The 72,089-nt window shown below is 35.8% G+C and overlaps 1 protein-coding gene and 3 long non-coding RNA genes across 6 annotated transcripts; all 4 read left to right on the top strand.

Annotated features, from left to right (window-relative positions):
- Nucleotides 1-31,912: 31,912 nt before the first annotated feature.
- Nucleotides 31,913-41,294, top strand: LOC107801349 (ethylene-insensitive protein 2.2). 3 transcript variants are annotated; one of them, XM_075222604.1, is made up of 10 exons: nucleotides 32,102-32,286; nucleotides 32,804-32,870; nucleotides 33,010-33,105; nucleotides 33,247-33,959; nucleotides 35,255-35,341; nucleotides 35,430-35,540; nucleotides 35,666-35,878; nucleotides 36,735-36,920; nucleotides 37,019-39,748; nucleotides 40,619-41,294. In XM_075222604.1, the coding sequence occupies exons 4-10, from the start codon at nucleotides 33,708-33,710 to the stop codon at nucleotides 41,009-41,011; spliced, it is 3,972 nt and encodes a 1,323-aa protein (XP_075078705.1). In that variant the 5' UTR covers nucleotides 32,102-32,286; nucleotides 32,804-32,870; nucleotides 33,010-33,105; nucleotides 33,247-33,707; the 3' UTR covers nucleotides 41,012-41,294. The 3 variants fall into 3 exon arrangements, with proteins under 3 accessions (XP_075078704.1, XP_075078706.1, XP_075078705.1); XM_075222603.1 differs by lacking the exon at nucleotides 32,804-32,870 and having other exon boundaries at nucleotides 31,913-32,286; XM_075222605.1 differs by lacking the exons at nucleotides 32,804-32,870; nucleotides 33,010-33,105 and having other exon boundaries at nucleotides 32,062-32,286.
- Nucleotides 41,295-43,032: 1,738 nt separating this feature from the next.
- On the top strand, nucleotides 43,033-44,323 carry LOC107801348 (uncharacterized). Its single transcript, XR_001651621.2, has 2 exons — nucleotides 43,033-43,171; nucleotides 43,972-44,323. It is a non-coding gene; the product is annotated as an uncharacterized LOC107801348 (long non-coding RNA).
- A 10,490-nt stretch (nucleotides 44,324-54,813) lies between these two features.
- Nucleotides 54,814-56,265, top strand: LOC107769294 (uncharacterized). The gene is made up of 2 exons (XR_001644359.2): nucleotides 54,814-55,001; nucleotides 55,818-56,265. It is a non-coding gene; the product is annotated as an uncharacterized LOC107769294 (long non-coding RNA).
- Nucleotides 56,266-60,424: 4,159 nt separating this feature from the next.
- On the top strand, nucleotides 60,425-63,728 carry LOC107769295 (uncharacterized). Its single transcript, XR_001644360.2, has 2 exons — nucleotides 60,425-60,562; nucleotides 63,368-63,728. It is a non-coding gene; the product is annotated as an uncharacterized LOC107769295 (long non-coding RNA).
- The last annotated feature ends 8,361 nt before the right edge of the window (nucleotides 63,729-72,089 follow it).

Genomic DNA, 72,089 nt, shown 5'->3' with positions numbered 1-72,089 from the left:
CTTATCATCCGGTGGGTAATGGGCAAGCTGAGTCAACAAACAAAATCATTATCAATAATTTAAAGAAACGTTTGGAGGAGTCCAAAGGTAATTGGTCAGAAGTGTTACCTGGTGTTTTATGGGCATACCACACAACAACAAAAACAAGTACATGAGAAACACCATTTTCATTGGTTTACGGAGCTGAAGTTTTAATTCCAGTTGAGATAGGAGAGCCAAGTACAAGATTTACACAAACATCAGAAGAGTCTAATAACGAAGAAATGCGCATAAATATTGATCTACTTAAAGGAAAAAGGGAAGCTGCACTGATAAGAATGGCAGCACAAAAGCAGGTCATAGAACGATACTACAACCGAAATACACGCCTAAGATTCTTCAAAATTGGGGACTTCGTGCTCAAAAAGGTTTTTCAATCTATGAAGGCAGCTAATGCAGGGAAATTAAGTCCAACATAGGAAGGACCCTATATGATTCATGATATTGCAGGCAAAGGAGCATACGAGCTGGAAACAATGGATGGCAAGATACTACTTTCACATTGGAATGTTGTTCACCTGAAGAGATACTATTTCTAAGGAATACCCACGGTTAGGTATCTGTATTTTAAAATTTAATTTTTGAATTGTTAAATTTTACTAACGATTTTAGATGATAGGCAAAAAGCTAGCTCGTACTAAATGATGAGTCACGACCTGCAAGGCACGTGGAATAAATTAAACTTCTCGGTCTAGGGTTACTATTATTCTGATAGAAATTCAAACGGGCTAAGCAGTCTTCATCTATAATCGCACCACTGAGTCCCGTATGTTTTTCCTTTTCAGGGAAAAGACCAAATGAGAGGAACAATCAAGTGCTCGAGGCTTCATACTTCAATGCTCAAACACTTGGGGACTATATAATATACACAGGAATATGTATAAAGAAGGCAAAAAGATTGGGAAACAATCAAAGATCAAGCCTGAAAAGTTCACTCAGTGAATGAGTCAAGTACAGAGCAAAGTCATGATCTAAGCCTAAAGAAAGACCTTACAATATCTAGGGTAAAGGCAATGTACTAAAATGGGTTATAAATAAAAACATCGTATTTATTTTTCTTTTTTAAATCTGTTATAAGAAAAATAGTTACGAGAAAGTTATAGATGTAATTCAAATACATGTAAAGTGTTATTCAAAACTAGACAAAGTTCAAATAAAAACTTATCAAAGTTATTTCAAGAAATATGTGTATTCTTATTTCTTTTATCGTATATTAACACCATTATGAAGTTGAGACGTATTCTTCATTAAGTGTCGTATATAAAAGGGCCATCTTTTATAAAATTCATGATTAATTTAAGTATTCATGAAGTTAACAGAAGCATTTTTTGAAGATTAAAAATGCAAGTTATTCAGTAAGTCCTTAGAAATAAAGGTAAGAATAAACAAAACAGAAGTTCAAATAGTAACGAAAAACTTCTTAACATTAAAAAGCTTAGACTAAGTATGAACTTAGTCATAAACTGAATTTTTTTTATACATATTGCCCCATAAAAGGTCTGGGGACTTAAGTTTCCAAAACAAACCCTCAAATGAGACCAAGGGTTTTAACCACAATTTTTCAAAAAAAAAAAGACACAAAGGAATTCAAACAACTTAAACTTGTCACTGAGAAGATGAAGGAACTGAAGCAGGTACATCAACAGCAGCGGGTTCAACTTGGCTTGAAGGGGTGGGGATACCCGTATCATCTTCAATATTTGCGGAAGCTTCGACCAGGGGAGAGGGAAAATCTTGGTCCTGCTGAGTCTTCTCAATAGTTTCATTGATCTTAGCTAACTCAGATTCCAAGTTAAAATTCTCTTGGCGAGCTTCAACAAGGGTATCACGGCGAAAATTCAAAAATGCCCAACTCACTTCAATGGCATACTTATCTTCAAGGATCTCATAATCTCTTTCCCAGTTAGTGATTTCGTTCTTTAGCTTTTCATTTTCAGCCAAGGCAAATTCATAAGAAGCTTGAAGAGAGGCATGGGAATTTTCTAAGAAACAAACCCTATCAGAAGAAACCCGGAGGTCTTCTTGAGCTTGAGTCAAATTCTGCACGAGTTCACCAGCATAGGCTTCTTTTGCATCCAAGAGAGCCTTCAACTCTCTAATATCTTCACTCGCCTTGGAAAGCTGCTTGGAAAAAGAAGTTTCAAGACGAGCCTTTTCCTTGTCTGCTTGATTGGAGGAAACCTTTTCAACTGCCAATACTGAAGTCAAAGCCCACACCTGCTGCTCCAAGGTACTTTTACTTTGCTCTAAGTACTCCACGTCGATTTGAAGACTTTCATACTGTTCCTTTCAATTATATGCCTCTAATTGGTAATCACGCACTAACTGCTCTGAGAGGGTAACCCTTTTCATCATCTCCATGCCGATGAGATTAGCCTAAAAAGGGGGAAAGAAAAGGAAAGGAAATGAGAATCCTAAAGATAGAAAAATGACAAAATAAAAGTTAGGAAAAAGGAATACCTTTAAAGAAGCATGCACAATGTCATTCATCAAAGTCAAAGAACTATGGCTCTCTAGCTTGGCTCTCTTAACAGGACCAATTAAAGGCTTTAGCCACACATCTGCTTGACCCGATTTCCTTAAAAGGTTGCCCTCAGCGAGGACTTCAATAATCACTTGCCTCATAGCACCACTCCTACTTGAGGAGCCAACCTCAGCACAGTGAGCAGGTGGAGGAGGAATAGTAGAAGTAGTAAAAACAGCCCGCGGAGGAACGAAAGCAGCCATAATCGGCAAAGTAGGAGTCACAAGCACGGGAGGAGAAAAAGAAGCCAAGGGAGCTTCATCAGAAACGGGACCTAAACTTTCACTACCAAACCCGCGGTCAAAAAGCTGCTCAACAGAATTATGAGCAGCAGCGGGAGCATCATCAACATCATCAGGGATCACTACCAGGGCTTCAACAGATTCGGTAAAAGGAATAGAACGGCGGGGGGATGCTTCTTCTTCATCATCCGAAATAATGCGTCTACGAGCCTGTGATCTTGTTACCAAGGAACCCCCGTCTTCCTCTTCTTCGGAATCTTGGTCATCAACGGCTTTTCTTTTCGATGAAGAGCCCAGAATTATTTCTTGAGCCCTTTCCAAAGAGATATGAGAAGTCGCAACCGCCTCAGCAGTAACTCCTCGAATAGCAAATCCTGATAGAAAGAAGGATTGAAATAAGTTCAGGAAAAAACAATATGTAAAATAAAATAAAAGCTCTTACCATGAGTTTTTACTTTCCAATCAAAACGTTGGGAAAGGGTCTTCCAAGATCTACCATCGATTGGTGCAATACTCAACAGCTTTCCTACCCAATCACGAAAATTGAGAACATCTTCCACAACTCCCATGGTTGCTAGAAAAGAAAAGTAAAATTAGAAAAATCAACAAAATTGAAGAAAAAGGTACGAGAAAGTTAGAAGACTCACGTGCAAAATTCCACTTCTCAGGGAAGGGAACGTTCTCATCACCCACTAAACCAACAGTGGGGGCAGTGACAAACCTGGCATACCAGTCACGGTCTTTATCATCTTCAAGGGTAACTAGAACTCTTTTGCTCCTGGCTACTAGTGTAAAAACACCATTGCGAAAAAGTCTAAGGGAGTAAAGATGAATTAGATGTGGGAAAGTAAAAGGCACACTAGCTATGTTGGTCGAATGCCTCAAACAGGCAACAACCCTCCATATTATTGGGCCAATTTGACCTAAGAAAACATCAAAGAAATGACAGAACTCGAGAATAACAGGATCAATAGCAGGTTTGAATCTTAAAGGGTACATATAGACAAAGGAAAAACCGGTTAAGTAAGAGGTAATTCTTTGATTCGGATTGAGAATAATGATAGGAAAGTCATGACTCCAATGGCAGTCTCTACGAACTAAAGAAATCAAACCTTCAGTGATTTGAGTGGGATAGATATCAGCACGATCCAAAGAAGCTACTTAATTTCTAAGAGATTCTCTATCATTATAGAAAGATAGTTCCGCAGGAACTATCTCCTCTATTAGAGGTTCACGAAGAGGTTCAGAAGATTCCTTACCTCTAGAAGAAGATCTATGTGAAAGAGAACCTTTAGTTCTAGAAGAAGGGCCAGAACTAGGCGAAAGAAGAGAAAAACCACGCAAGGATGAAGATCCTAAATTATGAAGTCTACCTCCTCTTCTGCTCCTACTAGGGGCATTATGGAAGTTATCAACTATGGGGACCCTTCTAGGGTTAGGGTTTGATGAAGACATGATAGTACGAGGAAGAAACAAACAAAGATTCAAGAACTAAATATTTTGAGAACTTTATGTGATAAAGACAAAGAAGAAAACTATATTTATACTGCGAAGCAACCGTCAAAGGAAAAGATGCAATGATGGAAAAGTCATAATGAGAACTGACGCTTCGTGATTAGTGAAGCCGTGAAAAAACCCTAAAAAGCGCTGCAAAGTTGCAAAACCAGTAAAAGGGTGCCACGCATGTAGAGCATTGAATGGAAGTGACAAATGAAGCGTTGATTCTGCTATAGCATTAATGGTGACAAAAATTCCCGTTTTAATGAATTCCACTTCCCAAATATTCAATTGATGAATAAATGGTAAGTGGGGGGACTATCTGTATTGGGAAATTGAGTTTACATATTAAAGTGATTGGAAGATGACGTGTCATGACACGTAGACTGGTCAAAGAGTTATGATTGGCAAAGAGACACGAGTTGCAACAGATACAAGCAGAGGCATAAGAGGAGGCACGAGCGGATACTCAAAAGATTCAACGCCCGTACCTATTTAAGTCCAAGAATCAAGGAGAATGAATCTGACAGCAAAAGAGAGTACATATACAGTATTTAATGAGCATTAAATACTAAAAACGTTATAGAATTTGTATTAAAATACAAAGATTATGTAACATAGCATTTAATGTCTTTAATTGTCTATAATGACCTTATTATGACAAAGGCAAAATACATATTTCCAAGATAGCTATAAAAGAGAAAGAACAGGTCAATTGTAAAGACACGGAAGACTATCTGAATACATTGGTTTACTTTATCTTCTTCTAATTATCTTATTGCTAGCCAAATTACTTTCTCTTATACATTTTTTGATTATCAGTAACCCGAGTTCTTCTAAATTAAAGCTTTGACCGAAATTCCACTTTTTGATTAAACAGGGGATGAGTTTTTCGGTTATAACTTGTTGAATCCTTTGATACAAGAAAAAGATTCTAATATAGTGGCGGAGGGATTTCAAAAATTGATTTTGGTGTCGTACCTTCGAATTCTAGTTGGTGACATTGTAATGACTAGCAACTTGAATCCTCTATAAATTTATGGCTTCGCCACGATTAAATCTATATATCACTTATAATTACAATATCTTAATTATGTAACCTTACATTTAACTTGTGTATCATCGTTATATATACCGTTAAATGATCAACGTGACAAGAGTTTCATGCAAACCATATTGATTATTCTTGTTCTAGCACTGTGGATGTACATATGTCTGAGGACTTTCGTAGGCCAAAGAATTTTCCTTCTTTTTTCTCTATTTGTCGTTTCATTCCATTTTTTTTAAAAAATTCTATCTTCCTTTTTAATGCCCGGGAAGGGATCGTTTCATTTTTAAACAATAGAATTTGTGCTAAACACCATAATGATCTACCAACCCTAACACAGCAAACCCTAATTAGTTAGAGAATTCCTAATTTTTTTTTGAATCTTTACACAAATAGGCGGCCGGATTCACCGTTTGCTTTTCCTCGTTGATATACATAAATTATGCATTGATTGTATACGATTATTATATACATGAACTATACATATGTTATTTTTAATTTAAGCGATTAAGTGGGCGATTATTTAGGTTAAAATTTTTTTTTTAAATTAAATTTTTGGTCGAACTGGAAGGAAGGTGTGGGCGATGGTTGTTGGGAGTTAAAATCTCTCTTTGGTCTCTCACATTGTACTTGTATTATTGTAATACTTGTTGAATCGAATCCTCTAAACACCTGTCAGTACAAAATAATAATAATTGTGGTATGAAATTTGAAAATAAAAAAATGATCAAATTCGACTTGACCAAACAAAATATTCAACAAGATTGTAGTTTAATTATGAAGCCTCGTCGACTGTTCTAACCACCGTCTAATATTTTAGGTTTTGACTCATTGCAAGCTTTGTTTTTGTTTTCTTTCTTTTTTGTATATATAAATTGTAGACTTTTAGTAGCTAAAGATTCTAACACAGCAAACTCTATATAAGTTTGATTATTTCTTCTTTTCTGTTTTTTGTCCTTTTATTTTTAACTTGAACATAGAAAGAAATAGAAAGATATCATATGTAATAATCAAACGTTGAAAGTCTTCTCATAGAGATGAAAATAACCCTTGCATTGTAATGTTAGCTAAGTACCTGATAATGAATCAATAAAATTTACCTAGTTACATAGTGTAATTTTCCGAACGAACCCTTGGGATATGGTGGTTTCGTCACTGCTCATGCATGTTTGCAGAGCTCCACCTGGCTAGCACCCTCGTGATCGTTAGACAGGCTCGGCGATTGTCAGGGGCATATGCACCTTATACCATGCGGTGTCATGGGACACAGCTTGATTGAAAATTTTCACTAAATATTTATAAGGAAAATAAAAATATTAGGAATACGTATAGAAAATGAGACCATTTGTTAGTATAATGATTTATTCATTTACTTATTTTTTCAAATTATAACATAAAATACATAAAATCCTGTGTACACTACTGTTATTGCGGTGCACCAATTAATACAACAAAACAACTGCAGTTGTCAAATGATAATATCAGTACAGATGCTCAAAATTCAATTACTACAACGCAAGTATTAAAAAAAAGTTGGATTGTTACATTTTGTGGCGGATGTACCTCAATTAACGCTGAACTTTCTTATTTTTTTCAAAAGCTTTTCTATTTTCTCTCTCAAAATTCCCGATTTCTCTCTCAGATGTCACGACCCTAAACCCGGACCCGATTGTAATGGCGCCTTTCGTGAAGACAAGGCCAACCGATATATTCCCAATTCCCTTTTAAGTAGTTAAGATAATACAATTAAGTCTTAAACATGATAAAATCCCAAAATAAGCAGTGACAGTACAATTTGCGGAATTAAAACCAACATAGCCCGACATCGGGTGTCACTAGTCATGAGCATCTATAATAATACTACAAGTATGAAAGAGTCTACTCAATTTATTACAGAATACTAATAAGAGACAAGAAATGAGATAGGGGGAGAAGCACGGGGCTGCGAACGCCGAACAGCTACCTCGTGAACTCCGGAATCTGCTAGAAGCTCTCAACCCTTGCCAACAGGACCTGAAGTGCCTGAATCTGCACACGGGGTACAGGAAGTAAAGTGAGTACTCCAACTCAGTGAGTAATAATCATAAATAAAGACTGAGAAATATGAAATCACGTAAGTTACATCACAGGCTATAAGGAAGCAGTAAAAGCCAGTAAAATCAATGAAGTAGTGAAAATATATAAAGTCATTTTAGTTCAGTTTAAACTTCATGGAATGCCTTTTTAACAATTAAGCAAGTAAATGACAAGCAACTAGGAAGGACAAACACATAGAGGATCGCCTCTCGGGCACAATGTCAACAAAATCCACCTCTCGGGCAATATCATAGAACAACACCAGCCTCTCGGGCTATATCTCACATCACAATGGGTACTCGCGCTCACTGGGGGTGTGCAGACTCCTGGAGGGGCCCCTTACGGCCCAAGCGCAATATCAAGTCATCTCGTGGCATCATTACTAGGCTCTCGGCCTCATATCAATAAGCCACCTCGTGGCGTACAAATCTCAGGCCCTCGGCCTCATAATCATAATCAGTGTTTTCTCACAACATAGGCCATCGGCCTTACTCAGTCAGAACCTCACAAGCCACTCGGGCAATAGTAAAACATGGTGCTCAACCCAAAATATCATTTAAAATATTATTTAAGTGTTAAAGCAGAGTAAACATGGCTGAGTTATGAAAGCAGTAGACCATAGCATGATTGAGTTCAAGTATAAAGTCAAAACAGTGAGGAAATATTAGTAAAAATCCCCTAAGGATTCAAATAGTTGGTACGAGGCCCAAATATGGCATTTAACCTAAAACATGATGATAACAAATAATTTTCAATCAAATACGCGGTAAAACAATCATTCGGGATGGACTAAGTCATAATCCCTGACAGTGCACGACCCCACGCTCGTCATCTAACGTGTGCGTCACCTCAATATAGCACAACAATGTGCAACCCGGAGTTTCATACCCTCAGGACAATATTTACAATCATTACTCACCTCAATCCGGTCCAAACTCTAGCCCGCGACGCCTTTGCCCCTTGAAAAGGCCTCAACTCGCGTCGAATCTATCCAAAATCAGAATCACGACGTCAAAATATGCTAAGGGAATGAAGCCCAAGCGAAAATAATTAATTTACAACATAAATCATGAAATTACCAAAACCCGACTCCCGGGTCCACATCTCGGAATTCGATAAAATTTACATCAATAGATTCTTTATCTCCCCACGAGTTCGCACATATCAACAATACCAAAATCCGACCACAAATGGCCCCTCAAATTCTCAAGTCTAGGTCTCCAATACCAAACCCTAGTTTCCCCAATTTTAACCCTTAAATTCCCTTAACTACAGCTCTAATCCTTGATACAATACCATAGGAACGAGTTTTAGGTCCAGAATCCTACCTCAATGAAATCCCCTTAAAATCCTTCTTCAAATCGCCTAAAAGGGTCCAAAAGCCAACTTAGAAATGGTGGAATAGGTCAAAAATCGCGAAGGAAATAATTTATACCTTTTGGCCCAGGGATTTCACATCTGCGGCCATTTTACCGCTTCTGCGGTACCGCTTCTGCGGCCCAAGACGCCGCTTCTACGGCTTTTCACTTAAACGGTCAAAATCGCATCTGCGATGCATTGCCCGCACCTGCGCCATCGCAGGTGCGACTCCTCAACCGCTTCTGCAGTACTTGCCTTCCTAGGCTCTTCCGCTTCTGCGACTGGTTTCCCGCATCTGCGTCGTCGCATCTGTGGCCCCCAATTCGTAGGTGCGAAAACAACAGAACAGACAAATATGCAGCTTCACCAAATTCCCAAACTCTCCGTCAACCATCTGAAATCACTCCGAGGCCCCCGGGACCTCAACCAAAAGCACCAACAAGTTCTATACCACTATCCAAACTTGTACCAATCTTCAAAATACCTCTAACAACATCAAATCAACCAAAACATATCGTATTCAAGCCTAAGTTTCTAAAATCTTCCGAATTACGCTTTTGATCAAAAATCCAACCAAACCACGTCGGAACGACCTAAAATTTTGCACACACATCCCACATGACATGACATAACTAATGCAACTCCTGGAATTCCATTCCGACTCCTATATCAAAATCTCACCTAACAATCGGAAAACGCCAAAAATTCAATTTCGCCAATTCAAGCCTAAATCTACTCTGGACCTCCAAAACATATTCCGTTCATGCTCCTAAGTCCCAAATCACCTTCCGAAGCTATCCAAACCATCATAACTCACATCTGATCCCTCTAACATATAAGTCAACATCCGGTTGACTTTTCCAACTTAAGCTTCCTCGAAAGAGACTAAGTATCTCAAACCTTACCAAATCTTTTTCGAACCCGAAGCCAACCAACCTGATCATATATAGAACCGATAGACAAAGCAATAAGAAGCAGAAATGCGAAAAACGTAGCGGTAACTCATGAGACGACTGGTCGGGTCGTCACATCAGAATTCAAGGGTTGAGAGACATTATTCGAAACCCTTAGTTCATCAGCAATTCATTTCCCTTCGATAAAGAAGAAGAGAACTGCGACTAAAAGCCCTAAAACCTACTGATTCGGGAGATAACGAAATTCTTACTTTTGATTTGGATGTTTTCTCGCAGAATTCACCCAAAAAAGGGTGAAATCCCGATATGCAACACCAGAGAAAAAGTCTCCGCTTACCCCTCGTGAAGCTAGGGTAGAGGCGCGAAAAAAAAAATCATGACAGGGATGCTACTAAAGGATCGTTATTTGCTAAACCAATAAAGCGGAAGGACAAAGAAATCGTTGGTGATGACGATTTCGTGGATGAAGAAGTTATTTTCAAATGTGTAAAAATAATTAAGGTGTCTCTTGCTGACAAACCTTCAAAAATGAAGAAAGTTCATAAATCTCCTATAGACATACCTCAACAGCCTTTAGACAAGGTAAAATTGCAGTCATTACAATGTTTGTTTTTTAGTTTTAGTAATAAAATCCGTTTTCATGCTCATTCTGCTACCTATTTTTTATTGTCTCTTTATTGTAGAAATTTTATCTACATTGTGTATAGATGTTGTTGTATACAAATATTTTAAATATATTTGCAATTGCAGATTTTTTATATAATATTTGATTAATTTTTGTTTATGGTACATATTTCTTGAGTTAGTTTGTTTTATTGGATAATTTTTGTTCTCTTGTCAGTATAAATGTTGAATATGTCGTGTGTTGTATGTTAATTTTATTATTTTGTTTCAAATCCATTTTAATTGTGTTTCTTTGTACAAAATATAAATATTATGTATTGGAGTTATTTTTTACCCACTGTTCTAAATGTAGGTTACATTATAATTTTTTTATTCAATATATATGTGAACTTGTCAATACATTATCTAAATTTTGTGTAAACAGAGGAGTGCCAATTTTATGTAGATGCATTGTAGTTTAATGATTTTATTTGTATTTAATTGTCTGCAATGTATTACTATCATTTGTCTGTAGATAAATTGTAACAGTATTGTTCTTATGTATGTTTTTATGCCTTTAAACATCTTTTTTTTTTTTTTTTTGCATGTAGAATCAGAAATTTTTACACCACGTAATGTTCATTTTATCGCATCACTAGATTTCAGGTACTATCTGACCTACTGTTCCTGCCCAAATTAAAAGTATTGTCGATATACAAAAAAATTAATTTAGTAATAAACTTGAAAACATCAAAAATACAGTTTCAGAAACTAACTTGAATTCAATAAAATTATAATTAATCCAGACATTTTAAATAGAATAATAACTGTAAGTAAGATGTACTTGTTGCATCCACTATGCTAGTTGTTAGCATGGTTCTCATATATGCCGATTTTAAGAAGGTCCATCAATAACTATAATTGGCCTATAATACTCCCAATCCTTGATGGTTGTATTAAGAGCAACAAATGCATATACGAAATATTTTGTTACACCCCATGTTTTCGTACGTAAGAGTACGTCGTAAGTCAATTGATGTAAGCTCGGAAATGAAATCATCTTTGAAAAGTTTATAAAATAAGTTAATCATGTTACCGTGGAGGTTACAAATATTTAAGATCATGAATACCAAGTACCATGAGGGTTGGAATGCTTAGAAGTTAAACGAATTGAAGAAAATAAGTTTCGTCGAAAGTCGACAAGTTGGAATGTTATAACATTTATTTTTTTGGTAAGACTAGGGTGATTAATATTATAAGGCGGTTATGTTATGATTTATTTTAGTAATAATATAGTCGTGTATTATGTTTTAAAGTCAAGCGAGTTATGGAACAAAAGTTGGCAAAGGTCATCACAAGTTGCATTCATAAATATGCTGAAAATTAGATCAAATGTAGCTGATCTTTTCTCTCAATATACGCAGAATTACGGGATGATCCACCTACCAAATTGAATATCTATGAGTCTAATTTCTAAAGAATTAAACTTTTCATCAATACGACGTTCGAGTAGAGAGATATTCACGTTTTTGTGGAACCGCGCACGCAGCTCCCAATGGGATCCACTTAGGCGGTGGACGACCCTTAAACATTTTAAAGGGGTTGGACGGCTCATTTTTGGTCATCTTCGATCAAGGACAATTTCCAAACTCTCTCAACACCTCTCTAACAGTTCTCACAGGTTCCAAGTAGAATCCAAGGGGTTTTTACCTAAACCTAACCCCAAAAGCTAGCCTAAGAGGAATAAGAGAGTCTCTATGGTGTTATGATGGATTTAAGGGTACTTGTAAGCTAAAGAAAGCTTTGGTTTGAATTTTTTCTAATTATTTAAGGTATATATAACACCCTATTTTTTGGTCTCAAGCTTATCTATGTGTTGGTTAAGTTATTTGGATGAAGAATTACAAGATAGAACTTGAAGTTGTATAAGAAGTTGTTGGCTCTTATTGCACTATTTTGGAATTGTGTATATGACTTCATGTGGCTGGAAATCATGGGGAATAACTTGGTTATAGTGTTCTTATTGTTGTTATGCTTGTAAATATGTTGAGTATGTTGTAAATAGGAGAAGAAGTAACCAAACAATACCTAGAAGTTGTCCATGTTGTTGTTATATCTTGTTGAGTTGTTTGATGTTACATTTATAATGGATATAAGGTTGGAATGTCATGTCGATATATATGTGTATATGCTGGACATCTTAATGGTGTTGTAAGTACATGGGAGACTGAAAAAGAGTTGGGATTTGATTCCAATCCACACTTGCCGCTCGTCGTATTAAATAGTAGTTTCGTTGGTGACATTACTTATTGTTGTGTAGATTGATAGGTGTTGTTGGGATGTTCAGTGTGTTATGGTGCTGAAGGTATATAATTGAAGGTTGTATGTGTTCTTGTTGTTTTGATGGACTTAGGGAAAGCAAGAAAAATAGGGGAGATGCTTCCTTTTTTAATATAAAATAAGCTTGTCATTCATTGTACGATAGTTGTATCATTCGTAGCTTAATGATAGTATTATTATCATCGTTGTAGATTAAAGTGCGACAAGACGAGTTCAGTGTAGTCATTGGACAGACTGCACTGTGATAATGTCACGACCCAAAATTAACCCGTCGTGATGGAGCCTATCGTGGAACTAGGCAAGCCAACTACTCAACCATTTAATAAATCAAAGGTTTTGAAAATACAGAAGCAGTTAAATTTAAGGAATACTCTTTTAAAAACAAATAACAAAAACGTAATCTCAATACAAAATCTCTCCCAAAATTGGGGCGTCACCGAGTACATGACCATCTACATAGGGATATAGTCCAATACAACGTCTAGAGAATAAAACTGAAACATAAAATGAAGATAAGGGAGGAGAGTCAAAGTCTGTGAATGGCAAGCAGCTACCTCAATAGTCTCCGAAGATCCGAACTCTACAACTCAGCAACAATCGTGACCATAAGTACCTGGATCTGCACAGGAGGTGCATGGTGTAGTGTGAGTACAACTAACTCAATAAGTAATAAATCTAACCTTTGGACTGAGAGTAGTGGCGAACTCAAGTGGTACGGTTCAATATAGTAATAACAGTACAGAAACGTAGACATGCTTTCAAATTCAACAGTTAAACTCAATACCAGTAAGATAGATCAGTTCTGCATGATATGAGGAATATAGCTTCTCTACATCTATATGCCAATGCACATGTTGTATGTGATACACCATGCTGAAAGCCTCGTATACTCACGCTCTCGGAATACTCAACCACTAAGTACTGTTTATGGCCAATACAGCCTAGGAAAGATTCATCCCAGAAATATATACATCAACTGACAGTCAATCACTCAGTATTGGGTAGGGCCAATCCAGCTAATTAGGAAGCTCTATCCCAGGTATAAATGATTCGGACAAGATCCATGTCCAGGGAAGATCCATCCCTCAATATAAATCAACTGTGCTCACTAGGGGTGTGTACAGACTCCGGAGGGTCTCCTTCAGCCCAAGTGCTATCATAAGCCATATCCAGGCATAAATCACTAAAACCTGTTGCGGTGTGCAGCCCGATCCCATAAATACCACTCATAATTACGCCCTCGGCCTCATTCAGTCATCAATCTCTCTAGTCTCTTTCTTACAGGCTCACAATGTCATGAAATTAGCCCGAAAAAGATGATATTATGTATCAATAAATAGCAACAGAGACTGAGATATGATATGTAATGAATGAATATGATCGAGTACAAAATTTCAATGAAATCAACAAGTCAACTACAAGAAATGATCACTATGGGTCCCAACAGTACCAGTATATAGCCTAAACAAGATCTCTAGTATGATTGACAGCTCAATTACTTTATCACATAATAAAACACGTATATCAACAAGATAAATTCACTATACAGTTTCATGGAATCGACCAGGTCACAATTCTCACGATACACGCCTGCACGCCCGTCGCTTGGCATGTGCATCACCTCAACACAAATCATATATCATATAATTCAGGGTATCGAACCCTCAGGGCCAAGTTTAGAAGTGTTACTTACCTCAGACCGTGCAAATCTCTACTCCAACACACCCTTGCCTCGCGAAATGGCCTCTGAATGCCTCAAATCTAGCCACAAACAATTCGATACAATCAACACGAGCTAAAGGAATCAATTTCATAAGAAAATACTAAGCTATAAATCAAAAGTCAAAAAGTCAACTCAAAAGTCGGCCCCCGGGCTCACGTCTCGGAATCAAGTAAAAGTCACAAAATTCGAATACTCATTCGACCACGAATCCACCCATACTAAATTACTCAAATTCGAAACCAAAATCTCAATCAAAACCTCAAAATTTAGCCTAAGAACTTTCCTCCATTTCCCCAAATTTTTCACCCCAAATCACAAATTTAATGATGAAATCAAAGGCATAATCATAGAAATTAACCAAAATTAGGTAAGAATCACTTACCCCAACAGACCCCCGCGAAAATATCTCAAAAAATTGCCAACCGAGCTCCCAAATTAAATTTTATGTTATGACCTCAAACCCTTATTTTTGAACATTTAAATTTGCCCAGTGACCTTCTTCATCACGAACACGGCCTTTTCCACGCGTTCGCATAGCACAAAACAACCTGCCCCTAACTTGCCTTTCGCGAACGCAGAGTCCTTCATGCAAACGCATACCTCAGCCTCATCCAACCTATGTGATCACGTCTCACATCACGTGATCGCAAAGCACAAACGCGTGACACCCAGTTGCCTCCTCATCTCTTTGCGAACGCGGGATTGCCCACGCATTCGCGATTCATAGCCTAGCCAAACCCACGTAATCGCGGACCATCGCTCGCAAATGCATAGGGCAAAAATCACCACTGCCCTAACCAAGCCTACGCAATCGCGGACCTTCTCATGCGATCGCGTACAAGGAAACCAATAACAGAAAACCAGCAATCTTCAGCTATAATGCCAAGTCCAAAATTGATCTGTTAACCATCTGAAACTCACCCGAGGCCAACAGGACCTGAACCAAACATACCATCAAGTCTCAAAACATCATACAAACTTAGTCGAGCCCTCAAATCACCTTAAACAACATCAAAAACACGAATCGCACATAGATTCAAGCCTAATGAACTTTAAACTTCCAATTTCTACAAATGATGTCAAAACCTATCAAATCACGTTCGATTGATCCCAAATTTTGCATACAAGTCACAAGTGACACCATATACATACTCTAACTCCTGAAATCCCAATTTGACCCGGTATAAAAAATTCCACTCCTGGTCAAACTTTCTAAATTTTCAACTTTCGTCATTTCAAGCCTAATTCAACTATAGACATGCGAATCACAATCCGGACAAGCTCCTAAGTCCAAAATCACCCAACGGAGCTAAAAGAACCATCAAAACTCTATTCCGGAGTCGTTTACACATAAGTCAATATTCGATCAACCTTTTCAACCTAAACTTCCAATCTTGAGACTAAGTATCTCAATTTATTCTGAAATCTTCCGGACCCAAACTGACTAACCCGACAAGTCACTTAACATCCATAAGCATAAAATGAGAAGTAAAAAGGGGAACGAGGCTACAACTCTCAAAATGACCGTTCGGGTCATTATAGGCTATCCCTTCTTTCCTTTTTGGCATGATCCATATGATACAAACGAAACAAGTAAACACACAAGTTTCATAAATGACTCTATTCATAGAAGTACTAGGGGTGCCTATGTTCTTGATTTTTCATATGTCCTATTATTATATCGTCTGTTCATGGGTCTTAGAAAATACGTGAGTTGATAAAGTTTAGCCGAAGGCATAATGATCTTATGACATCCTAATAGATCTTATTGACTTACTTCTTATGCATTGCATTCATTTATATATGTACATTGACCCATGAATAGATGGTGTTATATACACATATATATATATATATATATATATATATATATATATATATATATATGGGGTATGAGGAAAGGTTATGACGTTATATACGCACCACCACCTTATCAACTGGTAAACGTTAATGATTTCACCCATAGAGGCTGAGATGATATGATGGGATGCCCTCATAGGCTTAATAATGTTATGTACGCATATACCTATGCATGATATGATATTTATACGCATATGCATGACATTATAGATGTTTTATGATTCACAGAGCTATTCAGACTTATAGGTTGAGATCTTCACTCCATGTTTCTTTTATGTCTTTTATATATTTTTTTCATGCCTTCATACTCACTGACGTCCCTTTTGCCTAGGGACGCTGCATTTCATGCCCACAGGCCCCGATAGATAGGTTGACAGTCCTCCTAGTAGGCTATCAGCTCAGCGAAAGGTGTTGGTGCACTCCACTTGCTCTGGAGTTACCTATTTAGTTAGTATGATTTGGACATATATTGATAATGTTATATACGCATATACCTGTATATCACATGTATAAGTTTCTATATCATGCTGGGTCGTCCTATATCTAGTATTCCCTTATGTTTATTCTGGTTATCTCATGACGGGCCTTATGGCCTACTTACCCATAATGGTATGATAAAAAAGATACGTTATGTTGGTACTCGGTTGAGTAAGGCACCGGGTGCCCGTCGTGGCCCTGCGGTTTGGGTCGTGACACATTCATCTTTAGTATTTTGTAAATTTACTACCGACCCCGGATAAGTCTTCTACAAAATATACAAGTAACTCGACATGCGACTACATGATTCATCATGATGACCTCTCAAAAATTGCAGAGCCTTTTCCTTTACTCTCCAAGCTTGCATGTAAGTTAAGTTTACACCATGTTCTGATAACATGTATATTTTTTGGTATGTATATTGTCTTAAGATCTGTATATTTTTGCATGACAATACTGCCAACTACCATGGCAGTAACTCTACGTTGTATAAATGTATTGTCCATCAATGAGCATATGTGCATGTTGTTGAATTTTCTAACCTTAAACGTTGTTGATTCATTTATGCTTGTGGATTTAAAGTGGCATGTACAATTATCACCAACACATATGAGACAGTAGTTGCAGAATTAAAACAATGATAATATTATGTAATATTTACCATGAAGACAACATGATGTTGATGTACAATAAAAAGTTCTAAACAAGTTATATACTTTAATACATAGAAATTACAATTTATAAACAATATGCAAATTTCAATTTATAAACAATATGCTTGTGACAGATAAAATACTCTTACCTTCTTCAACTGGACCTTTTAATCCTAAGATGGAACTTATTTGTGACAGCATAGTGCTTTATTGCACTAATAATTATTTGCATGTCTTGGTAAACTTGTCCTATTTTAATTTTTTGGCGTATGATATGTTATAATTATACTTTCATATTCCACAATTGCCGGGATATTGGCATATCAATCAACTTGTTTGTTTCTAATACTTCTCCAAATGTATTATAATTGCTTGACAATTGTACCAGATTACTATTGACATAATCAGAAGCACTTGCATTCATTTAAAAGTATAGTACTTCAAACTTTTATATATTAAGATATTTAATACTTGAATGAAAATTGTGATAGATATGAAATTTTAGTCATGTTATAGATAAGTTATTTTATCCGTAATTTTTATCATAAATTACCGAGTAACAGTAGTACAACAATTATTTTTAGACACACAAATTTGAATTTTGAGAGTTCATAACACCTTTCATGTAGTAAAATTGTATAACAATTAAATTTACAAAAAATCAGGAATAAAAAATTGTTCAAATCTGCAATTGTGCTAATATTCGAGGAACTCTATTTTAAATCGAACTCTTTTATTGTTACACACAGTAGATATATTTCTAGATCTTTGTCATCCTTATTTCGTATTAATATACACTCGCACACCCATATGTTGCAAATTTTCATTGGAGAACACCGTTCGTTCACTCTGTATTTGATCTCGATGATTTTTACAAAAGTATTTATTATTAGATGTTCTGCAATTGCAGCATTCAATGCATTATAACTTTTATTGATTACAATGTTGTCAACATCAAAATCTATATATCTCCCGAAGTTATCCCACCAACTATTGCGCTGAAGCATTATCACCAGTTTTGACATTGTAACTCAGTTGTATCCCCAAATTCAAGCTAGAAAAAAATAATTTCGCAATGATATAAAAAGTTTAGAAATCTACTATATGTTCAGAGCTGATTGATCATGCTTCACATTAATCTACAATCGATGATTGATAGAAAGAAATTTATTTTGATTTGATTGCATTTTTTATGGAAAACTTGAGGAAATCATCGTTAGAGAATGATTCTGCAGAAAATTAGCGTGAATTACGTATTATTTTGGTTGTAGATTGTTGCGTATAAATTTGTAACTGAAAATATTCTCTCCCTTTAATCGCGCGTGTAATTATAGAAGCCCACGTAAAGGATACTATATAATTTTTGTAGGAAAAATATGTTTATGGCGAGTAATTTACAAAACTTGAAGATTTTAGGTAATTAGGTTTCTTATAGTTCATAGGAAGGAAAAAAATTCATAAATCTACGAGGTCTGTTGGGCCAAAACAGATAATATATACTGTGGACTTGGGTTGTGATAATATGGTATCAGAGCCTGATGCTGAAGAAGGAATTAATGAATGATTGATTTTGCTTTATAGGTATAGCTATAAATTGAAAAAAATGACGAAGAATATATTGATCAAGTTTTATATTTATTATAGTCACGTATAAAATACGTCTATTTATACGAGTTAGAAAGCATTTGTTTATAAAGATGCATGAAATAAAGAATATGATGTTTAAAACATTAGTCTAATAGGAATATTTCAAGTGAAATAATAATGAATTTTACTTAGACACTTCAACTTTATTTTCAAATGATATTCATGTCCAAACAAACTTTCAACTTTCAAATGTTCTTTTCTTTAATTTTAAGTTCAAATACTCAATTTATTCCACTTTACCCAAATATAATCTAAACGGGAACTTAAATAACTGTTGATTTAAAATAAAGATACGAGATGTAATTTTTTAGGCGGAGAAAAGAACCTTTCTAGCATTTACTTTATTAGAGTCTCTGCAAATTCATGACATAAAATCTTTGTCAAGAATGTCACTCACAATGATCCAATTAGATTTTTCAGTACTATCAACTACCAACAAGGGTTGTAGTGGAATGGTAAATACTCTTTCATTCTTAATTAGTTGGGGTTTGAGCCACGAGTATGGAGTTGCATTTGCTAGGAAATATTTTAACCTCCAACATGAAACTTTTCAGTGTGTATCCCTATTTAACCAGGCCTACGAATAACGGTAATAGGTGGAAAAAAATTACATAGTATAGCCACTCCCAAAAATAATAATCAAGAATATATATATTGGCTGATCAGCTAAATATATAACTTGTCCGAACAAAAACACAAGATATTTTAGTGCTAACATTTAAAATTGAAGCTTTAGGAGATTGAGCACTTTTGTGCAAATGAAGAAGGAAAATTAATAGATGGGCAAAAAGAGATGGCAAAGGCACTTCATTTTTTCGTATTTATTTTGAATTTGATCTCTCTTTTTTGTTGTTTTTGGGAACAAGTGGATCAATTTTTACAAATATAGAAGATACATACCTAAGGTGCCAAAATTAAACCGCTTTTGTCAAGATATAATGATATTTTTGTAATTCTTACTTTTATCAATTTACTAAATAAGCATATTATTTATTATGTTAAACATTGATAAGCTGAGAAGAGAAACAAAAAAAAATCCCTATTCGGTAGAAAGGAATAAAACTATTAAAGTAAATAACTTTTGTCAACATATATTGATACACTTTTAATTTACACTAAAAACCGACAAAAGGAAAAAAAAAATAATCCAATCATGTAATGACCCGACCGGTGGTTTTGAACTTTTGCACTTTGATCGCCAGTTCCCGGGCATGACTTGCCCCGTGTAACGTATTATGACTGATGTAGATCGTTGGTTTTAGTTTTCAGGAAAAATCAGAATGAATTTGAAGGAACAGTCTCAGTTGAAAGCTTTGAATTTGAAAGGTTTGACTAAGAGTTGACTCATTTGTATATGAGCTCGGATAGAAAATTTTATGATTTGGATAGCTTCGTTGGGTGATTTACGACTTAGTAGCGCGATCGGAATGCATTTTAGAAGTCCGTGGAAGGATTTGGCTTGAATTGACAAAGTTAATATTTTGGCGAATTCCGGTTGATAGGTGAAATTTTGATCCGAGGGTAGGAATGGAATTCCGAGAGTTGTTGTAGCTTTTTTATGTCATTTTTGATGTGTGTGAAAAATTTCAGGTCATTTGGACGTCGTTTGGTCGACTTTTTGATCGAATTCGGATTTCGGAAGTTTTGGAATTCTTAGGCTTGAATCCGAGGGTGATTTGATGTTTTGATGTTGTTTTGAGCGTTCAAAAGGTTGGAACAAGTTTGAATTATGTTATGGGGTGTGTTGGCATGCTTGGTCGGGGTCCCATGAGGCTCGGCTATGTTTTGAAAGAGTTTTTGGAAGATTTTGCCGTTTTGAGCAAAAGCATGTAATGATCCAAAGGTTCATTTTTAGTTCTAAAGATCAAAATTTGATTTCGAGACTTCCGAAATTTTGATAATAAATTATAGTACTGATCTGGAAAGTTTGGTCTAATTTCATCAAGTCGCGATTGGGTTTTTGACACGAAACATGAGTTAATTGTTTAACGAGCGAAATGGGTATTGAACTGAGCAAATGATCTCCGAATTCAGTTTCGACTGAAGGGCTATATTCATATTATTATTTGCGACTCATTGGAAAAAGAATCATCGAATTCCGAGTTCGTATGATGGAATTAGAGCCTTTTTAGTGAAAAGAAAAGCTGCTGCAATTTTCTAGGCAGTTTCTGCATTTTTTGCATGTGTGAACAGTAACCGCACCTGCGTGAATAGTATCCGTGTACAGTATCATGTACAGTAAACATGAACATTATCCGTGTACAGTGCATATGAACAGTACCCCGTATACAGTACCCATGAACAGTGCCGTGAACAGTAAAATGCGTGAACAGTAACCACGGAAATTCTGGACAGAATGTTGAGTTCCATTTTCCATTTTTACCAAATTGGAGCTCGGGGAGAGGCGATTTTCCGGAGATTTTCAGAGAAAACAATAGGGTAAGTGTTCTTAACTTAATTTTGGTTAGATTACCCGAATCTGTTACTAGTTTTGGCATTTAATTGGTGATTTTAGTTGGAAAAATCTTGAAAACCCTCTTGGGTTAATTTGAAGATTTGAGGGTCAAGTTGATGTCGGATTTTAGTAAATTTGGTATGGTTGGACTCGTGGTTAGATGAAGTTTCATATTCCATAATTTTTGTCGGGTTTCGGGATGTGGGCCCCGCGGGCAAATTTTGAGTGCAATTTCGGATTTTTAATGGAAAATGTAGAATTTCATATGGAATTAATTCCTATAATTTTTATTAACTGAATCGAATTATTGTGGCTAGATTCGAGGCATTCGGAGGTCGATTTGAGAGACAAAGGCATCGCGAGCTAGAGGATTAGCCGGTTCGAGGTGAGTAATGATTGTAAATGATGTCCTGAGGGTTTGAAACCCCGGATTTGCACATCGTAGTGCTATATTAAGATGAGACACGCGCTGGATGATGAACGCGAGGTCTTTTACTACCGGGGATTGTGACTTGGTCCATCCCGATTGATGATTTTACGCATATTTGATTGAAAATTTTTTGTTATCATCATGATTTGGGCTGATTGCCATACTTGGGCTTCGTGCCAATTATTTGGATCCTTCGGGAATTTTTATCACTATTTCCTCACTGTTTTGACTTATATTTAAACTCAGTACTGTTTATAATTATTGTTTTACAAACTCAGCCGCTTTTATGCAGATTTGAAAACTCAAATGATATTTCTAAATGGTATTTTGGGCTGAGAACTACTGTTTACAAATGCCCGAGGGGCTTATGATGATTTCCGGACTGAGTGAGGCCGAGGGCCATGTGTGAGGATATGCCGAGTGATATGAGGCTGAGGGCCTGAGATACTTTATATGTCACGCGGTGGCTTGAGTGATGTGAGGCCGAGTGATATGAGGTCGAGGGCCTGAGATACTTTATATGCTACGCGGTGGCTTGAGTGATGTGAGGATATGCTGAGTGATGATACCACGAGGTGGCTTGATATAGCGCTTGGGCCGTAAGGGGCACCTCCGGAGTCTGCACACCTATAGTGAGCGCGGGTACCTATTGTTCTGAGTGATTGATACTATGCCCGAGGGGCTGATATGTGTGATTGTGAGGTAGCCCGAGGGGCTGATACTATTCCGAGAGTGAGCCCGAGGGGCTGTTACTGATCTAATATTAAGCCCGAGGGGTTGTTACTGTTCTGATATTAAGCCCGAAGGGCTGTTACTGTTCTGATATTGAGCCCGAGGGGCTGGCACTGTTCTAATTTTGAGCCCGATGGGCTGGTTCTGTTGATATTATGCCCGAGGGGCGGTTTGTTGTACATGTTTTGCCCGAGGGGTTGTTTACATTTCTATCATTTTTGTTACTCACTTGTAAACTACTTGCTTTACTTGTCGGGAAAAAAGGGATTTTCACTTAATTTCTCACTGCTTTACTGTTTAAAGTGATTTTACTGCTTCAGTATGGAATACCTTATGTTTTTGTGTGATTTCTTGCCTTCAGTCTTTATTTATTATTATTACTCACTGAGTCGGAGTACTCACATTACTCCTTACACCTTGTGTGCAGATTCAGGTATGTTTTGGCTGATCGGAGGCAGAGTCATCAGGGTTTAGCAAGGTAGCTGCCGGCGTTCGCAGCACTGCTTTTCTCTCTCCTCATTTCATTAGTCTGTATTTGTACACTCCAGGCTTTCAATTGTATTTATACCCTAGTAGATGCTCGTGACTTGTGACACCCTGGTTAGGGCTGTGTCGGGTTGTGCTTCCATTAATTATATCATTAAATCATATTTAAACTGTTTATTAATGTTTAACTATTTTTGAAAAGGCGATATGGGTTTATTGGTTGGCCTTGTCTTCACGAGAGGCGCCATCACGACCGGAGCGGGGTTTGGGTCGTGACAAGTTGGTATTAGAGCCTAGGCTATATAGGTCTCACAAGTCATGAGCAGGTTTAGTAGAGTCTCGCAGATCGGTACGGAGACGTTTGTATTTATCCTCGAGAGGCTGCAGAACCTTTAGGAAAACTTCACATTCTTGAATTCTTATCGTGCGTCCTTTGATTCAGCTTGAAATGTAACTCTTTGAATTCCTTCCACGCATTCGTATGCGCGCATGAGCACTCAATATCAGATGTGCCTTGATGGCTTGTGATTCCCCAATCGAGGGGCGAGATGTGATCTCTGTGAGTTTGATGTTGGGCCAGTCTAGATGACTTGGGGCCGAATATTTGCCTATGGCTTGAGCATCGAGGTGCTAATTGTGTGAGCAAGTATTTTTGAACTTATATGTTCGGTAATGTCCCTATTAGTGGGAGTGATGGCTGGATAACTATGTGATGAGTATGCTAGTACTGCGAGATGTATCCATCTTGATTTGAGGTATAACCCCGAGTTATGGGTGTGCAAAGAGTCTTTTCATGTGTCCTAGTTGGGAGTGAAGTAAATTTCATGTTACGATATGAGTTCAGACTCAGGAAGACTAAGTGACTGCGTAATGGTTATGACGGTGTAAGGTATACATAAATGTTAGTTTAAGGCGAAGAAGGTAGGTTATCTCATGCGAAGTGTTTTGAGGTTGTACGATCCTTATGTGTCTGTTAGATTTGCGAATGAAGGATATGTGTTGCAACTTAAATTGGGTCGCTTAGTGAGTGGGTGTAACTGTTGCGAGAGTGGAATGCAAGATTTACAGAAGAGTTAAAATTCTAGATGATCTGTGTTTTCACAAGCTTATAAAAGATTTGAGTTTAATCTAATTATGGTATCATGGAATCAATAGAGTATAATCGTTATGAGTTATTGAGTATGTGTTGATCTATGGCTTCGAGCCAAGTGGGGGAGTCCGCTATTGAATAGTTGATTGCACGGTTATGTGCTCTAATGGTTCCAGTTCGAGGCGTATTTGTAAATCAGTTGTGTCTCGAGTAAAGGAAATTTCAATAAAGGCTATGTTATGCTTTATGGGTGTACGAGAATCGGGGAATGACTTGAGTTGTGGTTAGTAACGAATGCTCGGTGCATAGAGCAGAAAGTTGCTTGGTTATATTGGAATGAGGTCACATTCTGCAGTGTCGGAGTGCTAATGAAGCACAGGTTGTTCGGTTCGTTTAATCAATCTAACTACGGTTTGAGTAGTGTGGATGACTCTAGAGAATGGTCCTATTGTGTTCAAAACTCTACATGCAATAATTGGCGGCTTTTAAGTTGTACTTATGGATAGAAATTGAGTTTTCAGTGGAAGATGGCAAGACTTATGGTATTTTCTATATTAATTATGGGATTCTATATATCAGTATCGGGAAGGTGAAGGTAATGGCTTTGGGGAACACTTAAAGAGTATTCAGCGGCTTAGGAGCCTTAGACGGTGTAGCTTTATGCTTGGGTTTCGTGTGATAAGCCTAGGTTGAGGAAATTGTGGTGCTACAACAAGAAGGAATATCAAGTTGAAGATGAATCAGAAGGAATTTAGATAGATGTGGTATCTTGATAGTAGACCGAATCGGTATGGTAAGGATATGATTAATTCCTTGTGTGTGTTCGAGGCAATGAGTTCCTATAGATATTTTGCAACAATGCTCTTGGGTTTTGATGGCTTGCTTAGCTTGGTCTAGTTAGAAGGATTCAGTCTTGGCAATTAAATTTGTGCAAATGAAATTGGGAGAGTTCTTATTGATTTCTACCGTGGTTGGAGAGGTGCAATTTCTCCGAGTGTGAGAAGCATAAGATATGTAATGATTTTTTTCTAGATGGGATCAATAGAAGTTCTTGGCTAGATGAGTTACAATTCAGTTCTGAAAGGAAGTTCATTAAACTCTTAGGTAGCGGGTAGCCTCAGATGATTAAAAAAATGGTACTGCTAATTGGAAATGATTTGACGAGAGTCTATGTTTTAGTAAAAGGGCAATGTTATTAAGTTGATAGCACTTCGGTAGTATTGCGGCACCTTCTTTTTAGATCGACTCGTGATATTCGGGATTGCTTGGTGGCACAGGGAAATTTTAGAGTATCTATAGTGGAATGATTGGGTATTAGAGGTGTGGCATATATTCGGACGGAGAAATTGGGATATGATATAGTGATTCATGTGCCGTATGGACTTGGAGACGGAAGTTCTCATATTCAGGCTATGTTGTGATTGTAGATCGTGTGTATCAGCACTGTTTAGTGACTACCGAGATTTAGAGGCCCGAGTGGATCTTTCTTTGCTTGGTATATTAGATTTTGGATGAGATGTTGGGGATTTAGACTGATCGTCTCAGTGTTGGGTTATTCTGGACTATTGCATTATGGGCTAGGCTAGAAATGCCAAAGGTTGAGTGGCGATGTGCGTCGGGTTATGTTCTAGTGGAGTGGTTTATATTTCATAGACCCAGCGGACGGCTGAGAAGGATTGCTTTTCTTAATTGGGCCTTCGTGATGGATGTCAGTGCAGAGGTTTCTACCAGTGATTCAGTTCCGGTGTTGAGGGACTTTCCGGAAGCATTTCTTGTGGCCGGGCATGTCGTCGGGCGAGGTTGTGGATTTCGGTATTTATGTGATGCTGGGCACCATATCGTATGGCTCCGGCAGGAGTTATGGTAGTTAAAGGAGCAACTTTAGGCTTCTTTGGTAAGGAGTTCGTTGGCAGGCCAATGTGGATGCGTGTTCTAGCTCGAGTCGGCTTGGTTGGCCCCGAATTGTATTGTTGAGTGATAGGTTGATTCGACCGTTATTGAGCTTATTAGTGATTTGGGGAGATCTATGAGTTGCCTTTATGTGTTGCGAGACATTATGATTTATTGGCTATGGGCATATATGGTGCGGTTTTAATGGGGTTCATAGTGAAAGTCGAGCGGGAAGAGTAATCGGGTGTTGCTCGGTGAATGGTGTATCGGTTACGCCCTATAGGGTTTGCGTGGTATATGTTACTTGTTTCACCGTTGGTGTAATGATTTGTTTTGGTTCCAGACGTCAAATTGTGCGTGGTTGTCAATTTCGAGCATAGCGACTTGAGGTGTCCCATGTGGAGCAGTGTTTGGATAGGATCGCGCATTGTAGTGAAGCTATGTGGAGATATGACCTTGCGGGTTAGATTCATGTGTCCTATTCTATGATGTGAGACGGGTTCTCAGCCCTGCGTTGTGGTGGTACTGGTGAGCTTGAGGTACAACTCTTTTATTTGAGTCATTTTCATGATTTGAGTATGTTCGGATCGTTGCTTATTGGTGCGCGTATTATGCTAGATGTGGCTTAGGCCTCTATTGGTGTGACATGTCACCAGGGTAGTGTGTTGGGTCAGAGGAGATCGTTGGGATCATTAATGAAAATAAACGGATTCGATTTCAGCATGTTTGATGGGTAAACACCGAGGTTCGGTTCAAAAAAAAAATTGCTATGGTAATTGCCAGAGGAGAAATGGCTTCATGAATGGTTGATCTGAGAAATAGTTATGGTTTATTGCGTGTTTCATTTATCGTTGGCAGTATATGAAAGTATTTGAATGAGACTTTAGCTGATAAGAGGTTTTCTATCGGTATTTGGTTGTTATGGGCAGCTGCTAGGAATAGAAATTATTGCTGCGAGCGTTAGAGTTATATGGTATATCATGGGATTGCTCCCGAGGTTGTAGGCATGGGTTACTACAACTAGTTCGGGTCTATTCAAAGTATAGGTGTGAGGTTTTGATCGTATTGATGGTTTCAGAAGTGAAAATGTGGTTCTATGGTTTATGGGCTAGATTGGATTGTGTAATTTTAGTTAAACGGTCAGACCTATATGAGATAGGGTGACGTGGGATCACCCCCGGCAATATGCATGGTAAGGTTATTCAGCGATTGGTGGGCTTTTAGAACATCTCTGGGTACGTTCGAGGACGAACGTGTGTTTAAGTGGGAGAGGATGTAACGACCCGACCGGTCGTTTTGAACTTTTGCACTTTGATCGCCAGTTTTCGAGCATGACTTGCCCCGTGTAACGTATTTTGACTGATGTAAATCGTTGGTTTTAGTTTTCAGGAAAAATCAGAATGAATTTGAAGGAACAGTCTCAGTTGAAAGCTTTGAATTTGAAAGGTTTGACTAAGAGTTGACTTATTTGTATATGAGCTCGGATCGGAAATCTTATGATTTGGATAGCTTCTTGGGTGATTTATGACTTAGGAGCGCGATCGGAATGCATTTTGGAAGTCCGTGGAAAGATTTGGCTTGAATTGACAAAGTTAATATTTTGGCGAATTCCGGTTGATAGGTGAGATTTTGATCCGAGGGTCGAAATGGAATTTCGAGAGTTGTTGTAGCTTCGTTATGTCATTTTTGATGTGAGTGCAAAATTTCAGGTCATTTGGACGTCTTTTGGTCGACTTTTTGATCAAATTCGAATTTCGGAAGTTTTGGAATTCTTAGGCTTGAATCCGAGGGCAATTTGATGTTTTGATGTTGTTTTGAGCATTCCGAAGGTTGGAACAAGTTTGAATTATGTTATGAGGTGTGTTGGCATGTTTGGTCGGGGTCCCATGAGGCTTGACTATATTTTGGAAGAGTTTTTGGAAGATTTTGTCGTTTTGAGCATAAGCATGTAATGATCCAAATGTCCATTTTTAGTTCTAGAGATCGAAATTTGATTTCGAGACTTTCGAAATTTTGATAATGAATTATAGGACTGATCTGGAAAGTTTGGTCTAATTTCATCAAGTCGCGATTGAGTTTTTGACACGAAACATGAGTTAATTGTTTAACGAGCGAAATGGGTATTGAACTGAGCAAATAAGCTTCAAATTTAGTTTCGACTGAAGGACTATGTTCGTATTATTATTTGTGACTCATAGGAACAAGAATCATCGAATTCCGAGTTCGTATGATGGAGTTAGAGCCTTTTTAGTGAAAAAAAAATTGTTGCAATTTTCTGGGCAGTTTCTGCATTTTTCGCACGTGTGAACAGTAACCGCACTTGCGTGAACAGTATCCATGTACAGTACCATGTACAGTAAACATGAACAATATCCGTGTACAGTACCATAAACAATACCCGTATACATTACCCATGAACATTACCGTGAACAGTAAAATGTGTGAACAGTAACCACGAAAAATCTGGACATAATGTTGAGTTCTGATTTTTACCAAATTGGAGCTCGGTGAGAGGCGATTTTCGGGAGATTTTCAGAGAAAACAACGGGGTAAGTGTTCTTAACTTAATTTTTGTTAGATTACCCGAATCTATTACTAGTTTTGGCATTTAATTGGTGATTTTAGTTGGGAAAATCTTGAAAACCCTCTTGGTTTAATTTGAAGATTCGAGGGTCGAGTTGATGTCGGATTTTAGTAAAATTGGTATGGTTGGACTCGTGGTTGGATGAGGTTTCATATTCCGTAATTTTTGTCGGGTTTCGGGACGTGGGCCCCACGGGCGAATTTTAAGTGCAATTTTGGATTTTTAATGGAAAATGTAGAATTTCATATGGAATTAATTTCTATAATTTTTATTAACTGAATCGAATTATTGTGGCTAGATTCGAGGCATTCGGAGGTCGATTTGAGAGACAAAGGCATCGCGAGCTAGAGGATTAGCCGGTTCGAGGTGAGTAATGATTGTAAATGATGTTCTGAGGGTTTGAAACCCCGGATTTGCACATCGTAGTGCTATATTGAAGTGAGACACGCGCTGGATGATGAGCGCGGGGTCTTTTACTACCGGAGATTGTGACTTGGTTCATCCCGATTGATGATTTTACACATATTTGATTGAAATTTATTTGTTATCATCATGATTTGGGTTGATTGCCATACTTGGGCTTCGTGCCAATTATTTGAATCCTTCGGGAATTTTTATCACTATTTCCTCACTATTTTAACTTATATTTAAACTCAGTCCTGTTTATAATTATTGTTTTACAAACTCAGCCGCTTTTATGCAGATTTGAAAACTCAAATGATATTTCTAAATGGTATTTTGGGCTAAGAACTACTGTTTTACAAATACCCGAGGGGCTTATGATGATTTCTGGACTAAGTGAGGCCGATGGCCATATGTGAGGATATGCCGAGTGATATGAGGCCGAGGGCCTGAGATACTTTATATGCCACGCGATGGCTTGAGTGATGTGAGGTCGAGTGATATGAGGCTGAGGGCCTGAGATACTTTATATGCCACGTGGTGGCTTGAGTGATGTGAGGATATGCTGAGTGATGATGCCACGAGGTGGCTTGATATAGCGCTTCGGCCGTAAGGGGCCCCTCCGAAGTCTGCACACCCATAGTGAGCGCGGGTACCCATTGTTTTGAGTGATTGATACTATGCCCGAGGGGCTGATATGAGTAATTGTGAGGTAGCCCGAGGGGCTGTTACTGATATGATATTGAGCCCGAGGGGCTGTTACTGTTCTGATATTGAGCCCGAGGGGCTGACACTGTTCTGATATTGAGCCCGAGGGGCTGGTTCTGTTGATATTATGCCCGATGGCCGGTTTGTTGTACACGTTTTTCCCGAGGGGTTGTTTACATTTCTATCATTTTTGTTACTCACTTGTAAGCTACTTGCTTTACTTGTTGGAAAAAAAGGATTTTCACTTGATTTCTCACTGCTTTACTGTTTAAAGTGATTTTACTGCTTCAGTATGGAATACCTTATGTTTTTGCGTGATTTCTTATCTTCAGTCTTTATTTATTATTATTACTCACTGAGTCGGAGTACTCACATTACTCCCTGCACCTTGTGTGCAGATTCAGGTATATTTTGGTTGATCAGAGGCAGAGTCATCAGGGTTTAGCAAGGTAGCTGCCGGCGTTCGCAACACTGCTTTTCTCTCTCCTCATTTCATTAGTCTGTATTTATACACTCCAGACTTTCAGTTGTATTTATACCCTAGTAGATGCTCGTGACTTGTGATACCCCGGTTAGGGCTGTGTCAGGTTATGCTTCCGTTAATTATATCATTAAATTATATTTAAACTGTTTATTAGTGTTTAACTATTTTTGAGAAGGCGATATGGGTTTGTTGGCTGGCCTTGTCTTCACGAGAGGCGCCATCACGACCGGAGCGGGGTTTGGGTCGTGACAAATCAATACTTATGATCTCGGGTACAAATATTTTATTTCTGAAGAATTTTATTAGGAGGTAAAGCTCTTTGTAAAAGTTGGAGAAAAAAATTAATCCTTTTGGTCTCGATGACCAAAAAAATTTAAGTTCCATAAATCAGTAACATCTTTCACTCGTCATCAATATTATCATATTCTTAAAATTGGAATGAAGTTGTTTAAGTTTACTTGTTCAATAAAAAAAATACAACAATCAAAATATCAAAATATTTCTATTTAAGAGTAATAATTTTTTATTTAAAAAAAAAATGAAGATAGAATGGATCAAGTCTTTAAATTCCCTCTTAACTACACACCACTTCTTTGGCCTTCAAGAACCAAAGTAATCATAAGGATAAATAGCTAACTTCGAGGGGTCGTTTGGTTGGAAAACAAGTTATCCCATGATTAATTATCTTGTAATTAATTATTCTATCCGTAGATAAAAAATATTACAATCCAAAGATAATTAATCCCAAGATTAGTTATACCATAATTATATCCCAACCAAACATGTGATAAACTGATCTCAAATTTATTTCCGAAATTAATTATCCTTATCCCTCACATCAAACGAGCCTAAAAAAGCTTAACTACTACTGATATCCCCCAATTCATTAGCTAATGCTTTCCCAATATTCATAAACCCAAAAAAAAAAAGACCAACCTGTTATAAAATAAAGACGGTAAAGTAAAGACAAGTATAGAGAGAAACTGATATGTTATTCGACTTCAAACTTATGTACATAATGAACTGTAATCTTTTCTATTTATAGAAGAAAGGAAGCTGCCACTGCAAGTTGCTGTGTAAGCTGCTACTGCAAGTTGCTGTGTAAGTTGCTACTGTATCAATCTTCTACCGAAGGTAATATTTATCCATAACAAAGTACCGAAAAGATAAGCTCATTGTACCAGGTATGGATAGTCTTCTACCAAGGGTAATATTTATCCATAACGGAGTACCGAAAGGATAAGCTTATTGTACTAGGTATAAATAATCTTCTACCAGTAGTAATGTTTATCTACAACGGAGTATTAAAAGGGTAAGCTTATTGTACTAGGTATGGATAATCTTCCACTGGGGGTAATATTTATCCATAACGGAGTATCGAAAGGATAAGCTTCTTGAGGAGACTTATTTCTAATAGAGTACTAAATAAATAAACATATTTACGACGAAGTCCCATATGAATAAGCTTCTTCAGAAAGCTTATTTACAATGAAGTACCAAATAAATATTCGTAATATAATATATTTATAACACAGACCAATTAGTAGAAAGTACATTAAAAAAAATTAAAAGATAAAAAGATAAAAGAAAAAATGAAACTATCTTTTAGTTCACTCTTTTCTCTCTCTCCTTAGCTTTTGACTCACATTAGTGAAGTGAAATCCCTCACCTTTTCTCCCTCTCCAAGATAGCTTTTAGACCCCACCCGCCCACCCACCCCCCCTCTCTACCCTAGCCCAAACTCCCCCTCCATTCAGCTTTTCCCTAGTACATATAAATACAAGTATATAATATATTTATATTTATATATATTAGTTTCTCTTTCTATAGTCTCTCTCACAGCTCACACACCATAACTCCCCATCTCTCTAGGATATGTATTATGTACAGGTTCCTCTTTATCTCAAAATAGGGGCTTCTTTTATTTTAGTATATAGATATTAGTGCTTCTTTTTAAAGCCTCTGATCTGAACTCTGAGCACTGAAATATAGAGAAAACAAAGAAGACACCAGAAAAAGGAAGGTACTTAAAAAAAATGGAAAACCCTAATGGTCTATAGCCACTTGTCTAAATTTTGTGTCTTTTTTTTTTTTTTTTACATGTATATATTACTACTATTTCTTTATTTTTCAGTTATGGGTACTTGTAATTATACCTATAGGGATTATCTGTTTTGAAATCTTAAAAAAGAGAGGTCTTTATTGGTCAAGTTCATTTCAGATCCGATGAAGAAGTGGATATTGAGTTTTTCAGCTGATTGTTTTGATTTCTTATATTAGTTTCTAATAAAAAGGTCTGAAAAATCTTGTTTTTTGGGGGTTTTGGGTTCTTTTTTTTTGTTTTTTGTTTTGGGGGTGGGGGTGGGGGGTGGGGGATTTTTTGTATAGATAAATTTGATGGGTTTTTGTTTCTGTAATGAAGATCTGAATGGTTGAAGTCAAGGTGTTTCTTTGCATTTTTCTTCTTTCTTGAAAAAAATAGTATTTGTGAAGTCAAATTGAATCAATTTTATTTTGAAGCTTGTAATATCAAAATGCAGGAGAAGCAATTAAGCTTTAGATGCCAGGCTGTAACTGTATTGTACATATGCTTCCCTTCATTTTTTGGCAAGTTGACTTTTGTATATTTGTTATTAAGTTCTCTTTTCCATTAATTTGAAATATATTAATGCTGCTGGTTGGTTTGAGATCTCGGTGAAGGTCTTTTAGTCATATTTTTTTTTGATTCATGTTTCTTTCACTACAGGACACTGTGATGTGTTGGTGATGTATTAAGTTGTGAAAGATCCAATTTTGTTCTGTTGGGTAGTCAATTCACTTCAGCATTTTTGTCTTCTAACTGGTATAAAGCTTTGTACAGTTTTAATTTTGATAATAGTGCTTTCACCAGCTGTTTTCATGTTTGATTGTTGTGGTTGCCTTATTTTGTTATATCTACAAATGTTGGACAATTGATTGAAGTTTTAATATTCCACTCATTCAGAAATCAGAATCAGCAATCGTGTTGTTGGTGAATGAGAAGGTGTTACTGCCGTGTACTTGTTTGGAGTTGGCTTATTTATTTAGTAGCTCGAAAAGACTATCATCGTAATAAGGCGGACTTGTCTAATTTATTGTTTGGAGTTGGTTGATTTAGCAGCTCGAGAAGACTGTCATCGTAATAAGGCACACTTGTCAAGTTCTTTGCGTCTGTTGGTTTTGGGTGCGAACCTGCTCATAACTCTCTAGAGATTACGAGGTGTTTGGTATCCAGTTTTATCCATGCTACATTGAGCTACGGTCAACAGTTGCAGCTGCAACTGCTACATAGAAAAGCTGTGAGGGTGGAGCTTCACTGGTTGGCATCGTAATTATTTAGCTTGTTCATGTCAAACTGGTTGCTTTGTAATGTGGTAGTGCTAGTTGACTGCGATCTCTGGGCTTGCTAACTCTTTAAAACAAATTATGGAATCTGAAACTCTGACTATAGATCATAGGCAGCCCAGCATGCTTCAACGGATACTTTCTGCTTCTGCTCCAATGCTGCTGATTGCAATTGGCTATGTTGATCCCGGGAAATGGGCTGCAATGGTTGATGGAGGAGCCCGATTTGGGTTTGATTTAATCATGCTAGTATTCATGTTCAATTTTGCTGCAATTCTGTGCCAGTATCTGTCAGCTTGTATAGCCTTGGCTACAGACCGAAATCTTGCCCAGGTAGTGTTTTCCCCATTGGAACTTTACTATTGATGCAGTGTCTTCATAGTGATGGATCTTAGTGATGTTAGATATACATGCTTGTTGATTTTTCTGCTCTTTTATGTTTATCTGGAACACCCATAGATGTGATCAAGAATTGCGTCTTGTTTCTGTGTATGGACATCTAGATCTAGTGTTGTTTCGACATTTTTGGAGCCCCGTCTGAGGTCCTTAACCCCCGTGAGAATATATTTACAGCTGATATCAGAAGCAATATTGTTAAAGCCATGGCTTTGTTGCTTAAAGCATCAGGGAAAGATAACTTTTAACAGTAAAAAAAAGGGTTAATTGATGTGAAGCCATGCTTTTCACAAAAGTGTTCGCTTGAGATAATGACGCACAAAGTGGCTAACCAGAATGAGATGGTTCTTTGAGTCTCAACTTCGGAGTCGGATTAATATCAACATCATTATATATTGGATACCGAAAATTAGTTATTTTTGTTGCAATTTGATTAAAGTACTAAATTCATATATAGTTGGTATTGTTAAGTTGTCCCACATTTGTTGTGAGATATGGAATTGGTCTCCTTATATGGTCTTGGACAATCCTCGCTCCATGAGCTAGTCGGGATTGAGTTATGCCCAATGTTTATTTTCTTACATGGTCTCAGTGCCAGACCCTCACAATTCTTGGTTTACCCGATGTTGAGCCTCCATATTGGCAAGCTTAGGCTTGGGGGGGTTCCACATAAGTTGTGAATTTGGAATTGGTCTCCTTATTTGATCTTGGACAATCCTCTTCTCATGAGCTAGATTTTGGGATTGAATTAGTCTCAAGATCCATTTCTTTACCGCTGTGTATTGTGCGATTCACTTCTCGTTTATCGCTTTGAGCTCCGTGGACCTGGTCTTTTTTTTTTCTTGGTTTTGTTTTGTTGCACTTTTCACATTTAAGAACACTGATCACCTGTGTGCAAAGATAATGCCATGATAACAAGCTCCAGTCTGCGGTAGAGCCTTAGAAGTTGGCAAACACTATTGAGCGGACAATACTGGAATGATCATGTGACTTGACCAGGTTTTAAGCCATTCTTTTGGCAACTCTAGCTATTCAGTTTGTCTCTCTGATTCTCTTCCATCATTCAATATACTGGTTAAGAATGCTTATAACAAAACTTGCATTGTTGTACACATTTTATTTTAGGTTTCTTGTGACAGAGTTGAAGTTTCATCTCCTACTTAAATTGTTAGCTTGTAATTCGCATTACTAATGTTGTATAATAACTTTGTTGTCCTTGGTGGTGTCAAAAGATTTGCAGTGAAGAATATGACAAAGTTACGTGCATATTCCTAGGAATTCAAGCTGAGGTTTCGATGATTGCTTTGGACCTCACAATGGTAGTTTCACTATTTCATTTTTTGTTTACTCTTAAGTTTCTTCTGAGATTATGACTTTTCTAGCGCATTAAAATACTTGATTCGATAGGTTTTGGGCACTGCACATGGGCTTAATGTTGTGTTTGGAGTTGACCTGTTTAGCTGTGTTTTTCTAACTGCAACTGGTGCCATTTTGTTTCCACTGCTTGCTTCTCTCTTGGTAAGTCTTTCTAGTTACCATCCTTGTGGACTTTCTGTTATTTGGCATCTATGAATTATCTCAAATTCTTGTCTTTTCATTCCAGCATCCATGAATAATAATGATGTCAAAAACACTTTTTATAGGACAATGGCAGTGCGAAATTTTTATGTATTGGCTGGGGAAGCTCTATACTACTCTCTTATGTTTTTGGAGTGGTTATAAGTCAACCTGAAAGTCCGTTCTCCATTGGTGGGATGCTGAATAAGTTCAGTGGAGAGAGTGCATTTGCATTGATGAGTCTACTTGGAGCAAGTATTATGCCTCACAATTTTTACCTTCATTCTTCTATTGTACAGGTACCCTTCTCTCTCTCTCTCCCCCTCTCTCTCTCTCTATGCTAGCGGAGTAGGTGGCTCATTGTTGTGTGCTAGTGCATGCTCACACGTCTGTAACTTGGATTTCAAATTGTTAAGCTAACTATTTCCATTCGAGATTGGGCCTTGATAAATCTTTTACTCAACAAACGAGAACGCTAGCCCCAGATGGAAGAATTTGGCATGCATCTGACGATTTGTTTACTGTTGTTTAACTTGCAAATTCTATATTTGCTTCAATCTTGTGGTTGTCGTTTATGAATCCTAAATTATACTGCTCATCCTTGGGATTTAAGATGGCATGAATGTAATCAGTTCAGTTGCTTAGATTGATTCCTTTAAGAGATAAATCTGTTGAAGCTCTGAAGTAATCTGTGTTTCTGAAGCCTCTGTTGTTGTTGAGCTTTTTATGCTAGGGATCAAATAATTTTTGGCTGGATGAGTTTATTTCTTTATGATAAAGCAAACTGGATTATCACAAAATGGGAGTTTTTTCTGTCCTTTTTTCCGTTTTGGTTGGGGTGGGGAAAGTGAGAAGGATATAAAACAGGCTCAAATGCTCAATGATGTGTCTTCGACGGCCGTGCATGTGGTTTTTTGGTGCAGCCAAAATAATTTCCATGTTTCTAGCACATTTAATTTTGGATATTGTGATATGACAAATTTTTAGAACTTTCTGTGTTTTTATGTTATTAGATGGTTACATTTAGTCTCATCAGTAATTGTCAGAGTCTAGAAATGATCCTTAACTCTACATCATATTGATCTTAGCTGCTTGTGTTGGTGAGGTCAATACTAGACTATCTTGTGTTTACCTCTATATAAATTCTTTTTGCAGCAAGGTAAGGATTCAACAGAACTTTCCAGGGGAGCTCTGTGTCAGGACCATTTTTTTGCCATTGTTTTCATATTCAGTGGCGTTTTCCTGGTCAATTATGCCGTGATGAATTCAGCAGCCAACGTGTCTTATAGTACTGGCCTTTTATTGCTGACATTTCAGGACGCATTATCATTGCTCGATCAGGTGGGATTGAATCAGCGAAAGATGGTTATGAGCTAGTTGTGTATATTGTATAGAGTGGGGGCTTTTTAAATCTAACAAGCTTTTGAATATTGACACAGGTGTTCAGAAGTTCAGTAGCACCATTCACCATAATGCTGGTTACGTTTATTTCCAATCAGATTACAGCACTAAATTGGGATCTTGGTAGACAACCAGTTGTGCATGACTTATTTGGAATGGATATCCCAGGCTGGCTACACCATGTGACAATCAGAGTAATTTCTATTGTTCCGGCCCTTTATTGTGTATGGAATTCAGGAGCGGAAGGCCTATATCAGCTACTAATATTCACGCAGGTTGTGGTTGCTCTTGTGCTTCCGTCTTCTGTCATACCCCTGTTCAGAGTTGCTTCTTCCAGATCAATAATGGGTATCCACAAAATTTCTCAGTTAATGGAGTTTTTATCTCTTGGCACATTTATCGGCTTACTTGGCCTAAAGCTTATATTTGTCATAGAGATGATATTTGGAAATAGTGATTGGGTTAATAATTTGAAGTGGAATATTGGGAGTAGTGTGTCTATACCATATGTTTTTCTCCTCATTGCGGCCTCTTTATCTCTTTGTCTGATGCTGTGGTTAGCAGTTACTCCACTGAAATCTGCAAGTTCCAGGTTTGATGCTCAGGCATTTCTGCATTCACCTATGCCCGAGTCATATCTGGAGCGTAATCAACTTGATACGAGTGATTCTACCTTTAGTCTAGAAAGGTCCACCCAAAAGCAAGAAGCTGCATTTCATGCAGAAAAATCCTTGGTTGGCCTTCCAGATTTATCAACTCCAGATCCTGATCAAATCTTGCATGAATCACTCTTGGATTATGAGAATGTCCCTCACTTGGCCACCATTGATGAGAGCAAATCTGAAACAACATTTTCAGCTCCTCCTCTCAGTCATCCTGAAGTATCTGCACCAGCAGGAGAAACTGCTGCAGCAAAAAGTGTTTGTAATGAGGTGTCTGGTGTTGAATCTGTGGATACCAGCGTCTTCAGTACCACCGATGAATCTGTGGATGTCGTAGAGAAGACACTCAGAATTGAAGGGGACATGGCCAATGACAAGGATGATGAAGGAGATTCGTGGGAGCCCGATAAAGGAGTATCTGAGAACAGCACCCAATCTGTTATTTCTGATGGTCCGGGATCATTCAAGAGTCTTAGTGGCAAAGAGGACACAGGGAGTGGTACCGGAAGTCTATCAAGATTAGCAGGTCTTGGTCGTGCAGCTAGGAGGCAGTTAACAATAGTTCTAGATGAGTTCTGGGGGCAGCTCTTTGATTACCATGGGGCGGCCACACCACAAGCGAAGTCCAAGAAACTGGATATAATACTTGGTCTGGATTCAAAGGTGGACCCAAAACCTGCCCCTGCGTCCTTTAAAATGGAGAGCAGCAGGAGTGATTTTAATAATGCGTATATTCCATCTGGGAGTGCAAGGGTACCTGAGTCTTTGATCAACTCTAATATATACTCTCCGAAGCAGCAATTTGCATCGGGCACTGTGGACTCTACTTATAGAGTCCCAAAGGAGCCATCTTCATGGTCTAGCCATATGAAATTATTAGATGCGTATGTGCAAAGTTCCAACAGCAACATACTTGACTCAGGTGAGAGGCGCTATTCCAGTATGCGGATTCCGGCGTCTTCTGCTGGCTATGATCAGCAGCCTGCTACTGTGCATGGATATCAGATTACTGCTTACCTTAATCAAATTGCTAAAGAAAGAGGGTCTGACTACTTAAATGGGCAACTGGAGTCACCATCTCCTCGTTCTGTATCATCATCAATGTCGTCAAACTATGCTGAACCATTTGCTCGTGCTTTGGGACAAAAACCTCAGAGTGGAGTGAGTAGTCGAGCACCACCTGGTTTTGGAAATGTCCCTGTAGCCCGAAATAATTCCATGCAGCCCGTTAACACTATTACCGACCTTAGCTCTACTGAAAATGCCGAGAGCGTTGCTGGCGCAGCCAACTCGAAGAAGTATTACAGCTTGCCTGATATATCAGGACGCTATGTTCCTCGCCAAGATTCTGCACTCTCAGATGGGAGAGCTCAATGGTATAATTCCATGGGATATGGACCATCTGTTGGTCGATCAACGTACGAACAAGCCTATGTGACTGGTTCACTGAGAGCAGGTGGTCCTCAGAGGTTTGAACATTCGCCATCTAAAGTCTGTAGAGATGCTTTCTCGTTGCAGTATAGCTCCTCCAATTCAGGGACTGGATCTGGATCTGGATCCCTGTGGTCTAGACAGCCTTTTGAACAGTTTGGTGTAGCTGGTAAGACGGATGTTACTGCTAGCAGTGATCATGGAACTGTGCAGAGTTCATCTACTCAGGAGAGCACATCTACAGTTGACTTGGAAGCTAAGCTGCTTCAATCTTTCAGAAGTTGTATCGTCAAACTTTTGAAACTGGAAGGATCTGAGTGGTTATTTAGGCAAGATGATGGGGCTGATGAGGATCTTATCGATCGGATTGCTGCAAGAGAGAAATTTCTCTATGAGGCTGAAACTAGGGAGATAAGTAGATTGACCAACATTGGCGAATCACACTTCTCTTCCAACAGGAAACCTGGTTCTGGTTCTGCCCCAAAACCTGAAGAGATGGATTACACCAAGTTCTTGGTGATGTCAGTTCCTCACTGTGGGGAAGGTTGTGTTTGGAAAGTAGATCTCATTGTTAGCTTCGGTGTATGGTGCATTCACAGAATTCTCGAGCTTTCACTTATGGAAAGTAGGCCAGAGCTGTGGGGCAAATATACCTATGTTCTTAACCGTCTTCAGGTATACCCTCATATTTCATGCTTTTCATTTTTCATTTTATTGACAGTTTGGCTGTTAATTAACTTTTAACCAGTCAAGTGGGTAAGTTTTCTATTTCTTTGATTTTTTTCCCAATTATTTTATATTGAAAAGGAAACTTTTAAGCATCTGGAAATGAAACATGCTTTTTGGTGTAATTTAAGGTTAGCTTCTCATTTCTGGAGAGAAAAGAATTTCAAAGACACCATTGAAAACCAACCTCCCTTTTCTCCATAGAACGAAATATTTAGATGTATTTTGTCGGTAACTATGTGATTGCTTACACTCATGCTAAAAAACTGCTTTACTCTTGGGGTATCTTGTTTGATTGACATATCCCTTCTCGTAACTATGTGAGGTGCTCTAATTAAGTTGGTCCGGGGAACGGTGTTATCAAGGGCGCGCTTAAAGCGTGCTTAACTATGTGAGGTGCTCTAATTAAGTTGGTCTTGGGAACGGTTTTACCAAGGGCGCGCTTAAAGCGTGCTTAAGCCCTAAAGCGAGGCTCAAAACATATTGAGCGCTTTGCCTCTCTTAGCGGGCGTTTCTGTGTTGTCATCAAGGCTCAAAGGATACTTTTCCTTGCTAATGAGTGTAATACGAAAGAGGCGACACTAAACAATTAATATATCACTTTATCGTAAATTTTCTTCAATTTCTTTGTCCATGTATGTGGTATTCATGCTTATAGATATTAGTCTTGGACTGCACACACATATTTCTCCATTCACGCCTTTCTTTATTAAAGCTCACGCCTTTCTTTATTAAAGCTCACGCCTTAGTTGCTTTGTGCTTAAAGCCCCAATATACCTTAGAGCTTATTTGCGCTTTTTGCCTTTGATACCACTTCAGGGCATAATAGATCTGGCATTTTCCAAGTCCCGTTCTCCAACGAGTCATTGTTTTTGTCTTCAAATTCCAATTGGCCGGCAGCAAAAGTCAAGCCCCCCTCCAATTTCAAATGGAAGTCTGCCGCCACAAGCAAAACAGGGGCGAGGAAAATGCACAACTGCACCAATGCTCTTAGATATGATCAAAGACGTGGAGATGGCAATCTCTTGTCGAAAGGGACGAACAGGCACTGCTGCAGGGGATGTGGCTTTTCCTAAAGGGAAAGAAAACTTGGCATCTGTCCTCAAACGCTATAAACGTCGACTATCCAATAAGCCAGTAGGAAACCAGGAGGCCGGTGGAGCTGGACCGCGCAAAGTAATGTCACCTTCAGCAGCCCCTTTCAGCTTGTAACACTTGTTTCTCGGTTCATAGCAACTGACCGGTGATTACCACTTTTAGACTTGTGCTTAGTTGCTATGAATTTACTCCTCTCTCTCTCTGTGTACTGTTCTTTCCCTCTCCCTCCCTTGTATTTCTCATGTGTATTTGAATCTTGCAGCTTATATTCACCCAACCCCCTTGTACCTCAAATCTTGTATACAAATAGGATAAGAAGTTGTAACGAGGTTATGTAAAACTGCAGCGGTGAAATGAAACGGGGCTAAAAAGGCGGGAAAAGATGTTATTGCAAAAATTGCAGTTTTCTCCCTTTTTACATAGTTGAAACTTAGCCTTTATTGAATTACTTTTAGATCAAAAGCTTAATATATTTCATATAGTTGCTGCTGATGGAGTTTGCTCCCATGTTGAAATACGTTTATTTGATGCTTCTAGTTACAGTTAGTCAAAACCTTACTACTATCTTACCACTTTTTGTGGTGGGATTAGTTGACAGCTTGTTTAGATGGTGTTACCAGTTTTTATTATAATGTTTGTTTTGATTGTTACTTAAATTTTATTGTATTGTATCGTTAAATTCATCGCTACATAACAACGAAAAGTGCCACTTTATGGAACGGCTGATTGGTATGGTCGCATTATCTTATTTTTTTCTCTCATCTTGCCTCCCTTATTATTAAATAATTCTATTTTATACTTTATCCTACTTTTATATAATAATTTTACTTCGTGCCTTACTTTTTCTTTATAATATTGCAAGTTTATTTTTTATATTGTTGGTGAATAATATGATAAAATGATGGGATAAACAATATAATCTATCCAAACATTATATATATTAAAACGATACGATATAATATACTATACAATATTATACGGCACATTGTGAAATGATACACAACAACCATCTTAACAAGCTGTAAGTGTAGATGCCATAAAAGAATTGCTGTAGTATGTAAAACGAGGACAAGGATATGACTGCTTGACAGGGAAAAGGATAATCATATGCCAGTCAGTGGTAATTACACATGTATTTTTTTGTTATTTTCAGTGTTTTGTTGCCAGCTCAGTATTGTACACATCTTTGATTTTTTTTAATCTGTTTTAAGTTTTGGTGAATAAACTTTTTTGTTAGTTTTTGTTGCCTGCGCAGTTCGTCTATTTAAGTTTTGGCAGGTCAAATTAGCAATATATGATATTGGAGTGCAGGCTAGTTAGATTTGGACATTACTGTTATCACTCTCAAGGCACTTGATAATAAAAATGTAAAGGTCGAGTATGAGGGTTGTAAGTTAAGAGATAGTTAGTTTTGCTTTACTTCGTATTATTGTGATACTAGTTTGGTAGGGTTGTTGTCTAAGATAGCTAGTGACAATATCGTATCTTACTATTTTGCTTTTCAATGCCGGACTTATTTACTAGCTATCACTTTTGCTTTGTATCTTTCTTCTAAATTTCATGCGGGTTCTACTTTTCCTATGATTTCTGTGGTGATATTGATATTGTCTTCTTTTATCTTTTTACCTCGACCTTTCGAAAACAGTCTCTATTCCTTTGGGATAAGGATAAGGTCTGCGTACACTATACCCTCCTCAGATCCTACTAGTATTGGCCGTCCGTTGTTATCACTCTCGAGTCAAAAGGGAATCGCACTAGTGTCCCTGACGTCATGCAACATGACAAGGTATTCTTATCTTTATCGCTTTAGTTGAAATAAGTGTGCCTTGGGTTTTCTTTTTTCTTTTTTCTTTTTGGATTAAAGGGTTTCAATGAATGAAAAAATTTAGAAATTAAAAAAAGGACTGGCTAATTTGCAAATTATCAAAAGTATCCTTTTAAACGAGTGATGGTGAGAGTTTAGAATATATTCTTCATTTTAAATTGAGAATGTTAAATTTAAATTGTACATTTTTATTAAATATATTTAACAAAAAGTGTATCACATGCATGTGACTTCATGATTTTTTTTTTTCTTTTTTCTGTTTGCTTAATCACTCTCCACTTAAAAAAGAAGCTTCTTGAAACCCCCATAAAAAATAGAAGCAGACTTTACCCTCTCCTAAGCTTCTCAAAACTCTCTCTACCCTCTCCGTATATATGAGTTTTAGCTTTCAATTGTTTGGTCAAAACTATAGGGGAAATCCAAAAATCCAAGTAATTTTGTTCGATAAGGTATGTAAAAATATCCCTTTTTTCTTTTAGTTTCTCTATCTCAATTTATATAATTCGCTAGATATATCATTGATACAAAAAATATTCAAATATTAAATTCGACTTCTATATACTCCTCACAAACTAGAAGAACCTCGTGGGAGGTTAAAGAGAGAACTTATTCTTTCGACGTTAAGAATTCTTCCAATAATTTCGAGTTTGATCTGCTCAAAAAATTACTATGTGATGCATTTTCCTTTTGGTATGTCCGAAATTCAATTCTATCCTTTATATTTAGAAATAATTTAATTTTAAACTTCTTATTTTTTTTTTAGTGAAATTATTATAGTTACATAAATATTTAGGACTTGTTTTAGATCACATATTTTATTTTATTTTTCTTTTCTTTCTTAAGCCTTGCGCACAGTTTAAGTATAAAATAAGATGGAAGGAGTATCTCAATTATGACTATATCAAACAAATCAAACCAAAATTTTTTAGTTTTTAGATAAGCTTTTTATGGTAAATATGAGCCCAAACTGGTCTAACCTTTTCTCAAATTAATTTGCCAATGAACATGTACCTAGTATTAAAAAAAATTAGATACATACTCAATAGATTATATTTTTATGAGCTAAATTTAACAACTAAATTCAAGATGATTTGTTTTGCATTTTTCAAAAATCTCCTCCTTATTTCTTATATATTTTTCCATTTTCTTGTCCCCTTTGATTGTGCAGAGGGATCCTATCTTATTCAATAAAGAATAAATAATTGATGTTTTTTTTTTTTTTTTGAAAAATTTATTTTCGTGTATGCAGGAGGAGAAAATAGCACTATTATATACTTGTAATAGAGAGCAAAAATTGCAGTAGTAGAAGAAGATGGATGTAATTGTCATTTCATTGCCTTTGGTCATATTGATATTGATCGTAGCTGTTGTTTGTTATCTATGTGGAAGATCGTGTTAATTAATAATACATGGATTATGAACCCTACGAAGAAGAAGAGGAAATTCAGAGAGAAAGATGTAATTTTATTTAGTAATGTGTATTGAAAATGAAAAGTATGTTTAAGTAGATTCAGATTCAGATTCAAGGTTATGAGTAAAATTTATTATATGTAAGTGAATTTGTCAATTAATATAGTTGAACTTATAGCTTGTTTGGTCAATTGTTTTGGGGCTAAAAGTGTTTATTTAAAGTTAAAAGATGTTTGATCAAACTTCTAGAAGCAAAAAAAAGTATTTTTGAGTAAAATTTAAAGTAGTATTTAAAATATAGAAAAAAATAACTTCTCCTTATAATTTTTTTTCTTTCTGAAAAACACTTTTGAGGAAAAAAATATTTAGAAGCACTTTTTAAAAGGGTGGTCAAAGAGAATTGTTGCTCAAGAATATATTTCGAATTAAGTGGTTAAGCATAAATTGCTTTTTGCCAAAAATATTTTTACTAAAAAAATATTTTTAAAATAAATTAATTTTAAAAGCTTGGCCAATCAAACAATTATTTTTTACTAAATTACTTTTACATCATTAGTTTATTATATTACTTATTGACGAAGCACCAAAACTCAAAAGCTAACTGTATTCGTGTATCTGATGTAATTTTAGGTTGTCAAAAGCAAACACAATAAATATCTCTTTATCTTTATCGCTTTAGTTGTAATTATTGAGATCATTACCGAATGTGATTGGTCGGTCGTCACCCTTAATTAGAGAGTTCACTCTTTATTTGATAATTGATGTTTAAGTTAATATGAACGTACTTCAACTAATTTCGATGGGAACGTCTCACAATTGTAGAAGGTGGATTTTTGGCAAGCAATAAGCACTTAAAGTGTGAATTTTTTATCTTAGATTTTATACTCCATTTGAGAAGACATTGACTATGTCTTTTGTCGATTTTTTAATAGTATTGTAAGTTATAGTTACTTTTTATGTAGTTTTTAAATATGTAAATTTTATTTTAAAAAATTATGTCTAATTTTACAATAAAAATTAGTTTAATTGACCTCATACTCTGAAAAAGTTCAAACAAATTAAAACGGAGGGAGTATAAAACATGAAAATAAAAAGTTTCTTGACAGAGAAGGCTCCATTCTCTTTAATTAGTCTAATAGTTTGGTACAAATTTAATTAAAGGAAAAAGGCCAAATTTATCCTCTTACTTTCGTATATTATCTACATTTAATCTTTGTTATATTATCCAGCATATTTATCCTTACTGTTATACTATCGCTCTAAATCTGGCCCTATCGTAGTGCTGGCAAGTGAGACCGGCCCAGGACCGCGGCCCATGTGAGTAGTGGGCCTATACAGTCCTAATCGTTTAAGACCGGGATCGGGATAGGTGGGCCTGGCAAGTGGACCGGTTCGTTGCTTGAGGCCCGTGAGACCGGGATCGGACCAGTCCTAGCGGGCCTAAACGGTCCCAAAGGGCCTTTTTTTAAAAAAAAAAAAAACTGCCCGTTAGGGCATTTAAATTATAGTTGTTTCCTCTGCCACGTTGGCTATTTATAAAATAGCTATTTAACCCCCTCCCCAACTTTATTTTAACCCTAAACTTTTTATAATTATACTTTTTCCTATTTTCAACTATAAATACCCCTCATTCTTTCATTTTTTTCACAAAATCATCAATCTCTCTCTAATTTTCTTCTATAATTGCTTATTTTATTGTTACAATTTGTGAAAAGTTGTGAAGTTGGTGAATTGAAGTTTTCAAGTCTTCAACGATAATTAATTTTCAACAAGTTGTTCGTCAATTCGGTAAACTCGTTCCAACTCTTAAGTTTTAATATTATAGTTTTGTTTGTTTTATTTACTTTGTATTGCTTGATTAATTAATATGGCTTATTCCTTAAAAAAAATATTTAGTAAAAATAAGGAAAAATTCAAGAGTGGTGAATCTAGTGACCAATCTATTCCTCCTCCACTTCCCTCGGCTCCCCCACCCAAACCCCATAACCGTCCTACACCTGCTATTCTTGATAGTGATAATAGTTTATTACAATTTATTAAGAGTCAATTTTTGCATAATGTTGGAGCTGGTGAACAATTAAACCGTGAATATATGAATGCTCTTTATGGTAATCCAACTATTGATGAAAATGATGATGAAGAAATAGATTTTGATGAAATGCAACCGGATGACGATACACCCACTAGTCCTGCTCCTGAAGTTAACCCAACTAATGATAATCCAAATGATGCCCCGTCTGACCCTCCTGTTACTACCCTTACTTTTTCTAGACAACGTCCCAAACGGATAGAAATATATATTGTTTGGCCTTTTTTTACTCAACTAATTCCACAAAATAAGGCTAAGTGTAAAACTTGTGGCAATGATTTAGCTTTTAAATATTTTGACGGTCGGATTGGGGGAGGGGGACTAGAACTTTGAAAAGACACATATTGATACACCCTCAAGATAAAGCCAAATATTTTCGTATGAAAGCCTTGGCCGAGGGGACAAGTGTACCTACTCCTAGTCAGGTTGACCCTAGTACCGGGTCTAATTAATTTCAATCGGAAATTTACACTGTTACCGGTGGTATTTTATATTATGTTCCAAAAAAAGATCGGGAAGAATTGGCAAAAATGGTTACTGTTATGTGATTACCCTATAGTTTTCCTTCTAACCCTCACTTTGTGCATTATATTAGAAAAATTTGGAATCCTACTTATAAATATTTTTCTCGCACAACCGTAAAAAGTGATATTTATAAATATAAACATGAATATGAACAATATTTGCGCTATTTATTTACTCATATAAATTATCGTGTTGCTATTACAACCGATATTGGTAGAAATGGTAATGACTTTGATTACCTTACTGTTACCAGTCATTGGATTGATGAGGAGTTGATCATGCAAAAACGCATTATTGCTTATAGAATAATTAATTCACGTCACACATGGCAGTTTATTGCTGGCACAGTTATGGTTATTTGTAGATATTTTTACATTATTGATAAAATCATGTCAGTTTCAATGGATAATGTCACTAGTAACACAAATGATGTAGCCTTGCTTACCACTACACTAGGTCTTGCATTTAATAACATTTTTCATGTTGGATGTATTTATCGTATTTACCATTTAATTGTGGGTGATGATATGCGAATTTTAAATATTGAAATTGAAAAGGTTAAAATGGCTCTTAACTGACTTTTCTATTCAAACCGTAGAAGTGGACTTAGAGAATATTTTAAAAGATGCGATGAATTTGGCCTAAGAGAAAGAAAGGTTCCTAAAGCTTGTCCAACTAGATGGAATTACATGTATGAAAGTTTAGTTGTTGCATATGAATATAGAAACCCCATAAACTCAATGTTTAATGCTCATGTAAGTGATGATGGTGAGCACCTTACAAATGCGGATTTGGGCTAATGTTAAAATGCTTGTAGATTTTTTAGAAAAATTTCATATTGCTACAAATAAATTTTCTGGGAAATATTATCCTACTATTTCTAACTGTTTAGTTTATATTGCAGAACTTGAAAATTTGTTTGCTCATTTTTCAGAGGGTGAAAAAATTTATGAACTTGCTATTGATTCTATGAGAAAAAAGTTTAAAAAATATTTTTTCCCTATTTTTCTTATTTATGGTGTTGCTACCTTGTTAAATCCTACTATGAAATTAGGAGGTCCTCAATTTTGGTATGAAACTGTTTATAATGGTTTAGCACTTGAAGAAGAGAAGTTGTCTAAACTTCCGGAAGCAATAGCCTCAATTAAAATAAATGCTCAAACTATTTATAATGCTTATCAAGTTGCATTAGATCAGGCTAGACCAAATGTTCCAACTCCTTCTTTTTCTGATTCTCAATCATCTAAAAGAACTGCGGGAGTAAGAGCACTTAGTGCTTGGGCCGGGTTCAGGGGTTCTCAAGTTTCTAGTACTAGTGATTTTTCACAACTAAATGAGCTTGAAATTTATTTGTCACAGAGAATTGAGGAAGTGAATCCCGAAGGCTCCTTTAATATTTTGGAATGGTGGAAGGACAAAGAAAAACACTTTCCGATTCTTTCAAGGATGGCCCGAGACATTTTAACTATTCAAGCTTCAACAGTAGCATCAGAGAACGCTTTCAGTTGAGCAAGACTTCAACTCGGTGATTATAGAGCATCTATGAGGGAGAGCTTGGAAAAATTAGAAGAAATTTTGGACTTACTGAATCACAACCAGAGATAGACGAAGCTTACGAAGAAATGCTAGCGGAAGCAGTGATGACAAGCTTCTTTTCCGCCACCACCAGCGGAAATTCCTCCGGACCTTAATGGATTTATGAAGTTTGTAAGAGATACCATGTAAATTAATATATAACTTGTATTTTGGCACATCTTGATTAGTTTCTTTTTCTTCTCAACGGTGGTATTAGAACCTTGTTATGCTCATTTCATAGGGGGAGGAAGACTAAGAAAGATATTGTCATGTTTTGTTAATGCTATAATAAAATTATAACGCATTGCCTTAGATATTTTTATTACTATTTTTTTTCCTAACTTCTATAAAATTTAAAAATAAAATAAAAAGTATCCGTTGGGTCCACTTAGGTTCACTTGGGCCCGAGACCGGCCCACTTAGCCTGGGACCATTAATTCGTGGTCTCGGTCCCGAGCTGGTTCTTACAAAAAGCCTGTGAAGCCCGTGACCACTTAGGACCGGCCCACAAAACCCGTTTAGGATCGGACCCGGTCAACTTGCCAGCCTTACCCTATCGTTAACAAATTTAATCACTCATGCATCCTTGATGCCTTTTTCTTTTCTTTTATAGATTTGAACCAATCCAAAATTAGGTACACAAATAAAACAAGAGAACGACGTAAATCAAAATATTTGGATAAGATCAAATACTTCACTTGAAACAGATATACAATGGAATCAAAAGGTCTGGATAATTAATTATGTCCATTAAGTATCGCTATTGCCCATAATCATGGACAATTTCTTTTGTAAATCGTGTCAAAGTATATTTGAACTTCTTTTGTTTACCTAATTATTACTAGTACTATCATCGCCCCCGCCCACTTATGTTTTTCTTACATAAATTCTTGGTGCAACCTTAGCACATATGCTTTTTGTTATCAAAGATAATAAATCACATATTTTTCCCTTTGATGGCAGAACGTATATGGAATTTATTTTTAAAATTGAGCTATTTCAAATGAAATAAATATGTACAATTTCTTTTTCGAAAGCAAATACAGCATAAAAATAATTTACTTGTTGCTCCAAACCTCACAAAATTCCGGCTAACATGCAACCTAGTGCACAAAACTAACTATATCATATGATATGTCAATTGGTCGTGCAAGGTTGCTTTGGAATGCCTAAGCGTATAATTCAACGTAATCATAAAGTGGATTATTTCTTTGGTGGATTTTGTTAATGGGAGCTAACAACGATAAATTTAAAAAAATTAAATACGTGGTTCGTTGTTTCGGAGATTAATAAAATGTTGCACCAAGAGAGTGCTTGCTCTATAGAGAGGTTACAAGACTGATATTTTCTAGGAGATTGTGGGTTGCTAATAGGGTTGATTGTATGGCGAAGGGATAGACTATTGTTCATTAGGTCGTTTTTAATGGGTCATCTTCATAAATTTGGGCGACGAGCTTCGAATCGCCTAAACTTTTTGGGTCCATCAGAAACGACTTTATGAATAATAGTCAACATTTCGCCATAATCGTTTCTCGGTTTTTAGCGTTTTAGGACTATAAAACAAGAATTCAAGAAGATTTTCAATTTTTCGTGTGCTAATGTCTACACTACCTTTATAAATTCGGGCGACGAATTTCGAATCGCCTATAGGTTGTGGTTGAGTGGTCTTCGTGTTTACGGCAGGGGTTCGTGTTCGCATAGAGATGAGCCAGCTGGGGGATTGACTAGGGCTTAGCCTTCGCGTTCGCGTTGGCCAATGTAGTTTATTTATTGCATTCCCAGGGTGGGGACAGTCTCGAAGGGTTGTTTGAGGAAATGTATTTTTATGCTTCGGAACACGAGGCAGTGGTTGCGATTGCGAAGTATATCACTGGGTAGACCTTTAAGTGATATAACTTCGGGATTTTACCCATTTTCTCATTTTTTGAACCCTAGACTTAGAGAGGTGGAGATTTTTGGGAGCACTTTCACTACTACATTGGAGGTAAGAAATTTTCACTTGGATTTGATTTTGTAACTTTAATCCTCATGTATTTCTACGCCTAAAACTTAAAATTTTAAACGAAAATTTTGGTTTTTTATCTACAACTTAATATAGTGAAAATTGAGGATTTGGGGGTCGATTTAGACTCAATTTTAGAATCTAATCTTATATTTGGACATGTGAGGTTATGGTAGTCGGGACCTATCCCTTGACTCGGGTTTTGACCGGGTAGTCCTGAGTTGTTTCCTACGGCTTTGTACGTTTGACATTATTGGGTTATTTTTGGCTAGATTTGAACCGGTCGGAGGTGGTTACTAAAGGAAAGGCGATTTTGGATGGTTGATTTGACCCGCTTGAGATAAGTATCTTGCCTAATCTTGTGTAAGAGAATAACCCTTAGACTTGGACTTTATTTGTCTCATTGTAGTGTTTGTGATTAAAGTTTGCTAACAGTAAAGGTAAATTTGGCCAATAGTATAACAATAAGAATAAACATGACTGAATAAATATAATGGATATTAAACGTGAATAATGTATGAAAATAGAAGGGTAAATTTGCCCTTTTTCTTTAATTAATCAAGTTAATATATTTCGCACGTCAAATATTTAAAGCTAAAGAAAGGAAATGGCGAAATTGCTTCATGACCACTTAAATTTGTAGGGCTTTTGAAAGCCGATACACGAACTTTGGATTTTCCCATTTGAACACTAGAACTTATGATTCCCTTAACTAATAAATTGTGACGACCCGACCGATCGTTTTAAGAATTAATGCCCGATCCTCTATTAACTGCTTACCCCGAGTCTATTTTCGCTATTTTGATTGCCGGGATGTTCGGTTTTAAGTTTTAGAGAGTTTTGGGACACTTAGTCCCTAAATGAGAGTTTAAGTATTAGAAAGTTGACCGTAGTCGGAATAGATGGAGACGCCCTCGAAACGGAAATTCGATGGTTCTGTTAGCTCCGTTGGGTGATTTCGGGGTTAGGAGCGTGTTCTAATTGTGTTTTGGAGGTCCGTAGCTAATTTGGGCTTGAAATGCCGAAAGTTGAATTTTGGAAGTTTCCGATTCGATGGTGAGATTTTGATCCGAGGGCCGAAATAGAATTCCGAGAGTTGCAATAGTTCCGTTGTGTCATTTGGGATGTGTGTGTAAAATTTCAGGTCATTCGGACGTGTTTTGGTTGGATTTTTGATCGAAAGCGGAATTCGAAAGATTTTAGAAACTTAGGCTTGAATCCGATGTGTTTTTGTGTTGTTTGAGGTGTTTTAAAGATTTGTACAAGTTTGAATAAGGTTTTAGGAAATGTTGATGCCTTTGGTTGAGGTCCCGGGGACCTCGGGATGAATTCGGATGGTTAACGGAGGAAATTTTGGAGTTGAAGTTGCTGCAGCAGCTGGTCTTCTGGTATTTTCGCATCTGCGGTTTGGGGACCGCAGATGCGATGCCGGAGAAGCGACTAAAGGGTCGCAGAAGTGGCTTTGTGTCAATACCTCATGAACCGCAGATGCGGTGAAGGGCTCGCAGAAGCGGAACCACTCCTACGGTTAGAGGTCCGCAGATGCAGAAGCTGGCATTTTAATGAAAGTCGTAAATGCGATGTTGTGTCTGCAGAAGCAGCACCGCAAATGCGGTCCCAGGGCCGCAAATGCGAAAATCGCTGGGCAGAACATATAAATAGTTGCCTTCGCGAATTTGAGGGATTCTTTCACCATTTTCATCCGGGTTTAAAGCTTTTGAGATAGATTTTTGAGGTAAACAAAGGGGAATCACTTGGAGGTAACGTCCTTGACTTCATAACTCATTTTTATGTGATTAAAGATCTAATTAGTGGTGAGAAATATGGGAAAAAATGGGTAATTAGGGCTTGAGTTTAAGAGACCTTTAATTAAGGATTTGAGGAGCCATTTGGACTCCGATTTCAGTGTTCTTGTTATGTATAGACTCGTGAGAGTACGAGGTTTCTGAAAATATAAATTTCACCCGATTTCGAGACGTGGGACCGAGGGGCATTTTGGTCATTTTACATAATTTCGCGTATTAGCTTAGAATTTAATTGTAGAATCAGTTACTTGAAGTGTTATTTATATCATGCAATTGAATTGAATAGATTTGGACCATTTGGAGCCGAGTACTCATGGCAAAGACGTGGTGTTGGGTTGATTTTGAGCCGGTTCGAGGTAAGTGGCTTGTTTAACATTGTGTGGGGGACTTTCCCCGTAGGATTGGTATATTTGGTAATTGAAATGCCTTGTACGTGAGGTGGTGAGTGCGTACTTGTGCTAATTGTTAGAAATCCGATTTTCTTTAAGTACTTACTAGTATGTTTCATTTCCTGTTTCTATTACTTGCACTATTAAGCCTGTTGTTAGCTTAGGAAAGCATGTCTAAGTGAATTAATTGTTTCATTTGATTTAACCTTCCTTACTTGAATTATGTGCAGCATGCTAGGCTAGAATCATTTATTGCCTTAATATGAATTTTGCTATTTCTGTTTATCTTCCTGCTGCTGTTGCTGTGTATTTATTTTGGGACTACGGATGTGGGATTCCGGTAGCTCCCCCTTGTATGTTTACTTTGGAACTACGTGTTAGATTTTTGGTAGATCCCCCTGCACAGTTATATGAAACTACGGGAATGCACCCGGTAAATTCCCCCAGTACTGAGTATTTATATTTGGGACTACGGAACGGGATTCCGGTAGATCCCCGCCCACTATGAGTTGGACTACGGGACGGGATCCCGGGAGATCCTTCGGACATATATATGATGGACTACGGGATGGTATCCCGGGAGATTCACTAGATATGTAAAGATGGGACTATAGGACGGTATCCTGGGAGATCCCCGATTGTTACTGTTGGTGCTGAGCTGTATTTCTTTTCCATGTTTACCGTGTTCTGTATAATTGTTGTTGTTCTGTATATCCTGTGTTATTTTACTGCCGTACTTATTTATACTTTTCTGTCCTATATTGTTGATCTTTATATTTGTTTAACCTCAGTAGGGCCCTGGACCTTCCTCATCACTACCCAACCGAGGTTAGGCTTGACACTTATTGAGTACCGCTGTGGTGTACTCATGCCTCTTCTGCGCATATTTTTTATGTGTAGATCCAGGTACTTCTACTCAAGCCTACCATCCTTGAGGGAGGCGACTACTTAAAGACTTCGAGGTACATCTGCCGCGTCCGCAGACCGAGGAGTTCCTTTCTATTCCTGCCTTTTAGTATTTAGCCCTTCTGTGCTTTCTGTTTTTATTAGACAAATTCCGGAGTTAGAGCTATACAGTATTTCCTTTTTCTTAGCTTGTGATTTGTAGGTTTTCGGGTCTTGGATTTATGTTTTGGTATTAAGAGTTAAACATGGTGTATGCCGAGCGGCACATTTAAACACTGTTACTGCTTTATTTCTGTTTTAAATTATTTATTTCCGCAAATTTGGTTTTTCTTCCGCAAATTAGGCTTACCTAGTCGTAGAGACTAGGTGCCGTAACGATGGTTCATGGAGGGCGAACCAGGGTCGTGACATAAACATATTTGACCCTTGAGCCTATGCACGTGTATTACACATACACAGACGTGTCCATCCAGTTAGCAAATGATCAATGCAAAAGTAAGACCCCACCCAACTAATGACATGTGTAATTTTTAAATAAAAATAAATACAATAAGAATGAAAAAACTTAAACCCTTCCAGCTTCCTCTTCCCCGTTCCTTCCCATCATCCCTCCCCTACACATCTGCAACTCATTCGTCTACTTCCATATCAACACTCCCTTCCTAGGTTCTTCTTCGTCCTCTCCTCTCTCTCCAAATTTTTCTTATTTTTTGCTAGTTAGGTAGATTGTCAGAGAAATTTTTCGATCAGTACTGTCGCAGAATTGATTTTCTTTAAAGTTGTGATAATTAATTCGTTGTAGTGGTCAATTGGTGTGACCTCCTCAGCGGCAGGAATCGATTGGCATTACTCTTGGGCGATTTGGACCACTGGAACACCATCTCCGACCAACTGGATCCCGCCGGAGAGTTAGAGGTCATCAGAAGTGCCGTTTCCTACAGTGAAATCTCCTGATTTTTAGTGGAGAGGTAGTTCTTGGTGTGGAGAACAATTTCTATGGCTTGGAATTGCAAGATTGAATGGTTAAAAATTGAAGAATAGTCAGACTCGATGAATTGAAATAGCTTTTCTCTAAATTTGACCCGATGAATTTTTTTATTTTTTAAAATTAATTATTTATCTTTTTTTTTTAATTATTTATCATATTCACGCGCTTAATACCGGTGATTAACGCGCAATTGATTATATCAGCTATAATATTACCACCTACGCATAATTAACGGTCAAAAATATTTATTATTAGATATTTTTTCAAGTAAAAGTGTTCAAATGAAAAAATCTAAAGTTCGTGTTTCAGCTCTACAAGTTATGCATTAGTTTTGGGGATTGTGGTGACAAGGAAGAAACCTCGTCTGAAAGCCTACACGTAGAAAGTTGCTTGCATCGTGTGTGTGTGGTTTGTCTGCATGTCACTTTTGGTTGTCTTTTTATTCCTCTTTTCTGCTAATACATAGTATATCACTTTCCACTGCTCATTTATTTCTGCAAAGTTTCAGCCTTTGCCTCTCCCTTAAGTTTCTCAAACTCTCCCTCCTCTCTGTTTATGTGAGTTTTGGCTTTGTAGTTTTGCTAGACAAGGTATGTATTCATTTCTTCTTTGTCTATGGAAAACCTCCTCTATCTTCTTTTCTTTTACTAAAACATCTCTCGGACAAATTGGATGTGGTTTACTAAAGAGTTTCACCTAAATTGAAACAGAGAAAATAATTACAAGTGTCTTGTCTAGGGCTAGTCTTGACTTAATGTTTTTTTCTTATGTGATTAAGAGATATGGAGAGAAATAGAGTAATTGTCCGTAAGCACATGAACTGTGTAAAGTAAACATGTTAATGATTTTAGTACTTCCTTTTTCCCAAGTTATGTGGTACCATCTGGATTTCAAGGTCAAACTTATTAGTATTTTATATATGGATTCAGACAATTTTTTCAGTTTTTTGAAATAAAATATACATATTTAAAAACTACTTACTACTACAAGTCACAATAATTAATAATTTAAAATATTTAAAAGACATTAAAATTTATGATCAAAGAAAAACTTTAAGTGACTCAGTTCAAAATCCTAATGGTGTCACATAAATTAGATTTGTTCAAAATGGTACTAATTAGAAGATCTCTCTCAATTAACAGTGTTCCTATCTTCAATAGGAAGGGATGCTTTGATATAATTGGTAAAGTGTGACAAGGAGGTCATGGGTTCGAGCCGTGAAAATAGTCTCCTCCAGAAATGGAGGAAAATGCCGCATACAATAGACCTTTGTGGTCTAGCCCTTCTCCGGACCCATCATAGCGGGAGCTTAGTACACCGGACTGCTCCCATCTTCAATAAAAAAAACAATAATACTAATTAATAGCACTTGTTTCTTGAAAAATTATGTTTTCGTGTCAATGCAGGAGTAGAGGAATCGCACCACTACTTGTAAAGAGAGAGAAGCAGAAATTGCAATAACAGAGAAGAAGATGCATGTTATAGTGATATCGTTGCCTTTGGTTATATTGGTATTGATCGTAGCTATTGCTTGTTTCCTGTTTGGAAGATCTCGGGGTCGCTGGTGAATGGAGCCAGTCTGGCGGAAGAGGGTCGTGATCGTCGAAAAATTACATTATGTATATATATAAGATTAAAAAAAATGTAAATGTAGTTAGCTATTAATTCTCTTAATTTTCTGAATCTGCTTGGTAAAAATCCTACATACCACCACTGCTCAGCAGTCGCCCCTCTTCTCCTCCTAAAAGACAGAATACAGATATAGAGAGGATAAATGAATCTAGAGGTTTCTATGTGGTTGTAGCCTGTTTCTTGGTAGTGTATTTATAAGAATGAAACTACTTTATTAGTATATTATTGTGGTGTCTTGTGTAATGCACATAATGTACTTTCTTTGAACATAAGGTGTATTAAATTAATTTACTCGAGGATTTTGCGGTACTTTGTATTATAAGAGCTAAAAGTTTATGTGCGGTATTTCATCACATGACCCAAGGGCAAGCCTATGCTAAATAGCAATCTCCGTTTCAATTTATCTGAACATATTTGATTGGAGTTCATTACTCAAATGGTCATCCAACTATCTCAAATTATCTCCTAAAGTCACTTTATTTTCGTTTGTAACAATAAAGTTACTGAACTATGCCTGGTGAACTCAGAAGGTCACTCAACTAAATTTTTCAAATTTTGGATTGTCAATACCTATTTTACCCTCTAAATTATAAATATTTATCTTCTTTTTATTTTTTTAAACTTTTTAATATTATAATTTTCCTTTTTAATTTATATTATGGACTTACCTATAGAATAAATAAATATTATTTATAAATTAAAAAATAGAAAGTATTTAAGCATATATAATGCTGGAATAATAATATAATGAGTATAGTAAAACAATTAGAATAATTTGTTTGTAATAATAATTTTAATATTAACAACAAAAATTCAAAATTTATTTACACAATTCAAGTGAAAGAAAATAAAGGTTGTAAAATATATATTCCACGTACTTAATATAAAAATAATTATTTAAATAAAGGTATCTTTATAATATACATTCTATATTCTTGAAAATTATGCCCAATTATATTATTGTGTTTCTACCAACTTTTCGACGACATAAAGTTATATCATCGGAAAGCAGGGGGCTATCCGTATAGGGTAAAATATGCTATGTTAAGTCGTGCATGGAATATATATAATATAATTGAGCATAATTTTCAAGAATATATAGTGTATATTATAAAAATACTTTTATCTAAATAATTATTTTTATATTACGTGCACGGAATATATATTTTACAACCTTTATTTTCTCTCATTCTGAATTGCGTAAATAAATTTTTGAATTTTTGTTGTTAATACTAAAATTATTATTACGAATAAATTATTTTAATTAATTCTTTTATTATGCTCATTATTTTGTTATTCCAACATTATAGATGCTTAAATACTTTTTTTAATTTATAAATAATATTTATTTATTCTATAGGTAAGTCCATAATATAAATTAAAAAGGGAAAATCATAATATTAAAAAGTTTTAAAAAAATAAAAGAAGATAAATATTTATAATTTAGAGGGTAAAATAGGTATTTCGCAATCCAAAATTTGAAAAATCTAGTTGAGTGACCTTCTTAGTGCAATAGGCATAGTTCAGTGATTTTGTCGTTATAAACGAAAGTAAAGTAACTTTAGGAGATATTTGAGATAGTTGAATGACCATTTGAGTAATTGACTCTATTTGACTGGATACAAAGTTTAAGAAAAAAGAGAAATTTTTTCAACTTATAATATAAAATGAAGCAAATATATTTTGTGTGATTATAAATTATTGTATAAAGGTAAATTATCTAAATATGAAAGGAAGTCATTTTTTTTTTGTACGGTTTAAAAAGAAAATAAGTTCATATTATTAAAACGGAGGGAGTATGAGGTAGTAAGGATAATTTCAAATCTGTATTCCATATGCTTAAGTAAGCATTTAAGCTAAGCGACTGGGGCAGTTCTCATTTATCGGAATATCCTTGCAGTTGCTTATAGAAGATTTGATTGATATGAAAAAATGTTGAAAAGGTGACCTATGAAAAAATGTTGTACTAAAAATAAAACACTATCTTCCTTTCTGTTTATGTATTTTATTGGGCGTTTGGACATAAGAATTGTAAAATTCAAAAAAAAAAGTGATTTTTTTTCCACGTGAAAATGGTATTTGAAAATTAGAGTTGTATTTGGATATAAATATAATTTTGGGTTGTTTTTGAAGATTTGTGAGTCATCTGAGTGAAAATTTTGAAAAAAGAGCTTTTTGGAATTTTTCAAAATTTCAAAAAATTCCAAAATTCATCTTCAAGTGAAAATTGGAAATTTTATGACCAAACGCTAATTTTGAGAAAAGTGAAAAATTCTTATGTCCAAACGGACTCTTAATTTGACTGAGAATAGAGTTTAAGAAAAAAAAATAAAAAGCTTTTTAAATTTTGTGGTCTTAAAGTAAAAATATGTATAATGTACTAAAATATCTTTAAATTAAATTTTGTGATCTTAAATATATCACGTGGAATATTAGAGTTAAAGTGTAACTAAATATATAAAAAGACATTCTTTTTAAACTAAACTAAAGAAAAATAAGACACATAAGTTGAAATCCAGAAAGTATTTGACTACGTAGTGTTCGACCGAAAGCATTTAACTTTTGGTTGAACTAATTAAATAAAAAAGTTTTGGGTAAATCCCGGCCAAGGTAATTTACCCTAAATTTAAGATAGAAGATATGAGTAAGCAAATAAAGCAAACATAAGATTTAAGTGTAATATTGAGTAAATCCTATTGTATAAGAAGATGATGGCGATTTTCATAACATTAAATAATAATGAAGAATACATGGATGAAAAAGGGTCACCAATCTTTAACAAGGTAGAACCCTATACATTTGATGTGATGAGACTAACTATGTATATTGAAGATTTAAGCTTCCTTGCTTGTTTCTCCTTTGTGGGGAGAGAGAGAGATGAAGATCCCCCTCCTCTCGGAGAACATGTGTTTGTCTCTCTTTGTTTCAAAACCCCACCTTTCTTCTTCTTCTCACTTAGTTTATATACTAGGTCTTCTCCTTTACCCAATAGTTATTAACCATAATACTTAAATCGTTTGACTATATTACGGGTTGACCCCTTGAAATGTCGTAATATACAATTCTGAATTCATGACCTCGGTCGTGGCCGAGGTGCGTATCGTTACAGCGTGGTATGGATACGACAGTTCCAAGTAACTTTTCGCCGTCCCTTCTCACGCCGATTTTTGTCTGGTCAGATTTTGACCCATACACGTAGTCTTTGCATTTTTACAGTTTTACTTGGTGTTTGATTTTTCTTTTTGCGTGTAAAACTTAAGTCATCTGAAGTTAAAGAAAAAATTGATCAATTATTTAGCCTTTTAAGAAAGGAATTTTTTCCTTCCTATACAATATTTGAAACTTATTTATTAAAATTATCCTAATTTTGTATATTATCCGCCTTAAATAATGATTACTTACAAATTGTATACAATTAATTATTAGTGCCTTAAATTAGGGGATTTAGTTACATCCTTTTCCTTTTTTTCTCCTCTCCTCTTTCCTCACTGCCGTCTCTCTCATCAATTTTTCTTTCTTTCTTCATCACTCTCTCTCACCGTCTTTCTCTATCAATAAGGTAAGCCTAAAAGTTGTCTTCTGTCATTCAACCTATTGAAATAACTTCCAGTTTGTCACTGGTTTGCCTTTTTCTCTTTTACATTGCTACCCACTAAGTATGGAACTTTAACAGTGCAAGAATGTTATTGAATTCAAACTTGTGACACTTCGGTTTGTATTGTGCTCTCTTGAAAATCGGATTATCCTGCAATTTGATAGTCCTTTTCAAGATATAAATTCAGCACCTAGTAAGAAGGATATAGGAATTGAAAATTCGAACGTTGATCTATCATAAAGCTTTGAATTTGAATTTGGATTTTCAAAAACCATTATTTGTTTGGATTGGGTTGCAAACAATTAGGAATATTATTTGGAGTTTATATCCCAATTTTAAGGGTGTTTGGTGAAGATTAGACTTGTTTTGGGCTGAATTTCAGATTGAAACTCGAAGAAGAAGAACACATGACATACAATATATCTACGAAATTGTAATAAAGTTACTGTATAATTGTATGTAAAATGTATTTTGTTGTAGTTATATATATATTTTTTATTTGAATGTTGTATGAAAATTAAAAAATAGTTGTATAATATATAAATCATTGTATAAAATTTATATTTAAGTTATCGATACTATCTTTTACATAAAGTTGTTGATATGTATAATACGCAAACCCAAAACCGAAATGCTTAGAGAGTAGCCTAGACTATCTCACGTCAAGTAAAGGAAAGAAGAAACAAAATGATCATGTATAAAAACAACAGAATATAAGGAAAGAATAAAAAAGGACAAAATAAAAGCTGTCATATACTCGTATTGAAAGCCTTCATATTGAAACACCTCATCAACCTTATCATCCTCGAATCTTTCTACATAAACTCCCTAACACAGCAAAAACCTAAAAGGGAAGTCAGAAACTGTTCAGTTTTTTGTTTCAGTACTAGGTGATTGATCAGTTTGATTTCTTGACAAAACGAGGTACGTTTCTCTTTACTTTAATTTCCTTTTGTCCGCAGCGTGGTTGAATTTCTGTCGTTTTTGTTAGTTTAATTTGAATCAACCTTCATTTGGCTTATATCAAATTAGGGAATCATTGCTTCAAAACCATAATTAAAGAGTCCGTGAAGTTAGGTGGCTATAGTTTAAGCAATGTTTTAAAAGGCGGGACATGAGACGAGGCGTTTTACCTCTAATGAGGCAAGCCGTAAGCCCTGAGACATGGGGCATAAGTCCCATGGATCTTTAAAATTTATAATTTCAAGAATTTTAAAATAGTATAAAATAAAAAATAATTATAAAGATTTCATTAAAATCACAAAATTATAACAAATGGTATATTTAAAATATTTATAAAGTATAATTCAACTATGAATAATACGAAAAGTATGACATATATCATAATATGCAAATTAGTTACAACGTCATTACAACTCAAACATCAAAAGTAATGTATTCGATACGAATTTTTATATGTATCTCTTAAGGAGTAATGAATCTTGTAAGAATTTTGATATTATAATTTGATATTTTTCTTAAAATACTCCTTTTATTTAATATGCTTTCTATTTGAAAGAGAATTTATATAAAAATATATTTCACAATTTCAATATGATTCTCTAGCATCATTTATTTTTAAGTTTCAACAAGTTAATAAAGTGACACATAATTCACCATACAATACCATGATAACTAATTACTGTAAATAGTTACTAGCTAATACTGAGCTATTAAATTAATAAGTATTGTATCTTGTAAACGTGAAAAATAAATATTTTAAAAGATAATTATAAAAAAATTATAGACTATTATATAGTAAAGACATAACAAAAGATAATAAATAAATACTTTTTAACTGAAAGATTTATTTAAAATTAACTATCATAGCAGTCTTAGTGGATAATGTGCAATAATTTTTATTTTAATTATGACATAAAATACTCTCAACTTAATGATTTATGATTAAGAAAAAAATAATTTTGAATAGTCAACGATTTATTAAGAAAATTTGAGGATTACAAGGTTAGTTACATACAATTGCATAAAGTTCTATTAGGCGAGCTCAGTACGCTGGGCGTTGGGCGTGTACGGGGAGTAAGCCCCGATGACCGAGGCGTAAGTTTCACGGAACTAAGCTCCACACATAAGCCCAGGGGCGTTTTATGAGTGCTCCACCTCGGGGCGAGTCCCAATTCTGCCTTTTAAAACAGAGGGTTTAAGCTAGCGTTTGGTTATAGATTTTCAAATTTGTTTTGAAAAATCTGATTTGGGTGAAGTTTGGTTTGAAGATGAAAAAGTGTTTGGACATTAGTTTTCAAAATATATTTCACTTTTTTTTGGACAACATGAAACGTGACTTATATCCACAAGTTCTAAACACTATCACACATACCCAACAGTAAATTCATTAATAACATTCATTATGTTATCGCAAACCATAGTCCTGAACATAAATAAATTTAGTACAAAATTATCATTTTTATAATGAACTACATAATACACTATCAGATGACCAAAAAGACGAAACAACATTTTTTCAACAATAATAAATGGTGGGGTCTTTTATAAAATGCAAAAGTTTGGGGCAATTTAAAAAAAAATGTAATAGCAATATTTTGGGCCAAAATCAACTCTTGAGCTGGTTTTGGGATTTGGGTTTTGAGTTTTGGGAATTTGCCAAAATATGAATAAAATTTATGAACAAATATGTATTTCCCAAAAAAAAAAACAAATATATTTTGGCAAAATCTATGGTTAAATGGGTCCTAAATATTTTATTACATTCTGTTCACTCAACATGGCTTCTTCATTTATGTTTTTTCAAACCTGTTAAAAATATGTTTTTTTTGGGAGATTAATCTCTTTACCTTCGTAAAATATGAGTAAGATCTGTGTACACTTGTAAAAATACACCGAGTATATTGTTGTATTCTGTTCACATGTAAATTAATGGTTCAAGCTGCGTTGAGCTTTAGATCTACCCATAATTATACCTTGATTTTGCTCTTGAATAGTAGCGAATTTAGGATTTAGAAAAATCTAGTGACTTCTGTTCTTTTTATATGTGTCGTCTTTTTCATCACAAACATTTATATATGTGTCTTTGTTTTCTGTAAAAATATATACCTATTTTTTCATTTAGGAGCCATTTGAAATGAAAGTCTCATGCACAATTTTGAATGAGGGAAAGTGAGCTATCCACTTTTTTCTTTCTGTTACTTTGAAAGTTGCTGCTTCAGTTTTAGCCACTCGAATTTTCGATATTCCTTTTTATTTCTCATCAAATGAATGGTGTCTTCTTCGGGAAATCCTAGCTATTCTTATCATGATATTAGAAAATCTTATTGCTATTACTCAAACAAACATGAAACATATGCTTGCTTGCATATTCGTCAAGTACAAGCTCTAGGTCCCGACCATGCGAGGGAATCCATCTGTTGGGCTAGCTGGACATCAGTTATAGTTGGGCTTTAGGTAGTGCGGACTAGCCACTTTTTATGTCAAAAATATACACAAATAACCTTGAAGGTTTTGACTTTTGGGGCAGGAATATTGGGCAAAACTTCTAAGTTTAACATTAGCAAATTTTTTACTTTTGACCCCATTGGACATGTGACATTCTGCATAAATTTTTACCATATAGATTGGTAACTTGAAGTAGATTGTTAGTTATTAGAATATATTGGTAAAAGTTTATGTTGTTACGCCTGTTAGTGTATAACGTGAGTTTAGGAGTAGTTATATATTTAGTTATATTTTAATATGTTTGCGGAATTATTTTGGCAGGAAAAGAGAGCATTTTAGGTTGAAGAAAAACTTGAATCAATGGGTTACGTGATTGTGATATCACTGCCATTGATCCTGTTCTTCCTCATCACGGCCCTTGCTTGTTACCTTTTTGGTAGATCGCGAGGCCGCCACGCTTCCTCACTACTATGGACCACCACCACCAGCACCTCCTCCCGGAGTCCTTTCTCCGCCACCAGAAAAATAGCATTCTTGTGTACTTTTTTTGCTTCTCATTGTATATGTCATGTTGTTAAAATTTGAGCAAGTTGGTAGTTTGTTAATTGTATGAGACCAAATAATTATACGAGACTTGAAGACATCATACGTTACTATTAACGATACACACACATTTCAACGATTCTTTTGCATTGTGAATATGTGTTGCTCTGACATAATTAGATTATGTTAGTATTCTTTTCAAAGGTTTCTAAGTCGAATATGTTCTCTTTGAATTCTGTTGTTTCTTAGTTTCTTTGTTAACTGCGACTATAAACCGCATTCTGTAAATGCGATTTATAAATAGCATTTTCTTAATGCGACTTATAAATAGCATTTTCTTAATGCGACTTATAAGTCCCAAGTTTTAAATGCCACCTTTAAGAGACAATTGATAAATGCGACCTCGCAGTCTCCCTTTTTCGACCATGCAAGGGAATCCGCATATTGGGCTGGATATCAGTTATAATTGGGCTTTATGCAGCCCAATTGAATAAGCTTGAGAGTGGTAAAAATAGCATGGTATAGCCAGTTTTCGGACTGATCATTCAAAAATAGCCAGCGTTTACCAAATCAATAAAAAAAAGCCACTATTTTGCTGCAGCAGAGACCGATCCAGTAAAATATATTGGAGTTCGGTGCACCTGTGTATGAAGACCGTTATACTTTGCTGGCTCCAGTATAATATACTTGAGACTGGAGCACCGGTGCTCCAAACTCTAGTATATTATGCTGGAGTTCTAGTGTACTTACGATGGAACTCCATCATATTATGTTGGAGTTCCAGCATACTTATCGTGGAACTCCAGTATAATATGTTGGAGTTCAAGTATACTTATGCTGGAACTCCAGCATAATATACTGGCGTATTTTCCGGGTTTTGAACAATGTTTTCACTCAGATTTATCTTTACATGAAAAGTGGCTAAATTTCAATTACTTTTGAAACTGGCTATTTTTGAACGACCAGTTGTAAATCTGGCTATTTTTGAATTTCACCCTTGAGAATGTGGCTCTATCTGTAACATTTGAGGCTTCCAAGTGGCTATTTCTTCAAGGGTTGTTAACTGGGTGTCAAACCCATTGCTATAAGCCTTTAATAATGTTTTGTATTGAGCACAAAAGGTACGAATAGATTTGAGAGGCATAACTGTTATATCTTTATCATCACATTGAAACTCTCTTATGCCAATTCATCGAACAACACATTTGTTAAAAATTTATCATACCTATTGTTTACATTACTAAAACTAATAGTAAATTAATAATTTTGGGTGTAAACATCGGGTTTGAGTAAGTTTTTTCCTTCACCTCCCTTTCGCCTGAAAGAAGGCTTCAAAAGAAATCATGCATTTGCACTTGTTCGAGTCGTTTGGAATTAAAATGTTTTTCTTTAAAAACTCAGTTAACACGTCTTTAACGTTCCTGCACAAGTTAAAAACCCTAAATACACATGTCAAAGACATAAAACATTATCAAATTACTTAAAAGACAATTACAAGAAACTGCATATTAATAGAGATTTGTAACTTGAAGTAGATTATAAGTAGTTAGAATATATTGGTAAATTTTACCATGTTAGTATATTGAGTTAGGAGTTGTTATGTTTAGTTATGTTTTAATGTGTGTGCGCAAGGAAAAAAGAGTAGTTTCCCTTGTATATACAATATAATTTTTCGGCGAAGGGGATTCGGCCCCTTCCGCTCCTCTAATCCGCCCCTGGTCACGAGGCCGCCCCAAAGCCGCCATGCTTCCTCAGTACTATGGACCACCACCACCACCCGCACCTCCTCCGGAGTCCTTTCTCCGCTACCCAAAAAATATTATTCTTGTTTACTTATTTTGCTTCTCATTGTATATGTCATGTTGTTACAATTTGAGCAAGTTGGTTGTTTGTTTAATTGTAATTATTGCAGGCCTATTTGTCTCGTTTCAATTTTGCCGAATATCCACGAAGGGACACAAGCATCTTTATCAAATGTATCAAAGCGTGTTTTTTACGGGAAATTATCGTCTAACTAATTAAACCTTTACTTCAATGAAATATGATAATATATTACTAAAGCAAATAACCGACAATTATATTGACTGTATGAGTTATAAGCCTTAAGAGATCTCCCGATATAAAGATAATACATAATTGAGTAGACAATTATTTTATACTAGTAACGACAGTGGTGAATGGAGAAAATAATTATTGTGTTCACAAGAATCCGGCGTTTTCGATATAAAGCAGAAAAATATATAAGAAAATCACTAAAACTTTAATAAATAATAGATTCTGATGTCATAATTTGAAAATTGTAGTGAGTATCTAGTGATATGAACTCTTGATCGAATCTATCAAATTAGAAATTTGAATTTGCTTCTAAATAAAAATACAAAAATAATTATATGAGACGTGAAGACATCAGACATTACTATTAACGATACACATATTTCAAGTACTGTGATGTTTTGATTCATCAATAATTAACCGGGATATGATCAAAATGGAAATAACAAAGTATGGGTTTCAGAAACATACTTTATAGTGTATAAATTTGTTACATTATAAACAGAAAGTAAACATGAAAAAGTTTAAGTTTAATGCATGTGTAGTGTATAAATTTTTTATACCATCAATTCTATTTGGTAATCTGGATAATAAAGTGACAACTTACTATAACCAATTAAATTATTATAATTATAATAAAAGAAAAAGGTTTTATACTATCTGCATGAAAAAGTAAATTTAAATAATAAGGCAAACGTGTGGAAATGACAACCTTAGTCCATTTTTGACCCTGACTTCAAAGTCTATGTAAATTTGAATAAAAAGAGATGGGAGTAATAAAAAGTCAAGCAACCACACTGACTGTTTGAGTCAACATTTTGATAGCTTTTTCCTTCCGATTTCCTATAGTTTCAAGAAGAAATGTGAAAACAAAAATGAATATTCATTGTCCACATCATATGCACTTACAAGTGAATGGTAAGTGAGCACAAAATGGTCCCTGCCTATATATTGACTCGCTGATACCTAAACTCTGTCTTCACACGCGGATTTAAAATATTCAGAAGAAGAGGGTCAAATATATTTATGTACTATAAGAAAAGGATTAAATATACTCATCCTTATATTTCGGGTTCAAATATATTTCAGTCACAATACTATTAATTTAAATATATCTCTTCCGTTAAGTTTGTCCAAGGTGGATACCCAATAATCCTACGTGATGCTAACATTTGATGAGGTGGATATCGCGTGTTATGCTACCTAAGCGCCTCTAACATTTTACCCCTCTCATTTATTTATTTTTTTTACCACTAAAAATTTCTTTTCCTCCACCATCATTGCCACCGTAACCGCCACCATGAACAATATTAAATTTTCAGCTAGTTACTCAGACCAAATCGGAGTATCTGAACAGTATGAGACTGAATGTTGTCCATTTCCAAATGCTTTGAGCACCGTGCTCTACAAATGCTTTGAGCACCTCCAATATCACGCACACTAGTAGTACATAAAGAGATTATTTAGTTTCTCGAGGAAGAGAACTTCACCCGAAATTCGAAAAGCTTCAGATTTTTATTGAATCCAAAGCAAGCGATGAGTGGAGAAATAAATATATATTAAAGACTAACTTTGAAATAAAATATTGTTCATGGTGGCGGCAATGGTAACAATGATTGTGGATGAAAAGGAAATTTTAGTGGTGAAAGAAAAAATAGAAGAGAGGGGTAAAATGGGTTAGGGGAGCTGAGGTGGCATGTCACGTGATATCCACATCATCAAATGTCAATGCGACGTAGGATTAGATGTCCACCTTAAACAAACTTAATAGGAGGGATATATTTGAACCAATAGTATTACGGTAGAGATATATTTGGAGTCAAAGTATAACATTTTCTCATAGTACAGGAGTATATTTGGCCCTTTAATTTTTGTTTTAAAATTTAAATTTAATGAATTCAGCTTCTAAAAATTTTAACACTGAACTCATTGTACTGTTAAATTATGGGTTCAAATCTAATATTTATTGAGATTTTTATAGGTTTTTATATATAAATCTATATTCCATGTAGAAAGTTATGGGTTTCTTGAATCCATAGCCGAAAGGCTACATTCCCCTCGTTTATCTATAAACCATTAAATAAAAAATAAAAATAAGAAAGAAACTGTAAGGTTTTAACCATATTATTATAGGATTGGAACTGTGCAAATGGCAAAAACTAAAAGATGGATCTAAGCTAGATTTTGTTATAAAATAAAAGCAATGCAGTAAAATGTAAATAAGAAGAGATAGAAAGAAGGGAGAAGTGTTTTCTTCTTTCACTCTGGTGTATCTTTCCATTGAAAGTACATGGCCTAGGCATAAAAAGTAAAGATGATGGACATAAAGTAGGAGATTTAATCTTTAAGTTATTCACAACATGAGCATCCAATATAGCATCCAATGTACAAACTATTCATAACACTTCCCCTTGGATGTCTATGTAAGATAATGTGCCTCATTAAGAACTTACAAAAAAAATATTGGGATGTACATAGTATTTATAATATGCATTGTTTGCTGCCTCATTAAAAACCTTCCCAGGAAAACTCAATGAGACAAAACCTTGATTAAGGAAAAGAGTGCAGCGTGTAGTTACTCCCCCTGATGAAAAATCACTTAATGTCTCGAAGACGACGCATTCCAATCTTATATATCATTTTTTCAAATATTGAGGTTGGTAATGCCTTAGTGAACAGATCAGCCAAATTATCACTTGAACGAACTTGTTGTACATCTATTTCATCATTCTTTTGAAGATCATGAGTGAAAAAGAATTTCGGTGAAATGTGTTTTGTTCTATTTCCTTTGATACATCTTCCTTTCAATTGAGCTATGCATGCAACATTGTCTTCATACAATATTGTTGGAATATTCTCTTTCGAAGAAAGATCACGTGTTTGCTGAATATGTTGAGTTATAGATCTCAACCAAACGCATTCTTGAATTGCTTCGTGAATGGCTATTATCTCTGCATGATTTGAAGAAGTAGCAACCATAGTTTGTTTTGTCGAACGCCATGATATGGTTGTACCTCCACTTGCAAATAAATAGCCTGTCTGAGATCGACCTTTGTGTGGATCAGACAAATATCCTGCATCTGCATAACTAATCAATGATGGTTGGATTCATTTGAATAAAATAAATCCATATCAATGGTCCTTATCTACTTTGAAACCATTACTATTATTATAACTATAATATAGAAATCCGTTTTATTTTCAATCTAAATTAAGCTAGGAGTCTCATTAACCAACCACTAGTTTGAATTGAACAAGCAAAAATATCATTCTTTTAGATCCGAACTTGGAGGTATCTGTATATATGTTTAATATCATTTCAGTGTCTTTGTGTTGGCGAAGAACTAAATCTTGCCAATAAGCTTACTGAGAAAGCTATATCTGGTCGGGAATTATTGGCAAGATACATTAATGCCCTAATTGTACTAAGATATGGTACTTCGGCACCAAGAAGCTCTTCATCATTTTCATGAGGTCGGAATGAATCTTTCTTTATATCAAGTGATCTCACAATCATCAGGGTACTCAATGGATGTGCTTTATCCATATAGAGTAGCTTTAAAATCTTTTTGGTGTATGTTTATTGATGAACAAATATTCCATCTTTCATATATTCAATTTGTAGACCAAGACAAAATTTTGTATTTCCAAGATCTTTCATTTCAAATTCTTTCTTCAAACAGTCAACTGTTTTTGGAAGCTCCCTAGGAGTTCCAATGATATTTAAATCATCAACATACACGGCGATTATAACAAATTTAGATCCATACCTTTTTATAAAGATACAAGGACAAATTGGATCATTTTTGTACCCTTCTTTTAATAGGTATTCACTCAGGCGATTGTACCACATACGACCTGATTGTTTCAATCCGTATAAAAATTTCTGAAGCTTTATTGAACAAGTTTCTCGAAAACTTTTATATGCTTATGGCACTTTAAATTCCTCAGGTACTTTCATAAAATTTTGTTGTTTAATGATCCATACAAATAGGCTGTAACAACATCCATTAGATGCATATCAAGTTTTTCTTGCACCGCCATATTTAAGAGATACCTGAAGGTGATAGCATCCACTACAGGAGAATATGTCTCCATATAATCAATTCTAGGCCTTTGGGAAAACTCTTGTGCTACAAGTCGCGCTTTATATCTAATGTCTTCATTTTTATTATTTCATTTTCGCATAAAAACCCATTTATACCCTACTGGCTTTATGCCTTCAGGTGTTCGAACTATGAGTCCGAAGACTTCACGTTTTTCGAGTGAAGTTAACTCTGCCTGGATAACACCTTCCATTTTGGCCAATCAATACTCTGTCTACATTCATTGATAGATTTCGGTTCAAGATCCTCATCTTGTTGCATTATTTCAACATCAACATTATAAGTAAAAATGTTATCGATAACAATATTATTTCGATTCCATCTTTTTCCGGTTGAGACGTAACTTATTGATATCTCTTTATCCTCATTATTTTCAGGTACCTGGACCTCCCCTAAGGTTTTATCATTTGTTACGTCTTGGGGCTCTTCTTGAGCCACTACCTCTGTGTTATGTTCACTTTGATCACTTTCTCATTTTCTTCTTCGAGGATTTTTATCTTTAGAACCGATTGGTCTACCACGTTTCAAGCATGACTTAGACTCATTTGCTTTAATTAATTGTCCTGCCGGGATATCAACTCGAATTGGAGCATTAGCAGCTGGAATATGTGACTTAGTCCTTAGTAGGTCAGTGAATGCATCTGGCAATTGATTTGCAATATTTTGTAAATGAATAATCTTTTGAATCTCTTATTCACATTGATTTGTTCGAGGATCTAAATGAGACAGTGATAATGCATTCCAATCTATCTTCTTTTTTAGCTGCTTATTTTCTCCCCCTAATGTTGGATATACTGATTCATCAAAATGGCAATCAGAAAATCTTGCCGTAAATAAATCTCCAATCATCGGCTCTAGATATTTTATAATAGAAGGGGATTCATATCCAACATATATCCCCAACCTTCTTTGAGGACCCATCTTTGTGTATTGTGGTGGAGCAATTGGAACATATATCACACAACCAAAAATTCTAAGATGGGAAATATTTGGCTCCTGACCAAAAGCCAATTGCAATGGGGAGACTTTATGATAACTTTTGGGCCTTATCCGCACAAATGCTGTTGCGTGCAAAATAGCATGACCCCATACTGAAATGGGAAGTTTTGTTCTCATAAGTATTGGTCTAGCAATTAATTGTAGGCGTTTGATCAATGATTCTGCTAGACCATTTTGTGTATGAACATGAGCAACCGGATGCTCAATTGTTATCCTAGTTGAAATACAATAATCATTAAAGGCTTGGGATGTAAACTCACCAGCATTATCAAGACGAATTGTCTTAATTGCATAATCTGGAAATTGTGCTCTTAGCTTTATTATTTGAGCCAACAATCTAGCAAATGCCATATTGCGAGTTGATAGTAAGCACACATGTGACCATCTTGTAGATGCATCTACCAAAACCATATAATATTTGAATGGTCCACATGGAGGGTGAATGAGCCCACATATATCACCCTGTATATGTTCCAGAAATGCAGGGGATTCCACCCTAACTTTAATATTTGATGGTCTAATAATTAATTTTTTTTGAGAACATGCAGCACAAGAGAATTCCTTAAATTGAAGAATCTTCTGATTCTTCATTGCATGTCCATGTGATTTCTCAATTATTTTACGCATCATATTAGAACTAGGATGGCCCAACCGGTCATGCCAAATAATAAAATTATCTTGATTAGCAAACTTCTCGTTTACTACGGCATGTGTTTCAATCCTGCTAATACTTGTGTAGTATAAGCCAAAAAGCAGATAATATTTCAAGCACATATTTCTTACCGGACATTATTGTAGTAATATAAAGATATTCAATCTTTTTATCATTTGTAGTCTCAATATGATAGCCATTTTGGTGAATATCTTTGAAACTTAATAAGTTTCTTTGAGATTTACTACAATATAGTGCTTCATCAATAGCCAAATTTGTTCTTCCTGGTAGTAAAAAATTGGCTCTTCCAGAACCTTCAATTAATCTTGTACTACCGGATATTGTATTAACATTCGCTTCTTTCATTACCAAATAAGAGAAATATCTCTTATCTTTTATAATAGTATGTGTTGTAGCACTATCCAGAAGACATATATCATCTTTATTAATCTCGAGTCCAATTGAAGACTGGGGAATTTTTATATTCTTCATAAAAAAAGAAAAATAATACATCATAAGAAATATGAAAGACAAGCAGAAAAAAAAAACATTAAGAAATACGTTAGGAATGTAGAAACTAGGAACATGTGATGCATTAGGAAAATACACTCAAGAAAAATAAACTAGTTGCAAACATAAAAATAACAACTTTTATAGCTTCATTCCCCAGTAAGATGATTAGTTCTTCAAT

The sequence above is a fragment of the Nicotiana tabacum genome, chromosome 10 (assembly GCF_000715075.1).
Source record: "Nicotiana tabacum cultivar K326 chromosome 10, ASM71507v2, whole genome shotgun sequence".
In the NCBI taxonomy this organism is placed as follows: Eukaryota; Viridiplantae; Streptophyta; class Magnoliopsida; order Solanales; family Solanaceae; genus Nicotiana; species Nicotiana tabacum.
Note: the sequence above shows the minus strand (reverse complement) of the source record. Positions and strands in the feature narration are given on the sequence as shown.

Coding starts and splice junctions, on each gene's coding strand:
- LOC107801349 (XM_075222603.1), top strand. CDS start 33,708: ATGGAATCTGAAACTCTGACTATAGATCATAGGCAGCCCAGCATGCTT. Junction 33,960..35,254: donor CAGACCGAAATCTTGCCCAG/GTAGTGTTTTCC, acceptor TGGTGTCAAAAG/ATTTGCAGTGAAGAATATGA. Junction 35,342..35,429: donor TTGCTTTGGACCTCACAATG/GTAGTTTCACTA, acceptor TTGATTCGATAG/GTTTTGGGCACTGCACATGG.